This window comes from Loxodonta africana, chromosome 14 (assembly GCF_030014295.1).
Source record: "Loxodonta africana isolate mLoxAfr1 chromosome 14, mLoxAfr1.hap2, whole genome shotgun sequence".
Classification (NCBI taxonomy): domain Eukaryota; kingdom Metazoa; phylum Chordata; class Mammalia; order Proboscidea; family Elephantidae; genus Loxodonta; species Loxodonta africana.
Genome location: NC_087355.1, coordinates 77,722,536 through 77,794,624, shown reverse-complemented (window position 1 = coordinate 77,794,624; position 72,089 = coordinate 77,722,536). Strand labels below are relative to the sequence as shown.

Genomic DNA, 72,089 nt, shown 5'->3' with positions numbered 1-72,089 from the left:
GTTATTGCCCTGACTCAGTTTCCCGATCCATAAAATGGGCCTATCAATTTCTGGCTTAATGACCGTTCTGAGAAATATACAAGAAAGTTATGTAAATGTGCCTGCAAAGCAGATATGTTTTGTAAAGGAAATGGAAGCTTCTAGAACCTCACAGAAATGTTCTTTAAGGAGGAGGAGGTGTGGCATTAACCTAGAGTGTTTGGGGCTAAATATTTCTGAAGGGATAGCCAGAGGGAAACCTAAATTTTCATAAAGAAGAATGTTGAAATTTGAATTATATTGACGTTATCTTTCTTAAAGCAGCAACCTGTAAGGGCAGAAGGCTTTAAATCTATTCCTATTTATCATTTACTAGAAATAATGTAAGGATTCTATGCCTTCACCACCTGCTGATTGCCACAGACTATAATATTTTATTCTATTACCTTGAATTACTTGTGATAAGAAAGGAGTTAAATATTACCCAGTTAATAATACCCTTGTTCTTATAGGGCACCTGTCATCCAAGGGTTTCACTTTACCCTGAAAATGTCTTACTATCTAAAAGACACATCCCAGTGCCATTAATACCAAATATCCTCCACTGCCTCGGTTTTCAAAGGAGGCAAGACTCTTTGGTTGTCTTTCTCATCTGTTATCCCATCCATTGGAACACATCCTGCCACAGCCTCAAAGGAGATTGTGTTTTTCTGTTGAGGTCAGGGGGCAGCTGGGCCTGAAACATTGGGCTAAGGTCTGGAGACACAGGCTTTGATGACCGTGACCATGGTTGTGAATATGAAGATGGCATTCTTGATCACCAGTCAAATGGCTTGCAATTCTTATGTCTCATCTGATTTAGTCATTATGTACTGGTTAGGATATTTTTGGCCTAGGTAACAAAAAAAGCCAGCTAAGAATGGTATAAATAAAAGGAAATATCATTATCTTCTGGTGGTGGGATGCTTCCAGTGTTGGGCCCACCACTGCCATGGGATTCTGCCACATTTAACTGGTCAGCTTTTGCCTTCAGATCTTCTTCTTAATGAGTTAAGGTAATGGTTCTATCTTCAGGGATCAAGTCTTCACAGGATAACATGCAACATTAGAAAAGAGGAATGAACTTGCCTTTTTGAGTCCCTTTTTAAGAACAAGGGAAATTGTCCTTGAAGAGCCCTCCAGAGGACTTCCCTTCATGTCTCATTGACCCATGCTCATTATTGAGTCATTCACAGGCACTGGGGCAAACTGCCAAGATGGGCTGAAATTGGCCAGCACACGCCACGAACACACACACACATACACACACACACACACACACACACGTTCATGGCTAGGGTAGAGGGGAGACCCTGACTTTCTTGTAACACAAGCCTGCCAATGAACGTAACATAATTAGGGTTTCATTAGCAGGAAAAAGGGAAAAAATGACTGTCAGGTAAGTAGCTGTTGTATTTATTATTATCATTAGCCCTGGTGGTGCAATGGGTAAGCGCTTAGCTTCTAACCGAAAGGTCGGTAGTTTGAACCCACCGGCCCCTCCACTTGAGACAAATGTGGCAGACTGCTTCAGTAAACATTTACAGCCTTTGAAACCATATAGGTCAGTTCTACTTGTCTTCTAGGGTCCTTATGAGTCAGGATTAACTTGACAGCAACAGGTTTTTTAAGTAATTCTTAGTAGCCCTGTTTTACAAATGAGGAAGCAGAAGTTCAGAATGATTGCTAACTGCAATGGTTAGATAAACCACTTGTCTTAGTCATCTAGTGCTGCTATAACAGAAATACCACAAGCGGATGGCTTTCACAAAGAGTTTATTCTCTCCCAGCCCAGTAGGCTAGAAGTCTGAATTCGGGGTGCCAGCTCCAGGGGAAGGCTTTCTCTCTGTCAGCTCTGGAGGAAGGTTTTTGGGATTCATCAGTCTTCTCTTGGTCTGAGAGCATCTCAGCGCAGGAAACTCAAGTCCAAAAGATGCACTCTGCTCCTGGCACTGATTCCTTGGTAGTATGAGGTCCCCACGTCTCTCTGCTTGCTTCTTTCTTTTATATCACAAAAGAGATTGGTTCAAGACACTATAATCTTGTAGATCTTATCAATATAATTGCCGCTAATCCATCTCATTACATCATAGTAATAGGATTTAAAACACATAGGGAAATCACTTCAGATGATAAAATGATAGACAATCATACAATACTGGGAATCACAACCTAGGCAAGTTGACAGATATTTTGGAGGGACACAATTTAATCCATGACACTACTGTAACAAAGGACTTTAAAATACCAGTGGGCTAATAAAACAAAAGTTTATTTTTCACTCATGTCATAGTTTGGTGATATGGGTGGTTGTGGGGTACAGCTGTGCTCCATGTAGTCATTTAGGGACCAGGCACTTTCCTCTGTTAACTCCACCCTCCTCTCCATGTTTTGATCCCTCCCCATTCAACTGGAAAACAGAAAGAGCAGGAGGACTGCCCAGGAACAGTTACTATGTGGTAGGCAAGGTGCCCATCACTCAGTTCACATCCCATTGGCTGTAACTCAGTCACCTAGCCACAACTAACTGCAAGGGAGGCTGGAAAATGTAGTCTAGTGGTGTGCTGAGGAGGAAAAGGTAACTCTCAGGGTCACAGAACAGCTGATATGCCATCCCGCTTAGGTCTGAATGCGAAGGTGGAATCACACTGCCTCTTATTCTGAATAGACCTCCTACCCATATAACACTTTAGGTACCAAATCATATTTTTAACTTACTTCTCCAAAAGGTTTCTTGTTATAACCATCTGTAGTATATTCTGCCCCTATATTGGTACTGGAGACTCATCCCAAGGGTTGCCTCAAGTGTCAGTCTCTTTGATCTCTCAGTGACTATAGATTCTGTTGGCTCTCTATTCTCAAAGCACCATCTCCCCTCAATTCTCAGACATTACTCTCTCCTATCCCTCTGCCAGGTCCTTCTCTCTCTTGGTTGGCTCCTCTTTCTCCTCCTTTCAAATCCCAGTTCTCATCCCTTTACCTCTCTCCCCATGGAAAGGATTGTTCAAAGTAATGACTCCATTCTGACCTCTGTGTTATTTTCTACAAAATTTACACTGTTGCTGTTAGCCTCTCGCCTGGCCTTCAGGCAGTAATTCAGATGTTACTATTACTAACATGACTACTGTTTTCTATAATCACGCTACTATTATTATTACTCTTAGAAATTTCTTAGTATATGCCAGATATGATGCTAAACACTTTGTTTATCTTTAGTCCTCAGAAGAACTCTAGAGGTTAGTTTTATCCCCTTTCAGACAAGAAAGCTGAGGTCTGGAGAAAAAAAAATCAATGCTAATTGGTAAGCAGGAGTTCAAAACTAGAAAGTCTTTGGTAAGCAGGAGTTCAAAACTAGAAAGTCTTACTCTAGAGCCAAAACTCTTAACACGTTTGTTCAATTGCTTCTGAAACCTATATGACTCTCAAAGCTATGTACTGTAAGTTCTATTCAAGCATCCCTGAGCCTGGCACACAGTAAGTATAAACATTTGCTGAATTTAAACTCATCACATCCAAAAGAAAGCATATCCTCTTCTGCCAAAAACCTACTCTCTCCCCAGTTTTTCCTATTCACTCCCCAATTATTTTTTTCAAATCATGTCATCATTGTTGAAACATCCTAGGCCTCAGACCCCTGAACAATAACACCAGCTAACATTCATGGAGCATTTATCATGTTGCATGTCATTCTTTACTCACTCTAACCCTATGAGGTGTGTCTCATTATTATCTCCATTTCATCTATTGTAAATATGAGTTTAAAGATTAGGTGGGTGAAATAGGGTAATAACCTAGGAACTCTAACTGTACCACTCACATTCTTATCCATTCTTACCCATGGGTATCGCCACTAACTCTAGTACATTCCTTCCATAAAATCCCTTCAAGCTGGACTTATTCCTTCCTCATTCCTGTTACCAACACCCAGAACAGACACTCAAGTACCTGGTTATAGAAAGTCTCCTTCCCAGGCTTGTTGAAAAATTATTACTAACTTTAGTAGCTGCTATTAGCTAAATGGAAACCCTGGTGGCATAGTGTTAAGAGCTACAGTTGCTATCCAAAGGTCAGCAGTTCCATTCCACCAGGCGCTCTTTGGAAACTATATAGAACAATTCTACTCTGTACTATAGGGTTGCTATGAGTCGGAATCGACAACAACACTTTATTTTTTTTGTGCTTTAAGTGAAAATTTACAAACCAAGTCAGTCTCTCCTACAAAAACTTATATACACCTTGCTATATAGTTTTTTTTTTTTATATGCTCCTAGTTGTTCTCCCTCTAATGAGACAGCACACTCCTTCCCTCCACTCTCTATTTTCATGTCCATTCAGCCAGCTTCTGACCCCCTCTGCCTTCTCATCTCTTCTCCAGACAGGAGATGCCCACATAGTCTCATGTGCCTACTCGATCCAAGAAGCTCACTCTTCAGCAGTATCATTTTCTATCCAATAGTCCAGTCCAATCCCTGTCTAAGCGTCAGCTTTGGGAATGGATCCTGTCTTCGGCTAACAGAGGGTCTGGGGACCACGACCTCCGGGGCCCTTCTGATCTCCATCAAGCCATTAACCCTGGTCTTTTTACGAGAATTTAGGGTCTGCATCCCACTGCTCTCCTGCTCCCTCAGGGCTTCTCTGTTGTGTTCCCTATCAGGGCAGTCATCAGTTATAGCTGGGCATCATCTAGTTCTTCTGGTCTCAGGCTGATGTAGTCTCTGGTTTATCTAGCTCTTTCTGTCTCTTGGGCTCATAATTACCTTGTGTCTTTGGTATTCTTCATTCTCCTTCGCTCCAGGCGGGATGAGACCAATTGATGCATCTTAGATGGCCATTTGCTAGTGCTTAAGACCCCAGACGCCACTCTCCAAGGTGAGATGCAGAATGTTTTCTTAATAGATTTTATTATGCCAATTGTCTTAGATGTCCCCTGAAACCCTGGTCCCCAAACCTCTGCCCCTGCTACGCTGGCCTTCAAAGTGTTCATTTTATTCAGGAAACTTCTTTGCTTTTGGTTTAGTCCAGTTGTGCTGTCCTCTCCCGTATTGCATGATATCTTTCCCTTCACCCAAAATAGTTTTTATCTACTACCTAATTAGTGAAAATCCCTCTCCCTCCCTCCCTCCCTCCCCGCTCTTGTAACCATCAAAGAATATTTTCTTCTGAGTTTAAACTATTTTTCGAGTTCTTATACTAGTGGTCTCATACAATATTTTTCCTTTTGCAACTGACTAATTTCACTCAGCATAATGCCTTCCAGATTCCTCTATGTTATGAAATGTTTCAGATTCATCATTGTTCTTTATCATTGTGTAGTATTCCATTGTGTGAATATATCATAATTTATTTATCCATTCATCCATTGATGGGCACCTTGGTTGCTTCCATCTTTTTGTTATTGTGAACAATGCTGCAATGAACATGGGTGTGCATATATCTGTTCGTGTAAAGGCTCTTACTTCTCTAGGATATATTCCAAGGAGTGGGATGCTGGATCATATGGTAGTTCTATTTCTAGCTTTTAAGGAAGCGCCAAATTGATTTCCAAAGTGGTTGTACCATTTTACACTCCCACCAGCAGTGTTTAAGTGTTCCAGTCTCTCCACAACCTCTCCAACACTTATTATTTTGTGTTTTTTGGATTAATGCCAGCCTTGTTGGAGTGAAGTGAAATCTCATTGTAGTTTTGATTTGCACTTCTCTAATGGCTAATGAGGAAACCCTGGTGGTATAGTGGTTAAGTGCTATGGTGGCTAACCAAAAGGTCGGCAGTTCGAATCCACCAGGCACTCCTTGGAAACTCTACGGGGCAGTTCTACTCTGTCCTATAGGGTCATTATGAGTCGGAATCGACTCGGCGGCAGTGGTAGTGGGTTAATGGCTAATGATCGTGAGCATTTCCTCATGTGTCTGTTAGCTACCTGAATGTCTTCTTTTGTGAAGTGTCTGTTCATATCCTTTTCCCATTTTTTAATTGGGTTATTTGTCTTTTTGTAGTTGAGTTTTTGCAGTATCACGTAGATTTTAGAGATCAGATGCTGATCAGAAATGTCGTAGCTAAAAACTTTTTCCCAGTCTCTAGGTAATCTTTTTTTACTCTTTTGGTGAAGTCTTTTATTCTTTTGATGAGCATAGGAACACTTTATTTATTTTTAGCTAAATATTTTATTTTAATTCTCTCTGTAATCTGACCTCACCTCACCTGTCAATATCATTTGGCCTTGTGAGCTTCTTTTCTGTGGAGTTTGTTCTTTCTCTGTTGGAATCACACAGGCCCTGGGCTGTGAAAGTTTTATATTTGTTTCTGTAGTGATGTTCAGTTGTTCCATGAATCTATGACTAGTTTTTATAGCAACACATCTGTTTGGGATTCTTGCATTATATGGAACTGTAAATCCAGATCTCACAAACGGAAGTGCTACAGCCACGAAGTTTCCTTTTCCCATGGGAAACACCTCTTTTCTACCCAGGTCTCTGGGAAGAGGCAAGCTTTTTTTGCTGCTGTAGATCAGTGTTTGGAACTTCCCTAACACAGTTGGAACCCCTTTAGGACCTTGTATCTGCAAAGATATAAGCTGAATCTATGTACTGTACTCAGGCTAAACTTTGATCTCCTTGCCCCATAGAGACATTCGAACCTCAGCCACCAACCATGAGAGTCTCTATCTGCATCCAACGTCTATCACAATTCATCACAATAAGAGTCAGCTCGGGTGTTTCACACAGCCAACGTGAACTTCTTCATTTTGGGTATTTGGAGATGAATCTTTCTTTTGAGATTGCTCACGTACCTTTCAAAAAATGCCCTAGTTTATCCATATTTATAGGTGCTTGCTGTGAGGCTACATCTGCTTAGCTTTGTGTTTTTCAGCTATTAAAATTTAAAACTTTAAGTATATCTCTCTTATCTGTCTGTCTACTTAATTACCTAGGAGAGTGAGTTCTTTATGGGTTTGGATTTTAACTTTTTATTAACTTGGTAACGACCACAAATATTGGTAAGTTAACTTACCTACCAGATAGTAGCACTGGTATGTAATAATATTCTTAGCTCCAGTTTTCTCGTCTAAAAGTGTTGATACCAAAACCTAACTCTTTGAAGAGTTATGCAGTTGAAATAAAATAGTTCATGGATAAAAACCATCACAATGTCTGTTATATAGTAAAAGCAAAACAGACAAAAAAATCAATGAATACTAATTAATACATTATTAGGAAATTTGTTAAATGAATATATGAATAAACGAAGGAGGCTTAACAACTCATATGTTAAGAGCTATGTATGCCACATTCACGAAAGCAGAGTTTTCTCAATATGGAAAGAAATGTGATGTAATTCTATGACCAAAGGCGTGTGGGCCTCAGCTGGTATCCAGGTGTCAGAGGGCATCCAGGTTAAGTCGCCTTACCTTGGGATCTAGGTAGCATTTCTTGGTTTCCCTGCCCACCTGTATTGGGTAAGAGCTCCCTAACACCCTCTTGCTTGTCAGGTGTGCTAGCATCACAGAGACATTAGCTCCTTGCCCTCCTTCTGAAATATTGTCACCCCCATGTAATTAGCCATGCCACTATTACTGATGCCATATTTTCTAATGTTGACGAGAAAGAACAATTTGGGTTACCAGGTCTCAGGGTAGAGAACTAAAGTCGAGAAGTGAAAACAGGTTAATGCTTTATGAAGACCAAAATTTTGAAGGAGGCAGCTCTTCTGAGATCTAAAAAACCACTTCCCATTGCATATGTGTGGTACTCCGGTTGCACTCAAAGTGTGACAGGCTTGTAAATTTCCACGCTGTGGGCCTCACGCAGGTTAAATTCTTCAGCTGTACTTTAGTCTTTTCTTGAGCGTCGTGGGGGAAATCAGAATAGTGCCTCACAAAGCGTATCTTGTCTAGAAAACAGAAATTAGGCTAGGTGACCAGGGGGTGGGGGAGTCAGGGCTTGAACAGGCCTATGACTTTCTCTACTTGGTTTCTTCCATAGTGACCCTCGCAGCCACTTTATGTGACCTCTGTCAAAGACATGAGATTGGGCTGGGAGAAGGTGAGGGAGCTGGCAATGTGTAGCCTTCAGAAGAGATTGGGAGGAGACGTGAAAAATGCCTTCTCATATTTGTACGGTGCTTGAGTGGAAGTTGAAGTTGACTTTTTCTTTGATGCTCCAAAAAGGCAAAGCATATGCCATCAACTATTCAGGATTTATGTACTGAACATCTGCTCTGTACCAGGTTCTGTGATGATGATGGAAATTCCAGTGGCAGCTAAGTGCAAGTGAATATCATATGAGTAGTGTGTAGATATTATATGCCTAGTGTACAAAGTGGAGACCTGGTGGTACAGTGGTTAAGAACTCGGCTGCTAACCAAAAGGTTGGCGGTTCGAATCTACCAGGTGCTCCTTGGAAACTCTATGAGGCAGTTCTACTCTGTCCTATAGGGTTGCTATGAGTCAGAATCGACTTGATGGCAGCAGGTTGGTTGGTTGGAGTGTGCAAAAGTGTTTTAGTTTTATTACCTCATTTCATTTTCACCACACCGCAAGGTCATTATTATCTCATGTCCTTAAAAATCACATTATGTTGCTGCCCAGTTACTAGAAAGCAGAATTTTGCTGAACATGGAAAGTACTATGATTTAGCTGAAAACAAACAGGCTTGGTAGTCAGATAAAATGGGGTTCAATTCCCAACTCTGCCGCTTATTAATTCTATTATCATGATCAACTTAACCCAAATTCTCCCAGGATCCATATGCTCATGCAAAAAACGGGGCTGATAATAACTACATAGGATACTTAGACAATAAAACTGAGATACATTTCTATAAAGTGTTTTAGAAGTTAGCATTTATTGAACAATTTTTTTATGCCAGGCACTTTGCTAAACAGTCCGTAGACGTGTTACTTCATCCTCACAACTCTCTTCTGAAGTACAAAGAATTCCCGTATCTTTTAATGAAGCTAAGGTTCAAAGAATTAATTTTCTTACCTAAGACTTTACAACTAGTAAGTACGATAGGTGGCATCCCAAGCCAGGTCTGTCTTCTCTACAACTTGTGTTGTTAACTACTCTCCTTCAAAGGATTAGGAAAGCCTGAAATACAGTGGAAATAGTTACCATTTTTAGAGATTTTTTACAAGTGGTTCCTGCATTGGAAAAGAAGCTAGATAAGGTAGCGTCTAAAGTTCCTTCCAACTCTAAATCTTGATTCCCCAAGCCACTAAGTAAGAAATAAACATATATGGGTCAAATTTGTCTCTATATCAGCTATAAGTTACAGTATCCTGCATTGCCCAAGATAGACACCTACTATTTCATCTTCATAAAGAAGATTCTTTGGTCCAGCCTCAAGCTTTGCTACTTACACTTTTGCTCTTTGGATTCATTTGGATAACTTTCTCTTTCCATTTCCTCACTTGCTATAATCCCTGTCCAGGCTTTTAAGCGTAGCCTTCTAGAAGCCTCAACCACGCTCAACTGTTGATATCTTATTTCTCCTCTGCTAGATGTCCACGCTGACTCTGGCCACAGCCTCTTCCAAAACCTCAGATCTGAGGCTCAATGACGTTGTCTCATTCATGGACTGTTGTTTTCTCAGCCACCCAGGTGCCCTCATGTTCCTCATCTATGCCTGTATCATTAGGGTAGAAGAAGTAAAGATGTAGAGTAATCCCAACCCCACCTCCACTTAATAAATGCATTGCCCCCAAAGCCCACTTACTACAAAATGACCTCCTTTCAGCTCCACACCCTTGTCTAACAGTGTGTGTACCTAGAAGTCAGTCTATATTACAGGTGCCCCACCTGGTTTTTCTGTCAGATTTGATTTGGCTTCAGGAGAAACAAAAGGTCTTTTAACCTAAGCAGATGATAGAATGAAGAAAGAGTCCTTCCCTTCGCATAGGGGAGACTCCATGTAAAGATCTAGAACGGACATTGGAAGTACTCTTTCCAACTTTTTTTATTTTATAGCTCTGGAAACTGAGGACCAGAGCAATGAATTTGTCAGAGTGTGTCACCCATAATTTCCTGCTTATTCTGTTTGATGTTTTCTCTGCCCTGCACACACTCACTCATACACACATTCACACACACACATACTCACACACGCTGAAATTCAAACATCAAAAATTCATGTATGAGTAAACCTCAGTTCTTAAAAATGTGACTATTTCACAGTATATAGTAAACTATATACCAGATATATGTTTAATTAGATGGAATTTCCCATTAGAGCACACACAGTAAGTCCACCTGACTTTGGTTGAATTGAAGCTCTTAAGTTCAATCAACGTGTACCTTTGGAGTCCTGATGGCCCAGTGATTACCAGGTCAGCAAAAGGTCAGCAGTTCGAATCCATCAATCACTCCTTGGAAACCCTATAGGGCTGTTCTACTCTGTCCTATAAGGTTGCTATGAATTGGAATCAACACAATAGCAATGGGTTATGTTACCTTGGGTGACTTACTTAAAGTCCTTGAGTCTCAATTTCCTCCTCTAAAGAGGAAAGATAATCCCTCCCTCACAGAACTGTTGAGAGGATTAAACAGGTTTCTGTAAGTAAAAGCACCTGGCCTCTGGCTGGCTCATAGTAGGTGTTGAATCAATGCGAATGTTTTTGCCTGAACAGAACGAGGTTCAGGAACTCAAGAAATTGGCATCGTGATAAGTTCTGTGGTGAAGTGAAGTGAAGTAAACAGGCAAGAGACCAACAAAGCCTCAACAACAGACCACACCCATCTTCACAGTAGCTTATGAGTAAGACACAGACAAGGAATAAAAACATAATTTGTTGACCTCTAGGTGACAGAGATACTTCAAGAAATGCAAAGTAGCAGGCATTCTAGGCTCCAGAATTTTGGAATTTCTCCCTCAGGAGGCACTGAATGCAGGCCACCATATCTGCCAAGGTCCCTTCTGGCTCTGGAATTCTAGGCTCTTGTGATACAGTGACCACAGGGTGCATCCTTCTGAATGAGAATCAGGAGGCCATTTTCTCCTCTTTTCTCTGGAGCCTGGGAGCCACAGCCATTGCCCAAGGAGGGCCACTGGCAGCCTTAGCCAGAGTGATCTGAGTCGGGATGGGCCATGATATTGAGTTCCAGTAAAACCCACAGAATGTTCTGAACTTGTGACTAAGCCTGAACTAAATAAACAACCCCCAACATCCACCTCAAGAAGGATGGCTATGTGTGGTATGGCCTAGTAATCTCTTTTCTCAAAAAATTACAGAGCCAGGAGGTTCTACTTTCCAATTTTCACATTCTTACAATAATTACATTACAGGCTCAGTCCCTGCTTCATGTCAATCATTGTGTTAGGAGCTCCGTGCGATGGCAATGCAGTTAATCCAATGCATTAATTTCCTGTGTCCTCTGAAGACTGGGGGTGGGGTGAGGTGGGGTGGGGTGGGGGAATTCCTCAGGACCACCAAGTGGGTGAGGGTGGAGCTGCCTGAGATGGAGTGCCTGCCTGCTCCTCAACCAAAACACTTTCCATTTTGTCTATTTTATTTTATTGGCCTTCCTCATAATAACCTGATTAAAAAGATAAAGATGTGAAAAGGGCCTGCTTAAAAAAAAAAAAAAAAACAGTGTGAAAACAGAATCCACGGTAGTAATACGAAGTTAAAGGAATGATGGGTGTATCATTTAAAGCCAAAGAAGAAAAAAAGGAAAAAACAAAAAACACAGCTGGCATTTATTGATTATTGCTCACCAAGCACTGTTTTTAATTAATCCTCACAGGATCTTAGAAGTGAGTACTATTCTTAGCTCCATTTTACAGAAGAGGTCCAGAGAATTTGAACAAACTTGCTCACACCAGACAGCCAGTAAGTAGTCCAGTAGATATTTAACCCCAGGAGCTTTGACATTAGAACATGTGCACCTAAAAACTGCATTGTGCTACCCAAAATGTGCTGACTCCCCCCAAATCTCTCTATGTGTTTGTACTATCACATCTGACCACTGGGATCTTCATCCCTCTTTCCATCTCTGTGCTCTGTATTTTGCCATACTCAATCTGTTCCAATGTTATGCCCTCAGAAGAGCCATCCTGAAGAAAACCAGTTGTTGTCCAGTCAAGTCTGACACGTGACAACCCCATGTGTGTCAGATTAGAACAACGGCTCATTTTCTAGAACTAGATCACCAGGCCTTTCTTCTGGGCTGCCTCTGGGTGAACTTAAATCACCAACCTTTCAGTTAGCAGCTGAGTGTGTGAACTGTTTACATCATTCCCCAGTCTAGAATAGCACCCCCTCTGGTCGTTCGGGTTCTCTTACTCTGTTTTCTTTCTTGGCTCTCATTTCAAACTGGTAAATATTGCATATGTATTTGTTCATGGCCTTCAGCCTGTGGACCTCCAGAATGTCAGCTCCTTGAGAGCGAGGGCTTTGTAAGTCTCCAGATCACTGTGCCTCCTTCAAGCTGGACTATAACAAGGCTCTGTGGAAATAAGCATCATAAGGAGATGCAAATGTTGAAGAGGAAGGAGGAAGAGCTGGACTGAGCAAGCCAAAGTGATATGGGGTAAGAAACCTAGAATGTGGGGTCAAACAGCTTAAATTATCTTTTAATAATTTATTTTTTTATTTATTTTGCTTTAAGTGAAAGTTTACAAATCAAGTCAGTCTTTCATACAAAAACTTATGCACATATTGCTATGTACTCCTAGCTGGTCTCCCCGGATGAGACAGCACACACCTCCTCTCCACCCTGCATTCCCTGTGTCCATTCAACCAGCTCCTGTCCCCCTCTGCCTTCTCATCTTGCCTCCAAACAGGAGCTGCCCACATAGTCTCATGTGTCTGCTTGAGCCAAGAAGCTCACTCCTTACCAGTTATCATTTTCTGTCTTATAGTCCAGTCCAATCTCTGTCTGAAGAGTTGGCTTTGGGAATGGTTCCAGTCTTGGGTTAACAGAGGGTCCGGAGACCATGACCTCCGAGGTCTCTCTAGTCTCAGTCAGGCCATTAAGTCTGGTCTTTTTACAAGAATTTGAGGTCTGCACCCCACTGTTCTCCTGCTCCCTCAGGGATTCTCTGTTGTGTTCCCTGTCAGGGCAGTCATCAGTTGTAGCCGGGCACTATCTAGTTCTTCTAGTCTCGGACTGATGTAGTCTCTGGTTTATGTGGCCCTTTCTGTCTCTTGGGCTCATATTTGCCTTGTCTTTGGTGTTTCTCATTCTTCTTTGCTCCAGGTGAGTTGAGACATCTTAGATGGCCGCTTACTAATGTCAAACAGCTCTGCTACCAATTAGCTGTGTGAGTCAAAGCAAGTTTCGTAATAGGGGCATTTATACTCATAGTACTATTGTGAGGATTAAATCAGCTAGCATCAATAAATGCTTCTTTACTACTTACTTCATTTTTTTTTTTTTTTCTGCTAGAGCAGTTCCTGGAAATACAGCTAAGCATATAGCAAGCACTGAATGTATATACCAGATGATGGAATGCTCATTTATAATTAACAACTAGAGAAGCTGTGTTGTACTACAGAAAAAGCACTGACGAAAGAGTCAAGAGGCCATCAACTAAATTCAATTCTGCCATATGACTAGATGTGTGCTCTTGGGCAAGTTGCTTTGCCTTTTGGGTTCATATTTCCACCTGGGTAAAACAAGGAGGTTGACCACAATGACAGATGAGTTGCCATTCATCTCTAAAATCTATGAAATCGAAAAACAGCATCCCACAGTCGACCTGGCTTCTCTTGGATTTCTAGTAGCAAATCATCCCACTGTGATTGTAACAGGAGCCTAGAATGATTTATTATTATTTTTTGCTTCCAGTCCAAATAAAACTTCTTAGTACTACTCATACAAAAGGATAACAGTTGGTGGCTTGGCCAAAGGATACACATTTACAATGGACGATTAATCCTCTCTCTTATCTGGGTCTCTGAGGGTCGTTCTGGATTGGTGAGCCGGCTGGTTTGAAGGAATTCCATCACCCCATGTACTTGCCCTCAGTGAATGGGAAAGGAATGAAATGTATTGATGTTGTCTTGGAGACTACTGTTCTAAGTCCACCTTGGAGAGCTTAATGGCTTTGTTTTTGTTGCTTGGGTTGGGTCATTGTTTCTTTTGACGTGCTGATTTATTGCAAGAGGCTGCTGCCAAGGATTTGCTGGTTTGGGAAGTCATATTGGTGACCTGATGTGAAAATTCTGTGTTCTTAACCATCATCTCCTTAACCATCACTTTAAAGCAGGCGATAGTTGACCTTTGTCCTGTACTCAAAAACCTAAGCAGCCGTAATGACTTCTAAGAATTCCACAGAGTAATCACTGTTTTTGTGAATTAGTGTCCTATGGCCAATGGACTAGCAAACACATCTCACTTGTAAAATATGTATTACCTAAAAACTCACCATTTGTTTAACATACACAAAAAAATGAATGAGCGTATAACATTTTTCAGTTTCCAAAGCATTTTCAGGTATATTATTTGATCCTCATAAAAGCTACATCAGACTGATATTTTTACAGTTATTATTATGACCCATTTTTTTGTGAGGTATCTGAGGCTCAGAATGCTTTTAAGACTTGACTAAAGAGACCTGGTGGTGCGGCGGTTAAAGCGCTTGGCTGCTAACCCAGAGGTTGGCAATTTGCACCCAGCAGCCACTCTTAGAAAGGTGTGGCAGTCTGCTTCCATAAAGAGTGTAGCCTTGGGAGCCCTATGGACAGTTCTACTCTGTTCAAGTTGACATTGAATTGATGGGGACGGGCTTGGGTTTCTTTTAATGATGCAGATTAGGGCAGTGGTGGTTCAATGGCAGAATTCCTGCCTTCCATGCGGGAGACCCTTGTTCCATTCCCAGCCAATGAACCTCATGCACAGCTATCTGTCCCTGTCTGTCCGTGGAGGCTAGTGTGTCGCTGTGACACTGAACAGGTTTTAGCAGAGCTTCCAGACTAACACAGGCTAGAAAGAAAGGCCTGGTAACCAACTTTAGAAAATCAGCCAGTGAAAACCCTATGGATCACAGCCATCCAATCCACATCTGTTCGTGGGGATGGTACTGGATTGGGCAGCCCTTTATTCCATTGTGCATGCGGTTGCCATGAGTCGGGGACCCACTCTAATGGCAGCTAACAACAACAATGACATAGATTAAAACCAAGATCTTCTGACTCAAAGCCTTGGAGCAGAGTTGAAGGAGAACCAAGGAGATTGGAAAAGAACCAAGGTGCAAATCCCTATGTAGTGCAAAACGAGAGACAGCACTTTTTGCAGCATCCTCTCAACCTCCTTACCCCCACAGGGGACACAGAAACTCCCTGGGGAGGGAGGCATGACAGCAGTAACCAGCAACCCACTCATGGAAGTACCAGGAAAATAAGACTTGGGCTGCTTTCTGGCCCTGTTCCTCAATAGCCCCATAGCAATATACTGACCGTGTGTGTGTGAGCACGGGGGTGGCGGGGGGGTGGCGGGAGAGAGTTTGAAGGATCCCTTCTATGAACTCAGCTGGACCTAGGTTTGAAAACTCAGCTATGCCAACCTGGTAACTGTGTCACCTTGTTATTACTGTTAGTTGCCATCATGTTGGCTCCGACTCATGGTGACCTTATGTGTAACAGAACAAAATGTTGCCTGGTCCTGCACCATCTTCATGATTGTTGGCATGTTTGAGTCCACTATTGTGGCAATTGTATCAATCCATCTCATTGAGGGCTTCCTTCATTTTCCCTGACCCTCTACGTTACCAACTATGATGTCCTTTTCTAGCAATTGGTCTTTCCTGATGACGTGTTCAAAGTAAACATGTCAAAGTCTCGCCATCCTAGCTTCTAAGGAACATTCCAAAACCCTACGAAATACAACAGAATTATATGACTTGAGTCTTTTCCTCTTTCTGTGCCTCAGGTTATTCTTGGATAAATAAGCATATCTCCCTTATAAAGCCATTACAAAAATCAAATATAATAATATACTGTGAGTTATAATATAATAATGCACACAAAGTGCTGGGCAGAGCCCATGGAACAGAATAGTAGCTCTTATTTATGTGTGATTGTGAAAAAATCACTTCATTGGACCTGTTTCTTTATGTATAAAATAAGGTGGTTAGACTAGGTAAATTATAAGCTCTTTTCAAGCACCACATATATGACTGTGTTCCATGGAACAGGAACAGCTGGGAGTGGGATTGAGGTGAATCTATAGAGTGATGTGTCACTGATATATATTAAGATGGGTGGCAGGCTCTTATGAGAGAGTTGGGGATGGCTGTGGTTACTACAGCTCAGTGACAATAAATATAGTATTAATAATATTATATTAATAAAAAGCTGCCTTTTATTGAGCACCTGCTAAAACATACATTAGCTCATTAATCCCTCATAAAAAACCAAAAACCTATGGATAGGTTTTTGGAGTGTAGGCTCCACCTCAAAAGACAGCAAGGCGGCCATTCCTACTCCCACACCTTTCAGCCCTTGGTCAATGAAGAAATTAATATTACTCCATTTCACGTATGCAGAGAAATCAAAGTTCAAACAGGCTGACTGACTTGTCCAAAGTCACCCAGATTATCACTCAGCTCATCAACAGTGGACCAAGCCACCTGGCTGGTGCCCATGCCCTTTGCAGTATGTCGTGCTGGCTCTATTCATTAAAGCAGCTGTTTCATCTCTATCTGACCTTTGTTTTCCTTATTCCAAGTCAACTTTCTATGTTCATCCTTCTACCGCAGAACAATGTAATGCATATTTTACAAACGTACCCTCTGCTGCATTGTGTGATTTTGTAAGAGTGTGATCTATTATTATCTACTTAAATCTATGTCTTTTTTGCATAATTCAGCATTTTAATACTCACTTTGAAAAGTGTTTTGAGTCACTTCCCTGCAAAGGTGCTGTATTAAATTACATTCATTATTCTTGCTAAATGTAGACAAGTCATGGTTCAGGTGAACTAGAAAGTAACTCCCATTATCCTCAGCACATTCCATCACATTCGTTACTCTAGGTGACATTTATCAGCACAGCATTTAGACATTTTAAAGAAAGGGGGGAAAAATCACTTTAAATTCCAAAGCATTTAACTAACGCTGAACCAAATTCTGCAGGTGAAGAAGACACTTGGTTGCTACAAGTTACACACATGTTGAGTGAACTTTTTTGGAGCATAACAAGTAGGCATAAAAACACATGCTAAAAGCCAGAATATGTGAACTATCTGGTGTGACTTACATTGCACCAGGCTTATCGCTATGTCATGTTATTCATAATAACAAATGACTCCCCTGTACCGTGGATACAGAGGACACGTTGACATTCTCCTAGTTCACCTCTGCCACCTCTATCTGGAGGTGTAAAACCTCCATCTTCTAAGGGACATACCATCTGGTCACACAGCCTTTCTACCATCCCCTTGGCTGGAATTTACCAACTTCACCTTTATTCATGGAGAAATCATAGTCTTACTATTGACCCTAACTCCATCCTTTATGGGTATTGTGAGGAGAGTCAAGTGTCTTAGACTGGGGCCCCCAGAAGCAGAGGTGAAGTTTCAAATGCAAGTGATTTATTATGGCAGTGCTTCCAGGAGAAGATGGTACAGGAGTGGGGGAAGCAGAGAAAGGAGGAGGTCTCAGGTGGAGTCCTGCCGAACGAAGACAGCTCCAGCCTTATCCTGTTGGGAATCTCTGGAGTGTAGGCTCCACCTCAAAAGATAGCAAGTCGGCCATTCCTACTTCCACACCTTTCAGCCCTTGGTCAAGTGCCTCTGAGCCTGGGCAGGTGTGTGGTATGCTCCCAGGGTCACTCTGAACCTGAAAACAAAGATGCTCCGTTAGCCTGGGGTTGTCCTTCAAAGAAAATGTAGAAAGTGGTTCTCCATGGCACTGGGTTGGTGCACTGGGTACTGTTGGAAGCTAAAGCCCAATGAAGTGGGGAGGGACTTACAGACATGGTAGAAGGCATCAGAGGGAAGAAGGGTGAGGGTACCGATAGTACCACTAGAGAAAGAAAGCCAAATGAATCGAAACTATCCAAGAACCTAGCACTATAATTCCTTGACATTCTTCCATTTCAACAATGTTATTAACACCCTAAATCAGTAACCCACTTCCATGTCCACTTTCTACATCTCAACCATCTTGATGCCTATCTCTGTAGTCTTTAACTCTCCACTTTCTGCTCCATCATATGCGTTAGTTATCTTCCTTACCATCTTCAGTCCTCCGTGAACATAACACAAAATAGGATGGTCATAAAATTTAAAGAGTATGAATAAATGCTTTGTAAATTGTAAACCTCTATATCAGTGTTAAAGAAGCCCTGGTGGCACAGTAGTTAAGCGCTTGGCTGTTAACCAAAAAGTCAGGGGTTCAAAACCAGTGGCTGCTCTGCAGGAAGGAAAGATGTGGCAGCCTTGGAAACCCTGTGGGGCAATTCTACTTGGCCCTGTAGAGTCACTATGAGTTGGAATTGACTCTCTGGCAATGGCTTTTATACCAATGTTAATAATTGTCAATTACTAACATTCCTTCAAGAACTGTAGGTTGAGTTCCTATCTTGTATTTAGCACGTTTCCTGGTGTTTCTTTCTGATTTTAACAAAGCTCTATAAGTGTAGGTTGGATTACAGGGCAGAAAGCGTAATTGTGAGAACATCGTAGTGATGCAAATTCAGGTGGATGCGGGTTTGGATTAGGAAACTACAGGGGGGATTCAAGGAAAGAAAGAAATGGGATAGTTGCATAGGCTTGTGACTCGTTAGATACTGATAAGAAGGTCATGGAAAGAAAAGGCACATTTGATACATTTTTTTCCTATAGAATACTCCACCTGCTCTCCAGCCTAACTAACATTTCTCCATTTTCCCCTCACACCTTGCTCATACCTTGCAAAACTCCTTGGAACTGAGCTTTCTTGCCTTCGTTTCTCACTTTCCCTCTCCTCTCTTCCAGCAGAGTTCTCCCCCAATGGACCCCTGACAAATGCGCAAACCAAGCTGAAATGGGGAGGCCTGGGCAGTGTAAACAGACATGCTCAGCTGATAACTGGAAGGTTATAGGTCTAAGTCCATCCAGAGGTGCCTTGAAAGAAAGGCCTGACAATCTACTCCTGAGAAATCGACCACTGACAATCCTATGAAGCACAGTTCTACTCTGACACACGTGTGGTTACCATGAGACAGAGTTAACTCAACAGCAGCTGGTACTAGAGGCTCAACAACTCCAAGGAGACCTGGCTTCTTTTGCTTTGCACCTTATCAATGCTTCTCTCACACCTTGTAAATCGCTTCTCACAGCCGATTGCAATCATTTCTCACGTGTGTGTCCACCTCATTAAGCCATAAACTCCTCAAAGACAGTAACATGTTGGATGCATCTTTGCTTCCCCAGTTCTTAGCACAGCATCTTGTCCTTGAATGTAGTTAAATATTTGTTAAATCAATAAATGAATGTAATCACAGACCAAATCAGATACCAGGTAATACATTTATCCCACCCAAGGGATCTTACTGACACTGGGAAGTTGGTGGAAGAATCCTTTGTAGTTAATCTTACTGACTTTTTTCATAATCTGAAAAAAAATATATGTACGGCCTCTTCTACAGGAGACCTCGTGGTGCAGTGGTTAAGTGCTGGGCTGCTAACCAAAAGATAAGTGGTTTGAGCCCAGCAGCCAATTCATGGGAGAAAGACATGGCAGTCTGCTCCTGTAAAGATTTACAGCCTTGGAAACCCTACGGGGCAGTTCTACTCTGTCCTGTAGGGTCACTGTGAGCTGGAATCCACTAGGCAATAAGTTTTTTTGGGGGGGTGGGGTATGGCCTTTTCTAAATTAGAATTTGCATTTCTAACAAGTTCCCAGGCGATGCTAATGATGCTGGTTAGGGACCAATTCTGAGACCACTGTAGAGCAGTGGTTCTTAAAATTTATTATACATAAGAATCATCTGGAAGTCTTGCTAAGAATGTAGATTCTGATTCAGTATATCTGGGTGAAAATGCAAATTCTCAGCAGAGGTTTGAACCGAACGAACTGGTTTGGAGCCCTGCTTCTAATACTTTAATGCATTTGATCCCATCAGCACTGATGTGTCTGGTCCTGGAAGAACTCCTTCCTTGATTACCAGACTCCTCCACACTGTAACCCTCAGCTTCCAGAATACTAGATGGGTAGCTTCAGATGTTCTCTGGTCCGGGGCATCTCCGTTGTGTGTTCACACCAGCTCTGATAGGAGAGGCTCCTGGCATAGGTGGTGGTTGTGTGTCATTGAGTCAAATCCGACTCACAGGGACCCTATAGGACAGAGTAGAACTGCCCCAAAGGGTTTCCAAGGCTGAAATCTTTATGGGAGCAGATTGCCAGGTCTTTCTCCCACAGAGCAGCTGGTGGGTTCGAACCACTGACCTTTCAGTTAGCAACCAAGAGCTTAACCATTGAGCCACCAGAGCTCCTTCCTGATACAGGAGAGTCAGCTTATTAGCAAACCAAGCTCCCTCCTGGCTAATGAGCAGCTTCTCATGTGGCTGAGGCTGCTGAACTTCACAATTGCCCTTGAAAATTAGCTTTTTTTTTTTCTACCCAATTAGGATTTATCTGTTCAAACAATGGTAGGAATATATTGATTTACTCCCAACTTTCCATTTTTCAGAAGGACTTGAACACTAATATCTGAATGCCTGTAATCAAGGAAGCCATGTGTAGCAAAGAGCACTCATCCGAGAGAAATCTGCAAATGCAAACCCCAGCAATGCTCAGTCAAAGCTGCTTGACCTTTGAGTAAGTTATTGAGAATCTCAGCTTCCTCAACTGTGAATTAGGGGTCATCTGAACTGGCCTTACAGGGTAAGGATTACAATTCATGCAACCCATAGTATAGGACCTAGCTAGCTCTGTTGTTTCTCAGCAAGGGTACTACTGGCATTTAGGGTAGGGACAATCCCTCTTTGTGCAGTACCGTTGCATATATCATAAGACATTAAGCATCTCCGGAAGCCGGACACTAAATGCCAGTAACACCCCTGGCCATTGAAGCAGCCAAAAATACCCACACACATTGCAAAAAACCCCATCATAATAAGAGACAACACTTACCAAGTGTGACTGCATGCTAGGAAGTGGTCTAAGAACTTTATTTAATTCATCTTACTTACCCAAAACCCATCTTATTTAGTCCTCATAAAAACCGTATGAAGCACTGGAAGGTCAAATAAATTGCTAGGTTATTCAACCAGGAAGTGGATGAGAGGGTTGGCAGGCTTGGGTGCTTAATGTCTGTGCCATCTTGCCTGGAAGCATAGTAGTAGGTGCTCAATAAATGTCCTCTTCGTCCCTCCCTCCCAGTGCAGTTTCATATCCAGTTCCTCTGGCTCACTCCTCAGAAAGTGACTCTTAAATTTTGCCCTCACACCTCCCTCAGGAGGCCACAGGTGCGTGGCCTTCATTGGCCCAGGTCCCATCTTCACTTTTTCTAGTGAGGGAGACAAATTTGTCTTGCTGTGACATGGCTTCGCCTATGGAGGGCTTTCACTGGGGATAAAAGAGTAAAATATTAGCCCCCATGTTTTTTCCTCTCCTTTGATTCTCCTTCGCCTTCCTTTCCCCCAGGACCATCCTTTGCTTTGGGTAGAACCATTCACTTGGTTATTGTTACTGCTGCCTTTGGCTGGAGGGGTTTTCAAAATAAAGCCAAAGTTGTGAATCCTTCTAAATAAAAGTCAAGAGTCTCTAACTACCAGTCCACCTGATATAATGCAGAAATGGCTCAATTAGCTCTAACATTTGGGAGCAGACAAGCTTTCTGCCACCTGCTACCTGCAAAGAATTGGTGTTGCAATGGGGTTTGAGGTGATGGGACTGGGGGTGAGGCAGTGTCACTAAGGTAAGGTGCTCTGCAGGTAAGGTGCTCTGCAGGTAAGCGGCAGGAAGATCCCTACACTTAACGGAAAAAAGACCTTCTAGTTCACCAAGTCACCTGATAATGTCAGGCAAGTTACTTCTAGAAATAAGAAGACATCAGAATGGATGCTCCTTAAGCTCTTTTCCAAGGGGTCCTGGTGGCACAGTGGTTAAAGCGCTTGGTTGCTAAACGAAAGGTTGGAACTCACCAGCTGCCCCCAGGAAGAAAGATGTGGCAGCCTGCTTCCATAAAGATAAACAGTCTAGGAAACCCTATGTGGCCGTTGTACTCTGTCCTATAGGGTTGCTTGGAGTCGGAATTGACTTGATGGCACACAAAAGCTCTTCTCCTTAATCTTTTAAGATTCTGGTAAATTCCAAAAAGTAGGCCCAAAGTCAGTAAAGAGGCTACAAAGACAGGGGCTAAGAAGCGTGCTGGCAACAAGAGACAGAGTATGCTTTGTGCTTGGTGCATGCTGGAGATGTGGAGCGTAAAGGCGAGTGACAGTCTTCCTCCCCAGAAGCACTCACAGCCGATTCTCTAGTTATTGGTTTAAATGAGTAGGAGGGGAAAAATTGTAGGTTACATATTTTTTATCTCCATTTTTCCAGATTCCCGAAGGTTGGTCGAATAGGGTGGTGTTGGATCATTGAGGGACTGGCACTGGAATCTAGTGCCTGCAAAGTGGCCCCAATGTTCCCATAGATGCCATTGCCACGCTCTCTCTGAGATGACAGTACTAAATATATATATTTATATACATATTATATATGTATATGTCAGTATTAAGAAGCCCTGCACAATGGTTAAGCACTAGTTGCTAACCAAAAGGTCAGCAGTTCAAACCCACCAGCCGCTCCACAGAGAAAAGCCCCGGCAATCTGCTCTTATAAATACTTTAGCCTAGGAAACCCTGTGGGGCAGTCCTACTCTGTCCTGCAGGGTCGTTACAGGTCAGAATTGACTCAATGACACACAATAACAACAGCATATCAGTACCAGTTGCCGTCGAGCTGCCCCAGTGAGTCAGAAGCAGGAACTGTGCTCCACAGGGTTTTTAATACCTGATTTTTCTGAAGTAGATGGCCAGGACTTTCTTCTGAGATGTCTTTGGGTGGACTCAGAACTCCAACCTTTCAGTAAGCAGCTGAGTTTGTCAACTATTTGTACCATCCAGGGTCAGCCTCTGTGTCTATACATTTATGAAGCGCTGGCGGTACAGTGGTCAAGAGCCGTGGCTGCTAACCAAAAAGTTAGCACCTTCTTGGAAACCCTATGGGGTAGTTCTACTCTGTCCTACAGGATCACTATAAGTTGAAATCGACTCAATTGCAACCAGTTTTATATATATCTGCGTGTGTCTATGTATATGTACACATGCACGTACATGTGTGTGTATATGTATACTGTTTTGCACAGCATTTTAGATAATATATAGATATTATCACATATAGATAATATAGGTCTCTCACATATGAAGATTCTGACTCATAGCGACCCTATAGGACAGAGTAGAACTGCCTTATAGGGTTTCCAAAGAGCAGCTGGTAGATTTGAACTGCCAGCCTTTTGGTAAGCTCCTAACCTCTGCACCACCATTGCTCCGTAGAAGATACAGTTACTCTCATTTGAAGGAATCTCAGAAATCACCTAGTGTAAACTTCTCAGGATGCAGACGCAGGACCTGATGTCCAGAGGTACAGTCGCTTGCTCAAAGTCGCACTCGCTCAAGGTTCATTCAGTTGAAATCCAATTTCCATAATTCTCCAAGCCTACCTGATGTCAAACCATGGACCAACAACGTGCCGCAGACTATGCTACTTCTTTAAGCATTATCATCTCCATTTTACAGATAAGAAAACTGAGTCTCAGTGAGGTCATAAACAACTTGACTTCCCAAGGTCACGCAAACAAGTTCATGCCCTTTTCAGCTACATTATATGGACAGCAATGACCCATCACTTATAAAAATGGGTTCCATTTTCTAGAGCAGAGACATCATTTGATAGGATGTACCATTTGATTCCATTTATGTAGGCTGGTTTGTCAAAAGCCTTTAGGGAAGGGAACCTCTGAACCTGTATTTCTGTCAGTTGCACTGGTTCTGGTTTCGTGGTTATGGGAGTTAAGTTGTACCCCTATGACATTGAAATATCCAGAAAGCAAATCAGAAGATGAAGATGAGGGGTCTCTTTACAGGCTTGTCTTATGCAGAGATTCCTTGGCTCTGGATAAGCCCCTCAGAAACATGAATGGCCATTTTAATTGCCTTTATGTATGAGAAGGCAGGAGAGCTTGGCTGCTAACCAAAAGGTCAGCAGTTCAAATCCACCATTTGCTCCTTGGAAACCCTGTGGGGCAGTTCTACTCCGTCCTGTAGAGTCACTGTGAGTTGGAATCGACTCAAAGGCAAGGGGTTTTTTTGAGTTATGAGAATGCCAGGTAATTTTCTGATAGCGGAAGCTGAGTCTGCAAGAATTCTACAGAGACTAGAGGGCCCTGAGACTTGCATAAAGAGCAAGAGGTTTTGACAGTTTACCAAACGAGGTGGCTCTGGGAAGTTGTAAAGCCCGTGTAGGGGAGTCTTGTTCCTGGCCACCAGTGCTTACTGAACCCCAAAATCAAAGATTCCTGAAAAGTCAAAACTGATTTACTCTAAAGACCATCTATCCTAACCTTCTCATGAGGACTCGGTTTGGGGCAAGCCTCTAGAGTCAGATTGCTTGAATTTGGGCTGTGCCATTTCTTGCTGTTTCGCTCTAGGTAAGTTAGTTATGTCCCTGTTGCTCAATTTCTTCATAGGTTTTTAATGAGGAATGTATGTATTTCTTAGCTCAGTGTCTGTGCCATACAAATCTCTCCATGAATGCTAGCAACAATCATTATTATTATTGGTAAGGAAACTGAAGGATGGAGGGGGAAGCGACTTGTTCAACACCACTCAGGCACTTAGGTGCTTGGGGTGGATTTGAACCCAGTGCTTCTCACCTCCAGTGACGTGCTCAGTGTCTGCCTGTCCTCCTAGTTCTCGAGCTCCCCTCCCCTCGTTGGTTTTAGAATTCTGCATTCAGATTCAGGTTGATTGGAGACTAAGCATCTGTAATATTATATATGCCAAGAACTGGCTTAAATGCTATTGCATATTTCATCCTCACAACTACCTGTGATGTAGTTATTTTTATTCCTAGATTTATATACGATGACTCTGAGGTTCAGAGAGACTATGTCACTTTTCCCCAAGGTCACACAGATAGCAAAGGCCAGGGAATCCATACTGGTGAGTCTATGGTCTTTTTCTCCGGCCCCAAAGCTGAGAGGTGCAGGGATGCTAGCAGAACACGAAAAGGACTTTTCTTCCTGCCAACCACCTTCACACCCTTGTTTCCATAGCCCTGTCCTTCACTAAAAGGAAATCTTTGCCCAGAGCTGCCAGAAACGGACTGGTAGTACTCACTTTCATGTGAAAATCTCATTTTCCTTCAGGAAAGAAAAATCAGAAAGAAAGAAAAGAAGAAAAAATCTAAAATCAACACATGCCAGTATGTCCAAGAAACAAATCTAAATTCTATTTATTGGAGACAAGCTTATTTAAAAAGAAAAATACAGTTTCTGGCGTCTTCCTATGCAGAACTTCCACTGACTCTAATCCTTCTAGAATGGAAACCCAGGCACATCTTGCCTTTCCTGGTGATAATGATAGTGTAACACACTCTCAGTAAGGGGAAGCGAGCACTTAGAATCACTTGCCAACAATAGGACTAGATTTTCTTATTCATTCACTCAATCCATGCATCATCAGTCCTGATGCATACTTCAGGCATCATTCACAGTGTCTGCCTGCCAAATGGCCAACCTCAGAACCATTGCACCTTTGCACATGTTTACAAAATGACGGTCAGTGACTACAGAGCTGAACCAAGTGGTTCTCCAATGTGGAATACCAAGAGGATAGACGAGGTGACCTCAAAACTCTTCTAGCTCTGACATTTAAGGATTTTAAAAAATGGTTCCTAACGGAATAAAAGCCATGAGCTTTGTGCAGTAGATACTGTAGTCTGTGGTCAACGATATATACACAACTTCCACCCATCAGTCTGTTAACCAGTTCCTCACTCCTATGGCAAACGTGTACTGACCATTCCTCTGTGTATGTGTCAGACACCAGGGGATGCCCAGGCTAATCAACAAGACAGAACTGTGCACAGACATTGGCAATCTACTGTTTTGCCTTAAACTGCAATAGAAAACAATTTAAGTGGAATATGAGCCGTCTTCATCCTCCCCAGTGTTCAGATGCGGATCATCAGCCTTTCCTCCCGACCTAGCCCAGACAGGTCAAGTCTATGCCTCCTTCGTGCACCCTATATAAATGCCTGCCACAGTACCCACAGATCTTGCTGCATTTGTTAATTGCTTGTCAGTTTCATGCCTTCAAAACCAAGCCTCTTGAGGGCAGGGAATTGTTCAGGGAGTCTTTGGCACAGTAAATAACTAATATGACTACCAAAATCCCAAACCAAACACGTTGCCGTTGAGTCGATTCTGACTCATAGCGACCCTATAGGACAGAGTAGAAATATCCCATAGAGTTTTCGAAGCTGCCTGGTGGATTTGAACTGCCGACCTTTTGTTTAGCAGCTGTAACACTTAACCACTACTCCACCACGGTTTCTGAATGTGACTACAGTGAATGTATAAATGAATGTGTGAATGAGTGAGTGGTAAGTGACTGGATAGATGGATGCATAGGTCTTAGGTGCTTAGAACACAGGGCAGAGAAAAGCTTTCCACCTTTCAATGTAAGTTTAGCTTTCATGTCAGACTAGACAGTTAAAATGGCTTGACTTCAACTCCTAAATAGATCCCTAAACCTCCCCTTTCCCTGCCATGACAGATCCTTTTATTTTGTCTTCTCTCAAATGTCTCTGGTCCTGGTCACATAGGTCCACCACTTTGGTTCTCTCCAGATCCAGCTTCATATGCGGAGTTGCTCTTGGCTCTAGCTATTGTTGTCACCAATGACCAGGCCTATCACCACATGACACAGAGCCTGGGGCAAACTGTGACTCTTCAGTTGGCTTGACTGCCAATCAGATGTTTCTCCAGGCAGTTGCTTTGCTTTGTCCTGTCTACATGCCTTCAGAACAGGGCTTCAAGCCACTTCCTTCCAGTTCGAACCCCTGCTGAGAATTTGCTTTTCTAACAATTTCCCTGCTGAGAATTTGCATTTCCACCCCAGATATACTGAATCAGAAGCCACTTTTAACAAGATCCCAAGGTGATTCTTATGTATGACCTCCTGGGAACTTGTTAGAAATGTAAATAATCAGCAGGGAACTTGTTAGAAATGCAGATTCTAGCAGGGGTTCAAACCGGAATAAACCGGATTGATGCCCTGCTTTAGACTTCAGAGAAACCCAGTCCAGCTGCTTAAACTGAAGGCATTCTAGCACACAGGTCAGCAAATTGTGGCCTGCACGCCACATCCAGCCTGCTGCTTGCATTTGTAAATAGGGTCTTATTGGAACATCGCCAAGCTCATTTGTTTATGTATTTTCTACAGCTGTTTTTGAACTACAGCTGCAGAGTTGAGCAGTTGTAGCAGAGACAGTATGGCCTATAAAGCCTAAAAAATTTATTACCTGCCCCTTTACAGAAAAATTTGCTGCACCCTGCTCTAGCAAATAAATAATTTTCTGTAAATCAACACAGATGTATAAGTTAGTTGAAAACTTGCTGTGATGGAGCACCTGACTCTAGATTTGGCAGCAGATGGACCACCATGATTTTCTTCAATCTCACTCCAGACCCTGACATCACCAAGAGACAATAACTTTCTTGGCATTGGCTATTTGTATAGCAGAACTCAGACTATTCTAAATTTTATAAAGACAGAGTGAGAGGGGAAGGCAAGAAGGCAGGAAAGAAGGAAAGAAAGTAGGAGAAAAGGAAAGAAGGAAGGAAGGAAGGAGGGAGGGAGGGAGGGAAGGAAGGAAGGAAGGAAGGAAGGGAGGGAGGGAGGGAGGGAGGAAGGAAGGAAGGAAAGGAGGCAGGGAGGGAGGCAGGGAGGGAGGCAGGGAGGGAGGAAACAGGAAAGAATGCAGCAATACACACTTCTAATGCTAAAGGATCAACCCAAAGCTCGTGAGACCAGCCCAATACAGTAAAAAGAATATGAGGATTCTGAGTTCTCTCCCCAGTTTCAATACTTATACCTACATGACTGTGTACAACTCCCTTAACCTGAATCTTGGTTTCCTCATCTGTAAAATGGTGAGAACAATATTGACCTATTAGGCAGTATTTTCAATAAATGAGTGTGAGGCAAAGAGGAGAGAACCCCTATGCTTTGGAACCTGGGCAGAGGTCTTCCGAAGGTGTCTTTCCTTGGACACCCTGACTCCATGTCTTACAGTCACAAGTTTTCCTCATGGGTACTTTCTGTTTTATGACACTTTGATGTCGGAACAACACCAGTCTCTGCAAATGAGGTGCTAGTATGTGTTGTCACCAGCCCTGAAAATGTGTGGATTAGAAGTGGCAGAGAGTAAATCAGCGACATGGCAGGCACAAATCACAGCTGGAGCGCATCACAGCTGGGAAACCTAATTGAACTGAATGCCATTCACACGAAAGGAAATCTGGGAATCCTGCCAGCACCTTCCCAGAATAGTAATTTTTCATTTAAATTCACCCCATTTCTCCCCCTCAAGGCAGACCAACTTCTCTATCATTATCTTAACTGCCTAAGTCTCCCTCCCTCCCATCCCTGTGGCAGAAACGACTAGATTCTTCCTGGGCCTTCACAGATGTATTATTTGTAGACAATGGTACATCAGTTGGAAAGGAGCCCTGGTGGTGCAGTGGTAAAAGCACTCAGCTGCTAACCCAAAGATCAGTGGTTGGAACCCACCAGCTGCTCCATGGGAGAAATATGTGGCGGTCTGCTTCCTTAAAGATTTACAGCCTTGGAAACCCTGTGGGGCAGTTCTATTCTGTCTTGTAGGGTCGCTATGAGTCAAAACTGATTTGATGGCAATGGGTTTGGTTTACATTGGGTTTGCACATCAGTCGGGATGAGCACTATGCGTCTGCTTCACACAGGCAGGAAAAGAGACATGCAGCAGAAACCCAGGCTGTTTTGCCTAAGCTGCCATGTTGTCAGGGCCCCTGGATATGAGAAAGAAAGGAAAAGATTTCATATGGCCTTCATGGTTCTGAGACAAGTGGTTGTTCCAGGCCCATTGATGGAATAGAACAATCCCTGCAGGAGAGTAAAGGAGGCTTAATCCAGCTGCTATTGATCCAATATGGAGTGAGCCCTATGGCATTTCATGACTTCCACATTTTATATATGTAAGACAGCCTACAGGGATTAGGAAGTGTCTATGTCAGAAGTTCATCAGAAGTTTGAGAGCCTAAAATACCATTTAAGAAGAGAATATAATTTAGGTTTCGAGCAAGAGTGAATTTAACCCATATTTGACTGTTAAGACAACATATACTCTGGTGTACAATCCTAGAAATTTGCCAGCAACGTTAGAGATGTTGCTCTAGTATTCATTCATTCTGCAAACATAACTTGAATGCCTTTGATAAGTATTAGCAATAATACCAAAAAATAACATTTATATAAAGCTTCGAAGTTTATAGGGTACTTCATCACATTTGACTCATAAAAATTCTCTGAGGAGGAATCACTGCAATCCTTATTTTATAGGTTAGGGAACCAATTCTTCAAGAGAGAGCTCATTTTTTTCAAGGTCACGTGGCTGGAAATTGATGGAGCCTGTGAAAGGAATTTACATCTTTTGACCTCAGATCCCTGAATTCATGCCTGTTTGTTCCCCTCTTACTTTCGTTAACTGCCTCTTAGTTCTAAACCCACTTGTCTATTCTCCACATTCTGGTGGGAAACGATGCTTTGTTTACCGTTTTCTCAAGTCTGATTTACTTCTATAAAAATATTAAGGGGTTCAAATCTTCGGGAGTCTGGCCCTCTAAAGATCGACTCTTTAGATCAGGTTGGCAAACATTTTCTGTAAAGGGCCAGGTAGTAAATATTTTAGGCTTTGTAGGCCAAACTACTAAATTCTGTGAAAGCAACCATAGATAATGCGCAAGCAAATGAGTGTAGCTGTGTACCAATAAAACTTTATTTACAAAAACTAGTAACGGACTGGATTTGGCCTGCAGGGAGTTGTAGTTTGCTTACCCTGCTTTAGATCCATATCGCCTTCTGGTAACTTCTCAACTAGCAAAAGTCCTCAAACTTATGACTTATATTAGCTACATCGTTTCCTAATCATTCGTGGAAAATGTCCTAGTTTTCTACCCTTCAGGTCAAAGAAATCCCATACCAATTAAACAAAAACAAAAGGGGTGGGGGTGGACATACCAAGGGTCTAAATGATGACCAAGTGTCCAAAAGATATGTGGCTACCAACACATCAACAGAACAGTAGCTCGAAATTCAGGGTCTGCTGTAGAAAAGGGACCTAATGAGTGATTTTCTGCCATGAATAAGTCCAGGATGTAGGGAAATAAAGCAAGGAAAAGAATTATCATTTTTTGTTGTTGTTTTTTAAAATTTTATTGTGTGTTTGGTGAAAGTTTACAGTGCAAATTAGTTTTTCATTCCAAAATTTATATAGAAATTGTTTTGTGACATTGGTTGGGATCCTTGCATTGTGTCAGCACTCTCCCCTTCCCCTTTCCACCCCGAGTTCTCTGTGTCCATTTGTCCAGTTTTTCTGTCCCTTTCCACCTTCTCGGCTTTGCTTTTGGGTGTTGCCCATTTGGTCTCGTATACTTGCTTGAACAAGGAAGCATGTTCCTCACGTGTGTTATTGTTTGTTTTACAGGCTGAAAGAAGGCGGACTCAATAGCAGCTTCAGTTCTGAGTCAGCAGGGTGTCCAGGGCCATAGTCTCGGGGGTTCCTCCAGTCTTTGTCAGACCAGTAAGTAAGTCTGGTCTTTTCTTTGTGAATTTTAATTTTGCCCTACATTTTTCTCTTGCTCTGCCCAATACCCTCCTCTATTGTGATCATGTCAGAGCAGGCCATGGAGGTAGCAGAGCACCATCTAGTTTTTCTGGACTCAGGCTGGTGGAGGCTATGGTTCATGTGGTCCATTAGTCCTTTGGACAATATTTTCCTTGCATCTTTGGTTTTCTTCATCCTCATTTGCTCCAAACATGATGGGACCAATAGATGTATCTTAGATAGCCGCTTGCAAGCTTTTAAGACCACAAACACTACTCACCAAAGTAGGATATAGAACATTTTCTTTAGGAACTATGTTATGCCAGTTGACCTAGATGTACCCCAAGACCATGGTACCCAGCCCTCAGCCTCAGTAACTCAGTCCCTCAAGGTGATTAGATGTGTCTGGAAAGCTTTGAAGACTTTGCCTTGGTCAAGTTGTGCTCCCTTCCCCAATATTGTGTGTTGTCTTTCCCTTCATCAAAGTTAACACTTGTCTACTACCTAGATAGTGATTTCACCTCCCCACCTCTACCCTCCCTCAAAACCATCAAAGATTGTTTTTTTCTGTATGTAACCCTTTTCTTGGGTTTTTATAACAGTGGTATTGTTCAATATTTGTTCTTTCATGATTGGCTTAATTCACTCAGCATAATGCCCTTCAGATTTATCCATGTTGTGAGATGTTTCACGGATTCATCATTGTTCTTTATCATGTAACATTCCATTGTATGTACCATAATTTCTTTTTTTTTTTTTTTGCTATTGTGAATACTGCTGCAATGAACATGGGTGTGTAGATGTTTATTCATGTGACACCTCTTATTTCTCTAGGATCTATTCCTAGGAGTGGGATTACTGGATTGTAAGGAATTTGTATTTCTAGCTTTTTAAGGAGGCACCATATCGTTTTCCACAGTGGTTGTACCATTTTACATTCCCACCAGCAGTGCATAAAATTCCAATTTCCTTGCATTTGTTTTTTCTAACATTTGTTATTTTCTGTTTTTGTTTTGTTTTTTATTAGTGCTGGTAATGTTGGGGTGAGACGGTATCTCATTGTAGTTTTGATTTTCATTTCTGTAGTGGCTAATGATTGCGAACATTTCCTCATGTGTCTATTAGCTGCTGAATGCCTTCTTTCGTGAAGTGTCTGTTCATATCCTCTGCCATTTTTTGTTTGGATTATTTGCATTTTTTTAAAATTGTGCTTTAGGTGAAAGTTAACCACTTAAATCATATCAAAAATTCATACACATATTGTTATGTGACCCTAGCTGCAATCCCTGTAATGGGACAGCACACTCCCCCTTTCCACCTTGGGTTTCCGATGTTGATGCAACCAGCTCCTAACCCTTTCTGCCTTCTCATCCCACCTCAACAAGGGCTGCCCATTTAGTCTAGTGTGTCTACTTGAACTAAGAAGCACACTCTTCATAAATATTAATTTATGTTTTATAGTTCAGTCTAATCTTTGTCTGAAAAGTTGGCTTCAGGAATGGTTTTAGTTCTGGGTTAACAGAGATTCTGGGGGCCACTTCTTCTGGGGTTCCTCTAGTCTTTTTGTTGTTGAGATAGTGAAGCATTCTGTAGATTTTGGAGATTAGACCTTTGTTGGATATGTCATAGCCCAAAATTTTTTCCTAGTCTGTAGGTTCTGTTTTTACCCTTTTGGTGAAGTCTTCTGATGAGCGTTAAGTGTTTAATTTTTGGAGTTCCCAGTTATCTAGTTTATCTTTTGGTGTTTGTGCATTGTTAGTTATAGTTTGGATTGTATTTATGCCATGTATTAGGGCCCCTGGTGTTGTCTCTATTTTTTCTTCCATGATCTTTAATGTTCTAGGTTTTATATTTAGGTCTTTGATCCATTTTGAGTTAATTTTTGTGTATGGTGTGAGGTATAGGTTCTGTTTCTTTTTTTTGTTTGTTTTTTTACAAATGGGCATCCACAATTTGTTTACAAAAAAAAAAAAAGAACTGACTTTTCCCCCATTTAATGGACTTCAGTAGTTTGTCAAAGATCAGCTGACCATAGGTAGATAGAATTACATGTGGGTTCTCGATTCTGTTCCATTGGTCTATGTATCTGTCGTATCAGTACCAGGCTGTTTTCAACTACCATGGCTGTATAGTAGGTTCTGAGATCAGGTAGTGTGAGGCCTCCTACTTTGTTCTTTTTCTTTAATAATGCTTTGCTTATCCCACCAGGTGCTCCTTGGAAACTCTACAGGGCAGTTCTACTCTGTCCTGTGGGTAGCTATGGGTCGGAATCGACTCGACGGCAGTGGGTTTTTTTTTGGGGGGGGTGGGGGGAGTTGCTTATCCAGGGCCTCTTTCCTTTCCAAATAAAGTTGGTAATTAGTTTTTCCATCTAGTTAAAGAATGCTGTTGGTATTTGGATTGCAATTGCCTTATATCTGTAGATTGCTTTGGGTAGAATTGACATTTTCACAGTGTTGAGTTTTCCTATCCATGAGCATGGTGTGTTTTTCCATTTATATAGATCTTTTTTGGTTTCTTGCAATAGCATTTTGTAGTTTTCTTTGTATAATCTTTAATGTCCCTAATTAGATTTATTCCTAAATATTTTATCTTTTTAGGGGCTATTATAAATGTATTGTTTTCTTGATTTCCTTTTTGAAGCTGTCTTTTTTGTTATGTAGGAATCCAACTGATTTTTTATGTTGATCTTGTATCCTGACACTGTTGAATCTTTCTATTAGTTCCAGTAGTTTTTTTGTGGAATCTTTGAGGTTCTCTGTGTATAGGATCATATCATCTGTGAACAGTGATAGTTTTACTTCTTCCTTTCCAATTTGGATCCATTTTATTTCTTTTTCTTGCCTTATGATTCTAGTTAGGACTTGCAGCACAGTGTTAAACAGGAGCAGTGATAAATGTCACCCTTGTCATGTTTCCATTCTCAGGGGGAATGTTTTCAGCCTCTCTCCATTGAGAATGATGTTGGCTGTTGCTTTTGTATAGATGACTTTTATTATGTCAAGGGATTTCTTTTCTATTCCTATTGAGAGTTTTTATCAGGAACGAGTATTGGACTTTATCAAATGTTTTTTCTGCTTTGATTGAGGTGGTCATGTGATTCTTTTCTATTTATGTGGTGGATTATGTTGATTGATTTTCTAATGTTGAACCATCCTTGCATACCTGGTATGAATCCTGCCTGATCATGGTGTATTAATTTTTGATATGATGCTAGATTCTATTGGCTAGAATTTTCTTGGGAATTTTTGCACCTATGTTCATGAGAGAGATTGGTCTGTAATTTTCTCTTTTTTGTGGTGTCTTTGTCTGGTTTTGGTATCAGGGTTATGCTGGCTTCATAGGATGAATTCAGAAGTATTCCTTCTTCTTTTATTCTCTGAAATTGTTTGAATATTACTAGTGTGAGTTAATCTCTGAATGTTTGGTAGAATTCTCCAGTGAAGCCATCCAGGGCTACTTTTTGGTCAGGAGTTTTTTTGTTGTTGTTGCTGTTGTTTAACCTCTTCAATCTCTTGTTTGTTATGGGTCTGTTCAGATTTTCTATCTCAGCTTATGTTAGCTTAGGTAGATAGTATGTTTCCAGAAATTTGTCCATTCCCTCTAGGTTCTCAAATTTGTTGGAGTATAATTTTTCATAGTATTCTGTTATGATCCTTTTTATTTCAGTTGAGCCTGTTGTAATGTCCCCCATCTCACTTCTTATTTGCTTCCTCTTCTGTTCTTCTTTTGTCAGTTTGGCCAATAGTTCATCAATTTTGTTGATCTTTTCAAAGAACCAATTTTTGGCATTACCGATTCTGTTTTTCTGTTCCCTATTTCATTTATTTCTGATCTAAAAGTTATTATTTCCTTTCTTCTGATGGCTGTGGGAGAATTATCATTTTAAAGAACTTATTCAGCACCTAACAACAACAACATTATGAGCTAGGATCTGTGAAAGATATTTTACATGTTTCATAATTCTAAAAACCTTTTATAACTTTTATAGATGGAGAAAAGAACCTTGAGCCTTAAATACACACATTTTCTCCCCCTCAAAGCAGACCTTCTCTGGCATCATCTTAACTGCCTGAATCTTCCTCCCTCCCATTCCTGTGGCAGAAACATAGATTCTTTCTGGACCTTCACATGAACCATCTTGCCCAAGTTCATACAACTAGCAAGTGGTGAACCTAGAAGTCAAACTTGCTTCCGTCTAATTCCAAAGTGCACATTCTTTGTACTACTATGGGGCCTACTTGGAAATGAGCTAGCATCTCTAACTGATACAAGTGCTAGCTCTTCTGTATCCCAGCTCTGAGCACAGGATAGGAACTAAGGACAAGTTTATTACAGATACTATTGCACTGATCACCCGTTAGCTCAGCGTGCACTGCAATAAAAGATAGAACTGGATATTTAAATTATGCAGAATCATTTATTCAGAGCCACTGTCCTTTCTGCTGTTGATCAGCTCAATTAAAAAGGCATTCTGGTCATTTATAAGGGGAAAAAAATACACCACCAACCATGTGATTAATGAATGGGCAAAACCAACATCATGAAACTGTGAGTCAGCTATGGGCTAAATCAGAGGGCCAATCAGGTTCCAGGGCAACCAAGACATTTCCCAGAGCTAATAAACAGTAATGATGCTTGGTTTTATGTCTTTGGGCAAGGGTGCAGGGACAATGTCAGTGTTTAGTAACATATATCTCTATCACGGCATCTTTAGTTTTTCTATAACCCAGAAAACAGAGCTCAGAGGGTGGGAGGTGGTAAGCTCTCTTCTGAAGCAGGAATTATTTCGGATGGTTTTCTGTAATTGTGTTTATTTCATATAGCAGTGTGGGATCCTTGATCTGAATAAATCATTTGTCTAAAGAGTGTCTATTAATACTACTACAAGTAAAAGACAGTAAACCAAACTATTTGGGGTTTGAATCCAAGACCAGGATGAAAGAAGAATTCCCCTTTATTCCTATTTCGCTTAGAAGATTTGGAAGATTCAATTATTTAATACCATAAACTGTATTTTCCAAAATGTCATTTCCTGGAGAGTTGACATTCTAAGAAAAGTCTGTGGGTGATCCATGGGGAGAGAGGGATTGGGGGTAAGAAAAGCATCAATGGCCAAATATTTTAGGAAATTGTATTAAATATCTATTGCGTATAACTAACTACCCCAATACTTAGCAACTTAAGGTCACAAGCACTTATTGCCCCAAAGCTTCTGTGGGTCAGAAATCTGATCACAACTGAGCAGGGTGCCACTTGTACAGGATCTCTCATCAGAGTAAAGTCAAGCTGTCAGTCATGGCTGTAGTCATTTCAAGGTTTGACTTGGGCTGGAGAATTTGCTTCCAAGCTCACTCACATGACTGAGAGCTTCTACTTCCAAGCTTATTCATGTGTTTGTGTATAGCCCTCAAGTACTTGCCACACGGGCTTCACCGAGACTTTCAGAGGGTGTAACCACAGCCTTGCAAATGGTGATCCTAGCAAGAAAGAGAACCAGAGAATATCTCAGATAAAAGCCACAGTCTTTTTATACCCTAATCTCAGAAATGATATCCCTTCATGTCTGCCATATTCTATCCGTTAGAAGAAAATCAGAAAGTCCAGCCTGGACGCGACAGGACAGGGCTGCACAAGAATGTGAATACCAGGAGGCAGGGGTCATTGAAGGCCATCTTAAGAACTTTATACCACAGAACTCCTGGGTTAAATGAAGTTAAAAGGTTTCTTGAGTATAAAACTTCATAAAGCTTTTAATATCCAAATATGCCTTTGGCCTCTCCAGACTTTTATTACTTTTTATTAAAGAACCTGAAAGTAAATATTTTATGCTTGTGGGCTGTAGGGTCTCTGTCACAGCTATTCTACTCTGGTGTACGAACCCAGCCACAGACCATGTATAAAAAGAGTGGTATGTCTATGTTTCAGTAAAACTTTATTTACAAAAACATCATAGTTTTCCAACTACTGGGTTGCAGGATGTGACAGTAGCTGATATTATTCAACAAGAACAATTCTTGTCATGGAATCCCTATTCCACTGAACATACTGAATATTGCCATATATGCATCTGCAGTTTTGTCAATAAGTGCAAAATGTCTGCAAGCATAAAATGCTCTAAGCTTTCATATATTTGAATTTAGGTAGAATTACACTTACTGAAGTATCATTGTTTTTCTTGCTTGTATAGATTCATGGAGCATTTTGATAATTCGTTTCAAGAGGACAGAGTCCAGATTTGTCTTGTGCACCTACCACCATATTTCCCACGCCTGACAAGGTGTCAGAAACCTAACAGGCACTCAACTAACGTTTTTCAATAAATGCGTGGATGACTGAATAAATCCTAACATTCCATGTTTCTATTTTCTTTCATATTTGTGCTAGGACAACAGGTCAAAACTGAATGATGCTTAAAGGTATTATGCTGAGTGCAAAGAGCCAATCTCAAAAGGCCATACCGTGTGATTTCACTTATATGACATTCTTGAAAAGACAAAACTATACTGATGGTGGACACATCAATAGTTTTCAGTATTAGGGTTGGGAAGGATGTGATTATAAAGGGCTGCCATGGAGAATTTTGGGGGTTATGGAACTCTTCTGTATCCTCATCGCGGTGGTGAATCTACACAGGTGTTAAATTTCATAAAAGTGTACAGTTAAAAAGTCCATATTATTATGTAGATTAAAATATAAAAATGCAAAAAATTGCTGAAATTAAAAAATACCTAAATAAATAGAAAAACATACCACCAAAAAAAGTGTCCCATTTTAGACTACAAATTATCTAATCACTTGCCCATAACCTTCTGTCTCCCTGGGGATATAGCTCTGGCTCCTGCCATGGATACCAACACAACCTGTGGCCAGAGGCCATGTCTGGGATTCCACTCCAGAACAAGGGGCATTCCAAGGGGGGGAACACTAGTTGCCCAAAATAGTCCAGGGAGCTCTTGCCAGGCCACTGGATGTTATGTTGGACAAGTTGGGGGAGGAGGTCCATGTAGAGTGAATACCATAAAAAAGGCTAATGCACAGGTGCATGTGGACAGAGATAGGCACACGTATGCGTATTTATTTTTAAGCCATCCTCCAAAGTATTTTGCTTCCATTTGTCTCATGGAAAGAATTTAGAATGCAGTCATTGCTCCGCTTGGATTCTTGTATCATAAAAGGCTCTGCCTTTCTCCTTTAGAGTCCTTGCTACCCCTTCTCTTGTGGGTTAATTCTGTCTGACTGGCAGTTCCCATAAAAAATTCCTAATTTGGACTTGGCTTAAGGAGTCCACCCTTCCCTGGCATGCATTTAATGTGCACTTATCATTCAGTCCATCAACCTTGGCACATTGTTAGTAATTCTTTTATGATATTGACCACTTTCTACCTGACTTGACAGTTAATTTGTATCCTTTCTCTCTGTCCTAATTAAGATGCCCAACATTCTTATGGTATTTTACATCATATGTTATTGTATTTGATCCTCACAACAACCCTGTGAGCTTGTTCATTCGGTCCACGTTTTAGAGATGAGAAAAACAGATTCAGAAAGGTTTTAAAAAACTCACCCAAATTCACAGTGAGTAAAAGTTGACAAAACTGAGACATCTTGTAGAAAGGAACAAGGTCTGATTCATCTCTATATCCTAAAGAGTGCCCCTCTTATAGCAGGCATATAAGATATCTATATTTAATGACTGGCTGAATTAATAAACAAGCATATGGATGGCACAAACTGTTAAGCGTTCAGCTACTAATCGAAAAGTTGGTGGTTTGAATCCACCCAGAGGTGCCTTGGAAGAAAGGCCTGGCCATCTACTGCCAAAAGATCACACTCATTGAAAACGCTGGGGAGTACAGTTCTACTCTGACACACATGGGGTCACCATGAATGGAATCAGCTCAGTGGCAAATGGTTTTATAGGATCTAGCCTTCCTCATCAACTGTGGTCTCTGTCCTAATTCAGACAGGTTTTGAATTCACATTACAGGAGCAATGATAAAAGAATATATTCAGATCAAGGGCGAAATGTCTTAGAGTAAAGAAGACAGTCAGGAAGAATTAAGAGCTCCCACATGAAAGAATGATTGGATTTGGACTCTGTGTCAGTAGAGATACAACTGGAACTGCTGTGTGAAGATCATAAAGATTTCTGGGCTTTGTAGGGAGACACATTCTAGCATACAGAATTCTGTAGGCTCTAGAAGAATTTCATGAGGAAGTGAGGTGCCCATCCCTGGGGATATTTCAACAGGAGCTTCATGCATCCTTGGCTAGAAGGTGGTAGAAGGGATTCTACCCATACCTATGGCAGTTGAAGTGGTTGATAATCTTTGCAGCCTTCTCTGACTGTAGGAATCTGGGACTTCCTGTTTAGGTGCATTTTGATATCTGTATTTCATCTAGCTGTCTCCCTAATGTGCCCATGGGCTGTTTAAATTGACATGCCGCTGAGCATTCTGCAATATTGACATGGGTGTCCATGAATGCTACATCTTTGTTTCGTCTCCCGGCAACCTTTCTTGTTTTGATGTCAAAGCATCCAAGCCCTAGCCACACATATAGTAACAACAGGTGCAAACCATTTAAAGATGGCAGCATCACAGTGCACAAAAAAATGAGGTTGATGTCACTGGGACAGGCTGGTCAGAGACTACTCACCCCAGGTGGGCTTAGCCCCTTCCTTAGGTCCCGAATCAAGAATTCATACACTCAGAAAACAGTGTCCAGATGCTTTTCCAATCCAAGGCTCATGGAGAGAAGGAATCCCAGTTTATTCCCCGTATGTCTGTGTTCAGGTTAAACTGAACATGTAAGCCACATCATTGACTGCTGAAGCTAACTGGCTAACTGCCAAAGCTCCCGCTGGATAGGAGGTAAGAATTAGATGACTCATAAAATGAAGTTGGGCAAACTCAGTAGGGAATTCAGAGGCTACAAAAACCAAATCACATAGGGTAGGTGCCAGAACTCAAGAACCCTGATTCCTGTGTTCTGTAGCCTCCCAATCCTCTGTGTTCAAATGAGCTATCTCTCTTTACATCTAAGTCAGGGACCAGGTACTGCACTGCTTATAGTAGTAGAGAGTACCCCAAGACACAGGACTCAGGAGGATGCTGCAATTTCCCAGTATCAGATAAAATTGGGTCATTCCTCATTCCTAAATCTCAGTTCCATTATCTTCAAAGTCAAAGCTCATTGGTCATTCCACTCACCTTTGCTAAAAGCTTAGGAAAGCAGTAAGGTTCAGTGGTAGGAGCAGGGACTGCTGCATCCACACCATGGGTGCCTTTGCAGAACCCCCTAAACTCTGCTGAGCTCCAGTTTGCTCTTTGAATACTGTGCTAAGCCCTGTGCTAAGCTCAGTTCTAAGTACTTGGCTTGTATTATTTCCTTAAAACCTTACATCCCATCCTCTAAATTATCTCCATTTTACAGATGTGGAAACAGAGAGACAAAGAAGTTAGGTAATATGCTGCCAATCTCACTACCTACCTGAGAGTGAGGATATTAAATCAGATTATCCAGGCAAAGCCCTAACACACAGTAAGAATTCAATGAACATTACCATCTCCTACTGACATTCTTTCTTCTTCCACCACCACCAAGACCATAGCTCTCCTACAGTGTTTCACACTCTCTGACAAGTGCTAGGGATGAGAAAATGAACACTCCTCATCTATCCTCAAGGAACTCACAAGCAAGCAGAAGAGTAGAACCATGGTACCAAACAAAAAATACAGTGTGATATGAGTCCCAAAATGTCTGTCTCTGCAGATTTCTCTAGAGAGGTCAAGAGCTGTGGTCCACTTACTCGGCGTGCTCTTTCTGTCCACCGGAAACAACAGTAACAACCACAACATCCTGCAGAAGCCATGCTGCTGTCTCTCAAAGGCATCACTTAAAACAGAAGCAAGGGTGTTGTCATTATTATTGTTGTTTGTGTTTATTAGAAACTTATGCTAAGTGGGTGATATGCCAAGTACTTTCTAATTTGTGTGATTCTTTGAGGCTGCTAGTATTGTCCTGATGACATGGATGAGAAAATTGTGGTCCGAGTTCACTGTACTATGAGCTGATCCAGAATTTGAACAAAAATGTCTGTTCCCCAAACCAGTATGCTTGCCTCAAAAAAAAAAAAAAAATTGACCATTATAACTAATTTATGTAAAAAAAAAATTGCATGTTATTCAGTAGAGTTGATTATATGATGGAATATCATGTCCTTAATAAAAAGGATTTATAAATAAATAAATAAATTTTTTATAATTTTATTTATGAAATTTTATAAATAAATAAATAAAATATTTATAAATAAAAAGGATGAAGCCAATTTATACCAGTAGAGAAGATGACTCATACAGATGAACAAAGTGGGAAAAAAATGGAGAAAGTTGTACTAAGTGATCAAGTTCGTCTAAAAATAGTGTATGCATGTTGTATGCATATTTATGTTTATCTACACATCGCAAGTTTCTGGAAGGTTCCACATCAAGCTGTCATCTATAGTTAGTTACTTCTATTAAAGTGGCACTTAGGTGTCAGGAGTAGGTGAGGAGGACTTTTCTTTCTTACATATCTAGGTCTATATGTACATATATGGAAACCCTGCTGGTGTAGTGGTTAAGTGCTATGGCTGCTAACCAAGAGGTTAGCAGTTTGAATTCACCAGGTGCTCCTTCGAAACTTTGTGGGGCACTTCTACTCTGTCCTATAGGGTCGCTAAGAGTCAGAATTGACTCAACAGCACTGGGTGGGTGGGTTTTATATATATATATATACATATATATATATATATATGTATATATATACTATATATATATATATATATAATGTTATTTCCATCAAGTCAGCTCCAGCCCATGGTGAATTTATGTATAACAGTTGCCCAGTCCAGGGCCATCTTTATCATCATGGGTATTTTAGAGTCCATTGTGACTATTATGCAGTGCTTTCCAACCTAGGTGTTCATCATCCAGCACTATATTGGGCAGTATTCTATTGTGATCCATGAGGTTTTCATTGGCTAATTTTCCTAAGTAAATTACCAGACCTTTCTTCCTAGTCTTAGTCTGGAAGCTCCTCTGAAGCCTGTCCACCATGAGTGACCCTGCTGGTATTTGAAATACATATGACATAGCTTCCAGCATCATAGCAACGTGCAAACCACCACAGTACAACAAGCTGACAGACGGGTAGTAGATATATTTATATATATATATACCATGGACTGCCAAAAGAATGAACAAATCTGTCTTGGAAGAAGTGCAGCCGGAATGCTCCTTAGAGGCAAGTATGGCAAGACTGCGTCTTACATACTTTGGACATGTTGTCAGGAGGGATCAGTCCCTGGAGAAGGACATCATGCTTGGCAGAGTACAGGGTCAGCGGAAAAGAGGAAGACCCTCAACGAGGTGGATTGACACAGTGGCTGCAACAATGAGCTCAAGCATAACGACGATTATAAGGATGGCACAGGACCGGGCAGTCTTTCGTTCTGTTGTGTGTAGGGTCTCTATGAGTTGGAACCGACTCGACGGCACCTAACAACAACAAATACATATATGTATGCACAGTGTGAATATGTTTTAAAATGATTATGTGTTATTGTATAATAAAAATGATAGTTAGCATAAATAAATAAATTTTTGATCTAGTCACAATGAAGACTAACAATACAGAAAAATGTGCTGCAGACCACTGAAAAACCCATGGGGATGTAAGAAAATAGAGCTCAGATTTACGGGGTAGTCATAACAAGCCAAGCAGTATGCATTTTATAGATAAGGCCATTGAAATCATGAAAGGTTAAATAATATACCCAAAGACATACAGCATAGCTTCAGTCCTAGGTCTGTCTTATCCCCAAATGCATGTTCATTCCACCACTCGAGCTGAAACTCTTTCGAACCAATTCTTCCACTCGTGATGTCGTGGGAAGAAATGAGCTGTTTGTGAGGTTCTTTAGTAGCAGAAACTAAATGAGACATGGATTTATATGAAAGGTATTGTTACTAATAACAATAAAAAGTTTTAATTGTTTCAGGAGACAGTGAGGTGCTTGAAAGTCATCAGAATTATTCATCTTAGGTAGGGAAAGATTCATTCTCCTGTGTTTCTGGGCAGGGAGCCCGTATGAATAAGATCATAAATGCCATGGCTGCTCTGAGGTCACCATGAAGAAATAATAGACCTTTATGATAAAAGAACTTATTAGTCATCGATTGCATCTCATTTTCCAGCAAAATATGCAATATTTAAAGAACAATAATCAGTAGTATTCAACTCAAACCCAATTCTTCTTTGGAACCAGATCTCCCAATACCCTATAACTATTAACATGATTTGAATTCTTATGGTTTTGAATGAATTTTAAAGAAATGGAAGTCCACTTAACTATCCTTTTATTATTATTATTTTTAACTATCTACAGAGTAGAGCCTATCTTTTGCCTATCACTCTGGAGGATGGGGGCTGAGTAGGGGAGCAGCAAGTGCCTGAGGGGTGTAATTCAATGGAAGTGGATTAGAATTCTGGTTCTTCCACTTATTGCCAGTGTGACTTTGGGCCTAAGCAAGACCACAGAGGACTTGTTTGGGTTCCAAGATTGCTGAGAATGTTGACTGGGACTCAATTGAAGGTCACTTTCACTATTAAACAAGTCTTGCAAAGGGTACACAAGAAAAGGATACAAATAAGTGGACACAATTCCTTGTGCTTCCCTAGTTCTCTGTGGAGCTGGGCCTGAAATTAAGTGGTCCCATGGAAGGTGGTCGTGGGGAAAGCCATGATGTCACAGAGCAAGAACGGGAGGATTGCCTGCTGTTTATACCATTAGATTGAGGAGGGACTAAATCATCCTTCAGCGTCAACCATCAACAAAGAAGACAAATCCTTTCAGTGCCATAATTCACATACTTCCATTTTCTAATGATCTCTCTGCATCCTGGGACCACAGCAGGTCTGCCCATGACCTACCACACCTTGTGCAAGTTACTTAAGCTCTCTGTAGTATATAAGGATAATAAGGCCTCTCTTCTTGGGTTTGTATGCAGGTTAAGTGAGATTATCTATATAAAGTAACCTGGCATAAAGTAGGCATTTGAATAGGTCAGTTTTCTTTTCACTTTGCCTTCATTCTCACCTTCTACACATACGCTTATTTGCACATCCTCATAGTTCATGGCTCCCAGGTTGAGATTAACCCCTCTGAAGAGATAGGGAAATTCATTCACCATTTACTCCTGAATGTTTCTTATAGGGCTCCTCTGTGAACATGTAAGAACCCCCACTTAGATTTTGTGCAACAGCCCAAAGCTCTCACATTTATATAGCCTTTCCTGACCTGCAAGCAACATTGACGTACAGATGCTCTTTTGATCTTGCAATGAAAGCAAAACAATTATTACTATGCCCATTTTAACACATTCAGAATTGAGGCACCAAGAGGCAGGTACACACTTGCATCAGTCTTCAGGGGCTTTTGGATCATTCATCTCAACTCTTCATATAGTTCAACCAACTCCTCAATCCCTAGACTGGAATCTAGCTGTTGGGATGAATTCTTTTATTTGTGGGCTGTCGTTTTACTGATATGCCAACACACTAGGGAATGATAACATGTTCAGATGGTTTTGTCACTTACAGCTTACAATAAAATAATTTAGCAACTCTTTCATAATTAACAGGAAACTTAGGAGAGAGAAATGTGAGGATCTGATAGGGAGAATCAAAATTATATTCTACACTTTGCCCATGAGAAGACTCAATCTCAGAGAGATTAAGTGTCATAGCTATTAATTGACAGGCCAGGATTAGACTATATAACCCAGCATTCCTTCCATAAGAATACATTTCCCTGGGGAGTTGACTGAACTTGCCCAGAAATAAGCACTCATTGCTTCATGAGCTAGCCCAGCTTAGGTTTGCCTGGCTCTGATAATTCTTCCTTATTGTAAGCCAAAATCGGCTTCTGTGTCAATGAAAGCTTTCAACCATCCATTAACTTTGAACTTCTATGCAGTTCTCTAGAGATATAACCATTTTGTCTGAAAGTACTCTATTATCTGCCTGATATGATAAAACACATGCTAATAAAAATTACTTGAGGACGTTGCCTGCTAAAGCTTGTACCTACTTTACTGATCATTTAGGAATATTAGACCCACCACATAATTGAAATGGAACACATAAAGATCGATATGCTAGGCATTAGTGAGCTGAAATGGATTGGTATTGGCCATTTTGAATCAGACTATCATATGGTCTACTCTGCTGGGAATGACAAATTAAAGAGGAATAGTGTCACATTCATCGTCAAAAAGTACATTTCAAGATCTACCCTGAAGTGCAACACTGTCAGTGATAGAATACTATCCATGTGCCTATAAGGAAGATCAGTTAATATGATTGTTATTCAAATTTATGCACCAACCACTAAAAATTGAAGACTTTTACCAACTTCTGAAATTGATTGAACATGCAAGCAAGGTGCATTGATAATTACTGGTGATTGGAACTCAAACATTGGAAACAAAAAGTTCATCAGCAGACTTCTAGCTCAATTGGCATAACATAGTTTATAAGGAAAACGTTCTACATCCTACTATGGTGAGTAGCATCTGGGGTCTTAAAAGCTTGTGAGAGGCCATCTAAGATACGTCTACTTGTCCCACCCTGTCTGGAGCAATGAAGACTGAAGAAAACCAAAGACACAAGGGAAAGATTAGTCCAAATGACTAATGGAACACAACTACCACAGCCTCCACCAGACTGAGCCCAGCACAAGTAGATGGTGCACCACTGACTGCTCTGGCAGAGATCACAATAGAGAGTCCTGGACAGAACTGGAGAAAAATGTAGAACAAAATTCAAACTCATAGAAAAGGACCAGATTTACTGGTCTGACAGAGACTGCAAAAGCCCTCAGAGTATGTTCTCAGGCACCCTTTCAACTCAGTACTGAAGTCACTCCTGAAGTTCACCCTTTATCCAAAGATTAGATAGGTCCATAAAACAAACAATAATACAAGTAGCTCAACCATGTATATGAGACTCAGTGGGCACACCAGCTCAGAGGCAAGGGCCATAAAGGTATGAGGGGACAGGAAAGCTGGACGAAGGGACATGGGGAACCCAAGTTCAAGAAGTGGAGAGTGTTAACACATCACCAGGTTGGCAACCAATGTCACAAAACAGTATGTGTATTAGTTGTTCAATGAGAAAATAATTTGCTCTGTAAAACTTCACCTAAAACACGGGAAAAAAAAAAAAAGAGAGAGAGAGAGAGAAGGATCAGGAGTTGGAAAATATGGCCTTGGTGATGGAAACTATGCCAGAGGTTGCATGATAAAATTTTACAAGACCAATGACTTCTTCATCGCAAATATTTTCTTTCAACAACATAAATGGCAACAATACATGTGGACCTCTCCAGATGGAATACACAGGAATCAGACTGACTACATCTGTGGAAAGAGACAACGGAAAAACTCAACATCATTCAGTCAGAACAAGGCGGGGCAGACGGCAAAACACACCACCAATTTGCTCATATGGAAGTTCAAGTTGAAGCTGAAGAAAATTAAAACAAATCCACCAGAGCCAAAGTATAACCTTGAGTATATCATACCTAGAGACCTTCTCAAGAATGGATTTGACACATTGAACACTAATGGCCGAAGACCAGATGAGTTGTGGGATGACACGAAGGACATCATACATGAAGAAAGCAAAAGGTCATTGAAAAGACAGAAAAGAATAAATGCCCCTGGAGATTAGCTGGGGGAAGATTGTCTGGCAGTGGGGTGAGAGGTGCCAGTGTGCTCATCATAGTCTGATAATCTGATGGAAGGAGAGGCAATACTAGAAAACTGGCTCTCTGATTCTTCATCTCAAGCCCAGACTAATTTAGACGCAGCTTTGTTTTTGTCAGCCATGGGACGTCACAGGGAGCAGTGGTAGGACTGCCCCAGTGCGATAGAAGTTGTAAGTGACATAAAGAGTGACAGTGCTCCAACTTCATAGGAGCTCATGTTTAATGGGATAGATATACAACCAATGTCCTGGAATGAGGGATATAAGGTGGGAAAACTCTGTGGGTTTGCTACTGTTCTCTGAATCCACACTCATCTCAGCTTGTGTTTCTCAGTCTTCCCTACTCTGAATTCCATCCTCCCCTTGGAGGGTTTCACTCTCCATTTGGATGTCCATGCCCTGGACACTTCAATTGCACTTCAGCAACCCACTACTGTGTCCATTCCTGTTCCCCTGTTATCACCCAGCATTATGCCTTCCAGACATGTGTTAAGGGTTGAACTGTGTCCCCCCGAAAGGATATGTTTAAGTCCTAACCCCAGTACCTGTGAATGTGATCTTGCTTGGAAATAGAATCTTTGAAGATGTTTTCAGTTAACATGAGGTCATACTAGGTTAAGGTGGATCTTAATCCAATTTGAGTGGTGTCTTTATGAAAAAGGAGAAGCAACACAGAAAGGCATACAGGGAAAGCAGCCACGTCACAGAAGACGGCTAGACTGGAGCGACACATCTACAAGCCAAGGAACACCAAGGATTGTCAACCATCACCAGAAGCTAGGAGAGTGGCATGGAACAGATTCCGCCTCAGAATCCCCAAAGGGAATCAACACTGCCAACAACCCGGTCTTGGATTTCTAGCCTCTAGAACTGAAGCAATAAACTTCTGTTCCCATAGGTCAAAAAAGAAAGAAAGAAAAGATCAAAATGAACATCAGAAGAAACTCTGAACCTTGTTCTGGAACACAGAGTAGCTAAAGCAAGTGGAGAAATGATGAAGTACAAGAGCGGAACAGAAAATTTCAAAGAGTGACTTGAGAAGACAAAGTAGAGTATTATATGTGAAATGTACAAAGATATGGAGTTAGAAAACCAAAAGGGAAGAACACTTCTTAAGCTGAAAGAACTGAAGAAAACGTTCAAGCCTCGAATTGCAATATTGAAGGATTCTATGGACAAAATATTGAGCAATGCAGAAAGCATCGACTAAGGTGGAAGGAATACAGTGTCACTGTACCAAAAAGAATTGGTCGATATTCAACCATTTTAGGAGGTAGCATATGATCAAGAACCGACAATACCAAAGGAAGAACTCCAAGCTGCACTGAAGGCACAGCCAAAAAACAAGGTTCCAGAAACTGACAGAATATCAACTGAGGTGTTTTGACAAACAGATACGACACTGGGAGTGCTCACTTGTACATGCCAAAAAACTGGGAAGATAGCTATGTGGCCAACTGAATGGAAGAGATTAAAATTTATGCCCATTCCAAAGAAAGGAATTCAAAAGAATTCAGAAATTATCGAACGATATCATTAATATCACACACAACTAAAATTTTGCTGAAGATAATTAAAAAATAGTTGCAGCAGAACATTGACAGGGAACTGCCAGAAATTTAAACTGGATTCAGAAGACATGGAACAAGGGATATCATAGCTAATATCATGGATCTTGGCTGAAAGCAGAGAATACCAGAAAGATGTTTACCTGTGTTTTTATTGACCGTGCAAAGGCATGTGACTCTGTGGATCATAACCAATTATGGATAACATTGTGAAGAATGGGAATTCCAGAACACTAATTGTGCTCATACAGAGCCTGTACATAGACCAAGAGGCAGAACAAGGGGATACTAAAAAAAAAAAAACCAAACCTGTTGCTCTTGAGTAGATTCCGACTCACAGCGACCCTAAAGGTCAGAGTAGAACTGTCCCATAGGGTTTCCAAGGAGCAGCTGGTGGATTCGAACTGTTGACCTTTTGGCCAAGCTCTTAACCACTGCACCGTGGTTTAAAATCAGGAAAGGGATGCGTCAGGGTTGTATCCTTTCACAATACTTGTTCAATCTGTATGCTGAGCAAATAATCCGAAAAACAGGACTATACGAAGAAGAATGTGGCATCAGGATTGGAGGAAGGCTAACTAACAACCTGCAACACACAGATGGAAACCCTGGTAGCGTAGTGGTTAAGTGCTACGGCTGCTAACCAAAAGGTCGGCAGTTCGAATCCTCCAGGCGCTCCTTGGAAACCCTACGAGGCAGTTCTACTCTGTCCTATAGGGTCGCTATGAGTCAGAATTGACTTGACAGCAGTAGGTTTGGTTTTTTTCTTTTTGGTTTTAATAAACAGACAACACAACCTTGCTTGATGAAAGTGAAGAGGACTTGAAGCACTTATTGATGAAGATCAAAGATTACAGCCTTCAGTATGGATTACACCTTACCATAAAGAAAACAAAAATCTTCACAACTGGACTCAAACATAGCAACGATTGTGAGGATGGCACAGGACACGGCAGTGTTTCATTCTGTCATACATAGTGTCACTATAAATGAGAACTGTCTCTATAGCACCTAACAACAACAATAACTGAACCTGGGACTGGAACCCAGGACTCATGGATTTCTAATTCAGAACACATTGTGGGTATGCAAACCATTGCTAAATTGCTTTTCAAAGAACTTTAGAGTTCATTCATTCAGTAATTTCAGCAAAAAATTATCATGTGCCACATACTCTTCAACACAAAGAAAACAAAAATCCTCACAACTGGACCAATAAATAACATCATGATAAATGGAGACAAGACTGAGGTCGTCAAGGATTTCGTTTTACTCGGATCCACAACCAACGCCCGTGGAAGCAGCTGTCAAGAAATCAAAAGACACGTTGCATAGGGCAAATCTGCTGCAAAGAACCTCTTTAAAGTGTTGAAAGGCAAAGATGTCACCTTCAGGACTAAGGTGCACCTGACCCAAGCCATGGTGTTTTCAATCATCTCATATCCATGCAAAAGCTGGACAATGAATAAAGAAGACTGAAGAAGAATTGACATCTTTGAATTGTGGTGTTGGAGAAGAATATTGAATAAACCACGGACTGCCAAAAGAAAAAACACATCTCTCTGTCTTGGAAGAAGTACAACCAGAATGCTCCTTAGAAGCGAGGATGGCGAGACTACGTCTCAAATACTTTGGACATGTCATCAGGAGGGATCAGTTCCTGGGAAGGACGTCATGCTTGGTAAAGTAGAGGGTCAGCGAAAAAGCGGAAGACCCTCAACAAGATGGACTGACACAGTGGCTGCAACAATGGGCTCAAGCGTAGCAACAACTGTGAGGATGGCGCAAGACTGGGCAGTGTTTCATTCTGTTGTGCATGGGGTCGTTATGAGCCGGAACGAACTCAATGGCACCTGACAACGACACACTGCTAGAATCAGGGGATGAGACTCTAGAACAGATGGGCTTGGTAAGAGTGACCATAGAATTTATTGCCTAAAATGAGACACATTTGAAACTGAAAGGGGCAATAATAATAATTACTCAGGGCAACAGGCATGTACTGAGTCTGTCGGGGTAAACTGAGGTGTGTAGTCAACTCGAACATTGCCCTATCCTCACAGAGTGCTTTTTCTAGTTGGGGGAGGTTGGCAATAAATAATAAAAATTAGAGTTATGATATGATGGAGAGTGGCTGAAAGAGGAAGGGGTAATTCAGTAGGAGCAACCCTTTAATGAGAAGGCTTCTCTGAGAAAATGATATTTGAGTGGAGAGCTGAAGATTAACAAAGAAACCATCATAGGAGAAGTCACAGGAAGACCTATTTAAGTAGAGTAAATAGCCAATGAAAAGGCTTTCTCTTGTTGTGGATGGGGAAGCAGACCAGAGCCAGCACACGCAGGAATGTATAAAACCAGTTGCCATCAAGTCAGCTCAGACTCGTGGTGACCTCAAGTGTGCCAGAGTAAAACTGGCTCCGTAAGATTTTCAATGGTGGTTTTTGAAAGTAAATTGCTAGGCCTTTCTTCCAAGGTGTCTCTGAGTAGACTCAAGCCTCCAACTTTTCCATTGCAACCACATGCATTAAAAGTTTGCCCCACTCAGAGATATATAGACCACAGGAAAGAATTTTCTGGAGGTGTTCAGGTGTTTCATAATATTTGACTCAAATAACCATAGTATATATACCAATAGAAAACATTATAACAACAAGGACATGCAAATATGTTACTTAACAAATTTTAAAATATCAGAGACCTTCTAATGTGTTAAGTTGGGCTACCAAGTTAACTAGCTTTTGTGCAGAACTTTGAAATTGTGTATATAGTTAAAATTCATGGAAATGTAACATTATTTAGAATGGTTTTTACATGGCATCCCTTCTTCCTGGAATTCAGGCCTGTGCACAACTGCTTACATAAAATGGCACAAATGAGCATTCCACTAATGCACACATATGCTGCACTCAGTTGCAGCTACTTGTGCTCAGGCAGGGCTACTTGTGCTCAGTTCGTACTTTACTGACAGTGTGGTGTAGGTGGTCCAGTAAAAGGTATAACGCCTTACTAACAAGTGGCCATCTAAGATGCATCAATTGGTCTCAACCCACCTGGATCAAAGGAGAATGAAGAACACCAAGGTCACATGATAACTATGAGCCCAAGAGACAGAAAGGGCCACACGAACCAGAGACTTACATCATCCTGAGACCAGAAGAACTAGATGGTGCCCAGCCACAACCGATGACTGCCCTGACAGGGAGCACAACAGAGAACCCCTGAGGGAGCAGGAGATCAGTGGGATGCAGACCCCAAATTCTCACAAAAAGACCAGACTTAATGGTCTGACTGAGACTAGAGGAATCCCAGCGGTCTTGGTCCCCAAACCTTCTGTTGGCACAGGACAGGAACCATTCCCGAAGACAACTCACCAGACATGGAAGGGACTGGACGGTGGGTGGGAGAGAGATGCTGATGAAGAGTGAGCTATTTGTATCAGGTGGACACTTGAGACTGTGTTGGCGTCTCCTGTCTGGAGGGGGATGGGAGGGTAGAGAGGGTTGGAAGCTGGCAAAATTGTCATGAAAGGAGAGACTGGAAGGGCTGACTCCAGTCTTAGGGGGAGAGCAAGTGGGAGTATGGAGTAAGGTGTATATAAGCGTATATGTGACAGACTGACTTGATTCGTAAACGTTCACTTGAAGCTCAATAAAAATTAAAAAAAAAAAAAAGTGTATGCCTTACATGGAACATCAGGGTATCACATTTTTATTTCCTACTTGCAGGCTTTGGATCTTTCTAACATTTATAATGAAGAATATGGCCAGTAGATAGATATTGTTAGTGGTTCCATTTAGAATAGAAAATTCCTAATACTCCTGGAGGTTTCTCAGCCAACGTAGCCAAGAATGTGCAGAGATGGCAAGGTCAGTCCTTACATAACTATAACTTTTACATCTATGTTCCCAGGTGAGTGGAGGCTTCCTTGATACTTCAAAATCAAAACAAGAAGCAAAACCAGAAGTAAATTGAGCACTGTAACTAATTTTCATCTCAGATCCTCAACTCTACATATTTATCTCACCAAAACATTCTCAGGTTTTTTTTCATTTATTGACGGTAAAAGAAATGTAATAAATTAGAACTTCCAAAATAATGACATGCTAATTGCTTTAATAGGGCTTAAAATAAGAGCTAGGTAACCCAGAAAAGAGCCCTGGTGGCACAATGGTTAAGTGCTCAACCGTGACCCAACAGGTTGGTGGTTCTAACCCATCCAGAGGCAAAGTCCTGGCAATCTGCTCCTGTAAAGATTACAGCCTAGAAAACCCTATGCGGGTGTTTTACTCTGTCACACAGGGTTGTTACGAGTCAAAACTTGACTCAATTGCACTTAACAATGACAATAGATGGCCTAAAATTGTAGAGAAGGAGAGGCCTTCTCTAAGTGGATTGATAGATGATAATACTAAAGAATATATTTGTTAGACAGTTTGGGTATCTATATTCAACATTCTCACGTGAAGTAGAACTAGAATCTCCAACTAACTACATCTGGCTAAAGCTTTGTTTAAGAAAAGGGTTCCTTGCTAAACATATTTTAAAAATAAGTAAGCCTCAAACCACATACATGTCCATCAACAGATGAATGGATAAACAAAAGGTGATATATGCATACGATGAAATATTACTCAGCCGTAAAGTGAAATGAAACCCCAATGCATGTCACAACATGGATGAACCTTGGCAACATCATGCTGAGTGAAATAAATCAAATCATAAATGGACAAATACTGCATGATCTCAGTCATATGAAACAAGCAAATATATAGGAATCAAGGCTTATTAGTGGTTACCAGGGGTGGGAGGAAGGAGGGAAGGGGAATCACTGTTTAGTGGGCACAGAGTTTAGGTTAATGATAATAAAAAAATTCAGAAAAAGATAACAACAATGGTTTCACAACGTGAAGAATGTAATCAATGTCACTGCACAGTAAAAATTGCTGAATTAGCAAAATTTTTGTTATGTATAGTTGTACCACAATAATGATAAAAATAATAATAAATGAGCCTCTTCCTTTTCCCCCCACCACTTAAATGAATCACTTGGGAAACTTCTCATCTTGGTCAACTTCAATTGGCCCATCAACCAAAGACAGGGGATAACTATAGTTCACTGCTTCAAAGACAAGGAACTGGAAGAAATACATGTTGAAACTCCTATTTGAAAGTCAACAATTCTAAGTCCATACCGTGCTGAGGCAGGGGCCTTCTGAGACCTAGTGTGTGGTAGCCGATTTCCAACTATCAGAACTATGTCATTGTGGGAGGCCCACATCAATAAAACACGTGCAAGCCAGAGAATCCTTCCAGAAAAATCCAGCTGTCAACATCAAGAGACAAGTAAGTCCCGCGACAGTGAGCTTCATTGAAAGAGTCACTTTCAATCCACCCCTTCCTTGAAAATGGACTTTATTACCACGGCTCCAAGTTCCACAGGAGAAAAACCACAAAGTATGCACGAACTAGTTGAACAGTCTGTGCTGATGACAGAAAAAATAAAAGGCCATTGAGGCTCAGGGCTAGCCAGACAAGATGCCTTCTGTGTACTTCCTGGAACCCTCAGTGAGAACTAGGTGCTGGATCCAGATTTGTGATTGGCAACCTCCAGAGAGGTGGAGTGTGGCAGCTTTTCTCCAGACCTGTAAACGGGCAGGCCTTGATTTGGCTTTAGAAATCAATGAAGAACAGGGCAATTTTGTGCTACGGTTTCACCAGAGACCCAGCTTCTGGAGCAATGTGTTGGGAAGAGGAAGAGATTTATTACCTTCCTTGACATTTGCCCTGCCTGTGGAATGGGAAGGAGACCACATATTTGCCTGGGAAACATTAGGAATTCATGGAATTAGAGTTGTTCCCCGCCCGCCACCCCCCCAGAACCGGACATTGATGCTGGGACTCCAGGCAAACCATTTAAACTCTCTGTGCCTCAATTTGTCCCAGTTGTAACAATGGGATTTAAAATACAAACAATGTGATATCTACGTAAGGTTAGAAGTGGATCCTTGGAATGCAAGATGAATACCAAACCAAAAACTGAGTGCCGTCGAGTCGATTCTGACTCATAGCGACCCTATAAGACAGAGTAGAACTGCCCCATAGAGTTTCCAAGGAGCACCTGGTGGATTCAAACTGCCGATCTTTTGGTTAGCAGCTAGCTGTAGAACTTAACCACTACACCATCGGGTTTTCGCAAGATGAATACTTCTATGATCTTTGAGAAGCTGAGAAGAGTCAATACCACTCTTATGTGATTTCTTCCATAAACAGCAGTGAAAAATTAGAATTCATGCCTTGCAGATCCTCGGTGCCACCTCCTGAAACGTTTGAATGTCGATAAATTCTTTTTGGTGCAGTGATTCTATGTATTCCTTCCATCTTCTTTTGATGTTTCCTGTGTCATTCAAATTTTTGTCCATAGAATCCTTCAAAATTGCACCTTGAGGCTTGAATTTTCTCTTCAGTTCCTTCAGCTTGAGAAATGCCAAGAGTGTTCTCTCCTTTTGGTTTTCTAACTCCAGATATTTGTACATTTCATTATAATACTTTGCTTTGTCTTTTCAAGCTGCTCTTTGAAAACTTTTATTTAATCATTTCGGGAGACAGCATAAGATCGAGAATCGAGGGTACTGAAGGAAGGAGTCCAAGCTGCACTGAAGGCATTGGTAAAAAATGAGGCTCCAGGAATTGAAGGAATACCAACTGAGATGTTTCAACAAATGGATGCAACACTGGAAGCGCTTTCTCATCCAAGCCAAGAAATTTGGAAGACAGCTCCCTGGCCAGCCGAACAGAAGAGATCCATATTTGTGCCCATTGCAAAGAAAGGTGAGCCAACAGATTACAGAAATTATTAAGTAATATCATTACTATCACACGCAAGTAAAATTTTGCTGAAAATAATTCAAAAAACAATTGCAGGAGTTCCACAACAGGGAACTGCCAGAAATTCAAGCTAGATTCAGAAGAGGGCGTGGAAAGAGGGATATCATTGCTGTTGTCATGCGAATCTTGTCTGAAAGCAGAGAACACCAGAAAGATGTCTATCTGTGTTTTATTGACTATGCAAAGACATTTGACTGTGTGGATCATAACAGATTATGGACGACATTGCAAAGAATGGGAATCCCAGAACACTTAATTGTGCTCATATGGAACCTGTACATAGACCAAGAGGCAGTTTGGGGGTACTGAGTGGTTTAAAATCAGGAAAATATGTGTCAGGATTGTATCCTTTCACCATAAGTATTCAATCTGCATGCTGAGCAACTAATACTAGAAGCTGGATTAAATGAAGAAGAACACAGCATCAGAATTGGTGAAAGACTCATTAACAACCTTTTGATATGCAGATGACAAAACCTTGCTTGCCGAAAGTGAAGAGAACTTGAAGCACTTGCTGATGAAGATCAAAGACTACAGCCTTCAGCATGGATTACATCTCAGCATAAAGAAAACAAAAATCTTCACAACTGGACCAATGAGCAACATCATGATAAACAGAGAAAAGACTGAAGTTGTCAAGGATTTCATTTTACTTGGATTCACAATCAATGCCCATGGAAGCAGCAGTTAGGAGATCAAACAATGCATTGCATTGGGCAAATCTGCTGCAAAAGACCTCTTAAAAGTGTTCAGAAGGAAAGATGTCACTTTGAGTACTAAAGTGTGCCTGACCCAAGTCATGGTATTTTCAATCACCTCATGTGCATTTGAAAGCTGGACAGTGAATAAGGAAGACCAAAGAAAAATCGATGCCTTTGAGTTATGGTATTGGTGAAGAATATTGGATATGCTATGGACTGCTAGAATAATGAATAAATCAGCCCGGGAAGAAGTACACCCAAAATGCTCCTTAGAAGCGAGAATGGGGAGACTTCATCTCCGTACTTTGGATATGTTATCAGGAGGGACCAGTCCCTGGAGAAGGACGTCATGTTTGGTAAGGTAGAGGGTCAGCAAAAAAGAGGACAAACCCCAAGGAGATGGATTGACACAGCGGCTGCAACAATGGGCTCAAACATAGCAGGAATTACAAGGATGGCGCAGGACTAGGCAGTTTTTCATTCTCCTGTATATAGAGTCACTATGAGTCAGAACTGACTCAATGGCATCTAACAACAACAGACCTTTGGTGAGTGTTAGAGCATATATAAAGTTGAGAAGAGAAAAACAAGCCTGCAAGTAACGTTATTTTTGTTGTTTGTTACCATCAAGTCCAAGTAAGTGGGTTCCAGACTATCAAATTTCTTGGTTGAGTAAAAAGTTCTACTTGACTTTGTTTTGTTTTAACTAAAAGGACTATATTAGGTTTTCCAGATTTTACTTTGGCTAAATAAAATACGTGGAACAGGCAGTATTTTGTTCTGTTGTATATAGGGTCGCTAAGAGCTGGAACCAACTAAACGGCACCTAACAATGACAACAAATAAAATAACTTAAAACAAAACACTGACGATTGCCGTCTAGCACCAGGAACCTTTTAAAATTAGAAACAATAAAGTTGACAGGACATAATCTTAGGAAAAAAAGACAATCCTTCACAAAGAAGGACAGTTGGTAAACTTACACAAGCCAAGCCCAAGCTAGTTGCCATTGAGTCGATTCTGACTCACAGCCACCATATAGGACAGGGTAGAACTTCCACAAATGTATGAAAATGCAGGAAAATACCAGAAGGCATTGATAGATGATAATATTAAAGAGAATGTAATTTTTCTTGGTATTTGTTTGGCAATTTGAGCATCTATATTAATGCTCAATCCTGCATGAAGTAGAATTCAAAACTTCCAAATAGATCTGGCAGGCTATCGATGGAAATCTATTTTCATGTGATGAGAATGACAGCAATGTCCTGAATGCTAGTCATTCAATTAAGCCAGAAATTTATCTGAGACCTAGCTCAGAATATTGTCTGATATAGTGCTGGAAGATGACCCCCTTCCTGCCCCCGTTCCTTGGTTGTGAGGCACTCAACACACAGTGGTTGCAACAAGGGACTCGAGGATAGCAAGCATCATGAAGCTGGCACAGGATCAAGCAATGTTTCATTCTGTTGTACATGGGAGCACCATGACAGCAACTATGAATAACAACAACATAATTAACAGTATCTAAGGATAGTTAACATTTTTTGATTACTTATTATTTACAAGGCATTGTGCAAAGTGTTTTATATTCATTATGTCATTAGGTCCTCACAATAGCCCTATGAGTCAGATTCCATCCTTATTCCCCTTTTACAAGAGAAGAAACAGAGGCCCAATGCCCAGGGTTCAACAACTGCTGTATAAAAGAACAGGAATTCAAGTCGGCAGTTAACCACTGATTTGCGCCTTGCATCTCAGATGAATGATTTCAAATCCAATGGCAGTGGGAACTTTGATTTCTAAGGTGGCGATAGCAGGATGGTGAGACTTCATCTCACGTACTTTGGACGTATTATCAGGAAGGACCAGTCCCTGGAGAAGGACATCATGCTTGGTAAAGTAGACGGTCAGCAAAAAAGAGGAAGAGCCTCAACGAGATGGATTGACACGGTGGCTGCAACAAGGGGCTCACGCAAAACAATAATTGTGAGGATTGTGCAGGACTAGGCAGTGTTTCGTTCTGTTATACACAGATTCCCTGTGAGTCAAAACTGACTCCACAGAACCTAACAACAATAATACCAGGCCATTGCTCTTGCTAAAGCAGCTAGAAAAAATATGAAGGATAAATTACCCCCAAAATCCTAATTGTACATACATTGGCAAGGTGGAGAAGCAAAGGGGACTAGATAACATAGAACTGTAGAGAAGGAGAGGCATTCTTAAGTGAGCTGAGATTCCTTAACATTTCCATCCCTGACGGCATTTGCCAATTCCGGACCAATGCTGAGGACTGGACTTGGCCTAGGCCAAGAGGCACCAATGGGAAAAAGAGAAGCCTGTGGAGGTTTGAAGGCTGCAGAGCTTGGCAGAAATTATTGGAACCTAGAGAGCCCCAGACCCCTGAGCTGCTGAATGCCAGGGAGACCCAGAGGCTGACGCTGCCCCAAAGAGACAGAATGAAATCTCCTCTAGTCTCAAGGCACTTAGAAGACCAAGTCCTGATACAAACAGGAGACTGCAGCAAACACAAACAGGTTTTTCTCTCAAGACATTTGCCATATTTGATGCTGCCTCCATGTTTGATGCTGCCTCCGGTAGGGGGCTAAAAAAGAAACTCAGACCTCTGGAGGGCAGAGATAATTCCTTCAAAAGACAGTGGAGTTAGAATGTAATAAAAAAAAATTTAAAAAAATACTGGGTTAATTCAAAAGATATTAGGAAAAGAGGAATAAAGGGGCTAACAGACAGGACAAATAAATACCAAACTATAGACAAAAGCCCTACTCTATTAGTAACGCTGGAGCCCCTGGTGGCACAGTGGTTAAGAGCTCAGGCTGCTAACCAAAAGGTCAGCAGTTTGAATCCACCAGCTACTCCTTGGAAACTGTATGGGGCAGTTCTACTCTGTCCTATATGGTCACTATGAGTTGGAATCGACTCGACAGCAATGGGTCTATCAGTAACCATATTAATTGTAAATGGACTACTTGCTCCAATTCAATGACAAAAGCTGTCAGATTAGATTTTAAAAGAAAAAAAAAAAGAAGTCCTAAAGATAAGCTAGAAGAAAGGCCTAGTGGTCTTCTTCCAAATATCAGCCAATGACAACCCTGTGGTCCATAGGGAATATTGTCCTATCTGCATCCAATCACGGGTAGAGCACAGGACCAAACAGCATTTCATTCCATCGTGTGTGGGAATGCCATGAGTCAAAAGCCAACTGGATGGTAGCTAACATCAACAACGATACGTCATTTATGATGCAGACTTAAAAAAAAAAAGGGATCCATGTTGGAAGTAAAAAGACCACTGTTGGAAGGAAAAGATATATCACATAAACACCAAAAGAAAGCTGATGTGGCTATAGCAGCTTCAGACAGAGTTCACTTTAAGGCAAGAAGCTATCATCAGAGATAAAGAACAGTATTTTATAATGGTAAAAGGCTCGGTTCAACAGGAAGACATACCAATTCCAAATTGGCATACACTTAATAACACAGCTTCAAAATACACAAAGATAATGGCAGAGGACAGGCACCGGAGAGGAAAATAGGTAATAAAATAACATGCTAATAATATTTGCAGAAATAGGCCTGTCTGGCTCCACCGCCCATGGTCCTCTTACAATGTCAACGCTATCCCTGCTTCTCACCCTCAGCCTCTCGTAGGCTGTTATTGTTGGCACCGTTGCTGGCAGCCGTGATCACGTAGGCCCTTGCACAGTTGGCCTTATGATGCTGTGAAATGTGAAATGAAGGAACGGAAGTCACCCCGAACAAAGGCAAACACACACTGAGTCCTTCAGGTTTTATCTCTTTTACTTGGATCGATAGTACTTGGCTTAAAACTCTTTGTAGTTGAGGTAATAACCAATAGGGTCCGTATTTACTTTGCAGAAGGATAAGTGTCCTGCGAGCCTAACTCTTGGCACATGTTTGATTAGCATGTGCACAAATATTACACCTTCCATCCTCAGCCCAGGTGCTGATTAACAATCTTGAATAAAAAAAGACCGAAAGACCATAACTGTTTATGGTTTTTTGCAGACTGTTTTTGTTCCCTCTGGACTTTGCTCCTTTAAAAGTTTCTTAATCACGCCTGGAGATTTGCTAAAAAAATTTGCTATCTCCCCTCAATTTGAGGATAATGTAAGGCACAGGCAATGTCAAGGACAAGCCTCAGGAAAATTCTGAGGAAGGCAGTTCTGTGTTGGCCATGGAGTGGAAGAAGGCAATTTACTCCCTTGGAGACACCCTCCCCTCTCCCAGAAGACTGCAGGCCCCCTGATATCTGTCCTCACATCTATGAAAACCGAAACCAGCCCTCTATTCCTTTCAAGCTTATTCCTATTCAGGTGTTTGCAGCTAAAGACAGTTTAGGATGTATCCCCCTAATTGTATTTGATTCCAAATAATGGTAAAACCAAACTAAAGAGGAAGCTTGACTAAAGTAGGTTTTAATAAAGCATGTTTTGGGGAAAAGACAATAGGGTCATAAAATTGGAAGATAGCGGACTCATGTCAAACCCCAAAGGCAAGCGTTTGCACACCTGAAGGGACACCCAAGGCAGGTGCCTGTCTCTTGGTTTTAGAGTTCTGTCACCTTTCCAGTCTGTACCCTCACCCCTGGATTCTCCATTTTGCCATTCATTCATTCATTCTTTTTTTTTTTTTAAACTCACATATATTGGACACCTACCCTGTGCCAAGCACTATGCCAAGGCCTGAAGTAAATCATTGAACAAGAGCATCTCAGCCCTCAAGCCCACTGTCTAGTGGGCAAATGAACTTAACCAAATAGCCAGTCACAATACACAATACTCACAGAAGGTGATGAAAACATTGAGAAAGACTCCTTTTCTATCCTGGAGTTTACGGACGGCTTCGGGGTAGACATTACACCTGAAAGACAATAAAGGAGGGTGACTTGACCAGAGCAAAAGAAGAGGGCAGTGGTGGTTCAATGGTAGAATTGTTGCCTTCTCTGTGGGAGACCTGGGTTCCATTCCCAGCCAATGCACCTCGTGTGCAGTTAGGACTCATCCCTCAGTGGAGGCTGTTGTGTTCCTATGATGCTGAACAGGTTTCAGCAGGTCTTCCAGACTAAGGCAGGTTAGAAAGAAAGGTCCGGCAATATACTCCTGAAAATCATCCAATGAAAACTCTATTGATCACAATGATCTGAGCAGCAACTGATCATGGGGATGGCACAGGACTAGGTAGCATTTCCTTCCGTTGTGCGTGTGGTTGCCACGAGTAGGGGGGTCACCTAAGGCAACAACGGAGGGAGCAGAGAGGAAGGCATATCAGGTATTACGGATTTACAGAAAAAGAAAAAAAGAACAGAACAAAAATAAGTCATTTATTTTTGCTTGAGAGTGAAGAATGTGAGCAAATGGCAAAGGTGAAGCCAAGGAAGTAGGCAGAAGTGAAGCCTCAGCCGAGACTTCCCCCTGCTCCGCCATGGTTCCCCCCCACCACCACCTTGAAGCCCGCCAAGCCACAACTTCCAACTGCGGTTTGGCCCAACCACGCTGCGGCCATAGCCATAACCACAGTTTGAATTTGGTGTCAGAATCCTGCACATGCGCGAACCAAGATTTTGGCGCATGTGCAGGACCTGAAGAACTGTGTGTGTCCTCAGTCTGTCCTTGGACCTGAACATCACTGACATGATTCAACATCGGACCTCCAAATGTGGACATGGGACGGCTAGGGCAGAAAGTTCCCGGCACCAAAGCCAACCCCCAGACTCCACTGGAAATAAAAAGCTCCCCAGCCCTCTCAGACGGTGAGCTCGTGGCTTTTTGGTTGCTAGACCCCCATGTTGCTTCTTGTCTGCACAGACCATAAATTTCCACTTTCTGTTTCCCTTGCAAATGGCGGTGTGGTGTCCATCTTATTTCCATTGGCTAACAGGACAGGACAAGAACCCTCGTTCGGTCTGGTACCATTGCCACCACCACCACCACCACCACCTCCATCATCATCAAAGAAACTAACATTACTGAAAACTTATTGGGTGCCAAGCACTGATCTCAACACTTTATAACATGTAGGATGTTATATGTCACACTAAACAGCTTAAAGTTTGTCCTGTAAGAATTCATTGATGAATTGAGTGGAAAGGTCGTCTTTTAATTTTAGATGAATCACACTGGTGTTTATGAGAAGAATGGATTTAAAAAGGCAGAAACTGAAAACTGGGAGACCAGTTGAGAGACAAGTAAAATAATTTGGCCAAAAGAGTAAGAAGTCTATAGTTGGAGCAATAGTAGTGAAGATAGAGAAGAAGGGAATATTTAGAAATACTTAGAAAGTAAAAGCCTTTGGATTTGATGATTGGATTTGGGCAGGTGTTGCGGGGGGGAGTGGGCTGTGGTAATAAAGAACAGTTGGTTGTTCAGGTTGACTACCAGGCTAATAGCTTAGATGTCTGTGTAAATGGTGGCGTCACTAATTAAGGAAGAAAATACCAGGTGGTAGGATGGCATGTTCCAGTTTGGAAGCATTGAATTCGAGTGACCAGAAGCACATCCAGGTGGAGATGTCCCATAGGCTTTGCAATCTAGAACTTGAAGGGGAAGTCATGCATCTAGAGGTCATCATTGAAACTATAAGCACAGATGGAACACGTGAAACACCAGCAATTTGTTGTGTGGACGGGGGACTGGGAGCTCAAAAAGGAGGTCTAAGACGTATACACAGAACTAGGAGAGCAAAAAGTTTTGCAAAGAATGACCAGTTGGTTCAAATGCAGAAAAGAGGCCTAGTGTGCAAAAAAAAAAAAATCAAAGAATATTATTAAGGAGAGGAGTTTCAAGAAAAAATAAAGGAGGAGGAAGTCAAATTGCAGTCAGAGGAAAGTGAAGAAATAGACTGTGAATGAGGTAGGGGTAAGAGAGACTGGAAAGTGGCTAAGGGCATAGTGTCAAGGGATCATATTTTTATGATGGTTGAGTCTTTAGGGAAGAAAAAATTGTTCATTTCTGATGGTCTCGGTGATAAGGTGATCTGCTGAGAAGAGGTGGATAAAGAGCTTGAAGAGTAATAAAGGCTTCAAAGAGACCCTGAGGGCAATGACAGAGAGCTGGTCAAAAGGCTCCTGGGAAGAACAGAGAAGGGAGGATTGGCAAGGTTGTCATTGGAGCTCATTTTCCCAGTTTGGGAGTTGGGAAGACAGATTGTAACTTGGTTCCAAGGCTGGTACTCAGCTGAGTGGGAAGGCAAAAGAATGGAATGTCTTTTGCTCCCTTCTTTTCATCTCTACTTCTCCCAAGATAACCAGTGCCTGTATTTAGCTGAATATTTTTACAAGAGATATAAACTCAGTCACGTGAAGGTATTGGGACTGTGGCCTGATATGACAACACTGCCTAACAATCCCAGGATTCAAATGCTGATTCCATTATGGAATGTTGCCGGCATTACCCTGGGGCAAGTTACATAATCACTTTGAACATCTGTTTCATCATTTGCAAAAGAATTTTAAGTATTAAATAAGCTTATATCCGCACAGTTCCTGGTTCATAGTAAAAAAAAAAACAAAAAAAAACTTTTTTTTTTCCATAGTGGCATCAGAAAATGCTAGTTCCTCTGTCCTTTATCAACACCTCCCAAGAAAATATCCTTTGTAAACCTAGATCCAAAGGAAACCAATCCCAAGAAATTACTCTCTCATAGTAGAATTTCCATTGTGACAGAGCATTTCACCTGGAAAAATAAACTTTTTCTCAGCTAACCTGGCTAGCCCCTGGAGTAAAATAGGGTGATATTCCAAAAAATAATCACCCCCCAACCATCCATTTTTTCAGGGTCTTGATTCAGTGTGAGTGTCTACATGACTTGATGCCCCCCACACTAACACCACCATCCCCATTCGCTATTTTCTGAGGAGGCACAGACTGAAACAGTCCTGCAGTTATTGTCATGGACTGAATTGTGTTCCCCCAAAATGTGTGTCAACTTGGCTAGGCCATGATCCCCAGTATTGTGTGATCCTCCACCATTTTGTCACCTGATGTGATTTTCCTATGTGTTGTAACTCCTACCTCTAAGATGTTAATGAGGTGAAATTAGCTAACAGCAGTTATGTTAATAAGGCAGAACTGAATCTACAAGATCAGGTTGTGTCTTAAGTCAATTTCTTTTGAGATATAATATGGAGAAGTGGGCAGAGAGATATAGGGACCTCATACCAACAAGAAAAGAGAGCCAGGAGAATAGAAAATCCTTTGGACCTGAGGCCCCTGGGCTGAGAAGCTCTTTGACCAGGGAAGGTTGATGACAAGGACGTTCCTCAAAAGCTGACAGAGAGTCTTCCCCTGGAGCTGGCACCCTGAATTCAGACTTCTAACCTACTGAACTGTGAGAGGATAAATTTCTCTTTGTTAAAGCCATGCGCTCATGGTATTTCTGTTATAGCAGCACTGGATGACTAAGACAACTGTCTACTAAAGTTGCCAATCCAAACCTCTGGCTTAAAAAGGGGGCTTAAAATTCTTAGAGATTAACTCACATTTTTAATAAACCAGAGCATCAAATACTAAAGAGTAGGCAGGCAACTTTAAAGTAAGTCCTCATGGCTAGTTACATAAAATAATAAAATAAAAATCTTCTGTTCTCTCCTCCATCATCCATCATTTTCCACTGTTAGCCGTTGTCAGTGGAAGGGAGGAAATGACTAACATTTTTGATGAACAAACAAAGCTGTTGATTTCTGATTTGGGCTGTAGGAAGTACCCAAAGTTCCTTCTCTCCTACCACTCATACCAAGACAGGCCATCATGTGGATTCCCCTTACAATCCCTGTGTGAGTCACCTCTGTTTCAGCAAATACTGAGTGACCAAGGAAAAGGAGGAGATCCATCTGGTGTCTAGTTTTCCTTACCCTTCAAATCACTCTACCTGCTGAAATTGTTGGCTGTTCTGTTCTCCTTTGCTTTTTAGTGCCTGGGTAGAGTACTTGATGCCCAGTGGGCTCTCAGAAAATGTGTCTTGAATTGAGATCTCTGACCTCCTTCGGAAGGGAGGAACAGAAAAATAGAAGAGGTTTTTGCTGGTACAGAGGGAAGTCCTTTTAAAAATAAGAAGTAATTAGAGTTTATCTTGGTGCACTAGCACCAAGGAAGAATTAAATGAGATTATTGCAAATTTATTTGAACAATTACATAAGATGGTACATATGAAGAGGCTTTTAAAATTCTGCACTGCTATGTAAATATTGGAGCCCTTGTGACACAGTGGTTAAGAGCTTGGCTGCTAACCAAAAGGTCATCAGTTAGAATCCACCAGCCACTCCTTGGAAACCCTATGGGGCAGTTCTACTCTGTCTTATAGGAGCGCTATGATTTGGAATCGACTCGATGGCAATGGGTTTGGGTTTGGGTTGCAGCAGAAGTAGGGCAATAAATGGGAGCAACCAGCAAAGATAGTAGGTGCTAGGAAAAAGAGATATGGTAAAATGAGTCAGAGATTCTGAGGAAAGAGTCGTGCTGGTGACTGGATGCAGAAAAGTCCTCAGGTACAATTTCACCAAATCACCCCAGGTATGAGGTGGGTAAACTAAGAGACAGGAAGAAACTCACTCAAGTCCATACATCACACTTAACCAAATAGCCAACCTCTTTTTACCCACTTAATTTGTTATAATAAATATTATCATTTATTTTTCCTGGTTAAATGGTTATTCTCCTTTTGACACATTTTCACCTTAAACAGAGCTCTAACCATCCTTTATGCATAGAGGTTAAGAACAAGGATGTTAGAGCCAGGCTATCTGGGTTCAAATCCCAGCTCTGCTACTTACTATCTGTGTGATTTGGGGAAGTCATTCACTCTATTTCCATCTTAGTTTCTTCATTTCTAAATAGATATAATTGTGGTACCTATCTATGGCTTTTCAGATGATTGAATTAGTTAAAACATAAAAACTTTAGAACAGTACCTAAAGCACAGTATGTGTTATGTAAGAGTCTCTCATGTGAATATGAATGTGTGTGTGTGTGTGTGTGTGTTTGAATGTAGTCAAGTGTCATCCCTCAAGTACTAGTTCAATTTAGTGAGCCAGCTTAGTAAACACAATTTATTTCCTTCTCGTTGACTATTCTTTTTTTATCTGTTCTAAATGTTCAATATGTCAAAGTAGTGTTTTTATTGAATATTCTTTAGGAAGTAGGCGAGGTTTATATACACAAATCCATTCAACAAATAGATTTTTATCAAGGCTGGAGAAACGCCACCCCCTTGGACACGTCTGCATTGGCACCTACTCAGGACATTATTAACAACTCAGAAAAGCTCCCCCCCAAAGAGGCACTGACTCAAGGCAGAAATTGTTCATAAAGTTAGGATGCAAGCTGGGGCTCTGAGCTCTCTAGAAAAGAGATAGGAGCCTTCAGCTTGATCACATTCTTGCTTCCTCCGGGACAAGCTGAGCTCTACCTGGAAATGAGAACTAAATTGCAGGATGGAGAGAAGCAACAGCAATCTCTCAGCCAAGAAAAACATCTCTGCTCATTTTCAGCCATTCAAACCAAGGCACAAAATGACCCCACTTCTGCCTAGAAGGAAAGAGGGAGGAAAAGGTGGGACCATTTGGTCCCTTGACACGTGTGCCCCACCCCCCAGCCATCCTGATAGACTTTCTTCTCTTGCACTCCTAGGATGACTCTTGGCTAACCACAAGATGAAAGACTGCTTCCTGATTGAGAAAAGGTCAAGTGGAACAATAAGATCTATCATTTATTGAATTCTGACTCTGCCAGGTACTGTTCTCAGCAATGGGCATGCCTCAGCTCATGAAATCTTTACAACAACCCTCTATGGGGGCTACCATAATCATCCCCATTTTACAGAGGAGGAAACTAAGGCCCAGAGAGTTGAAGTAAACTCATTCAAGGTCACAAAGCTAAGAACCAAACCCAGGCCAACTGACTCTGGAGTCTGCTTCTAAATCAGTTGTTACTCAAAGTATAGTCTGTGGACTTGTTCTGGTCCATGAACTTTCTGTTACTAGTTTATGATAAGAAGTATAGCAATTAAGAGTGAGCATTAAAAAAGTTCATAGCAATTTGACATTAGTCAGGCATCCAAGAGAGTGATCACTGGGCTCCTTTCCGTGATCAGGGCACAGACCAGTCCTGGTGTTGTTGAACTCAACATGGTGAGATGCATACAGTGTGCGCTGCATGCTAGCCATGCCTGGGAGGACAACACATAAGTCCATAAAAGACTGGAGATTTTAAAAATGAGTCCTTCACCAGAGGTATCCTGATAAACACTGCTCTGAAGCATTGTGCTATCTGGCCTCAGAAACGTCAGTGCTTGCCATGAATATAGAAAGGCTGTGAGGTATAAATGTATACAGAGAACAGAGCACTGAATCAGCAGCAAGAAGATAATGAACAGTAGAGATGATAGATAAGTAAATGATATGCATGTAAGAAGTTAATAAGTGCCATGGAAACAAAGAGCAGAGCAAATAAGGGAATCAGGAGCTGGGGGGCAGAGGCGTGCAGTACCAAACAGGGAGGTCATTAAGACGGTAGATGCCCGTTTTTCCTAGGCAGATAAGCTCCTTTGTAAGTGTTTAACTTTGCCTTGGCTTCTCCATGCCCCTCCCTATCCTACGTTCTGGCTCTCCAATTTTCTCTCTCAGCCTGTTGGTGTGAGGGATCATTAGAATAATCAAAGCCTAATAAGGCAATTCAATCTGTGCTGACCAGGAAAGCCCAGTCCCTCTAACACTAACTTATGAGGTCAGAATAGATTCTCACTAAGACTTCTTCCTACTTTGAAATTCTATGGTTTTGGCTGAAAGAATGGTTATATACTGGTTTCAAGGGACTAAATCTTTCTATCAGAGAGCATCACCTGATGTGAGAGGCACTCATTCGTTCATTTACTACGTACTTATTGCTCACCTACTATAAGTTAGGCACTGTCTTAGGCATTGCTGTTACAGAGATGCATAAGATATAGACCTTGCCTTTGAGAGGTTCAGAGTTCAGCAAGAGAGCCAGACATTAAAAAAAAAAAAAAAAGCAGGCCTTAAGTGCTACAAAAAATACCTGTACAGAGTGCTGTGGAGTACAGTTGAGGGAGCATTTAACTCCTCTGGGGGCAAGAGAGGCAGCATCAGGGCAAGACTGAGAGATGGTGACATGGACGCTAGGTTTTGAAGGTTGAATAAGAGTTGGCCTTCTTGAGTAGGGAGGAGAGAAACAAGTTAAGACAAGGAAAAAGATATGGAGAAATCAAACTGAGTGACATATTTAGTGAATAGAAAAATAGTATGATTGCAATCTGGATTGGTGGGAAAGAGAAGAGGGGAAATCAGGGGTAGGAGATAAGACTAAAACTATGACAGTTGTGCCATAGATATCTATTTTTCCCCGTTATGTGATTTCTGACACATAAACACATACACATGCATACATACACAAACCCTTATCATTTTCCCTCATTTTTACCAAGATGTGGAGAGCCTGGATCCTCAGACTCTAAGCTTCATGTAAGCTTCACCATTAGAGTCCCAGTGACTAGAACAGTTTATGGCGCATATTAAGGACTAAAATTTTGTTGAATGAATGGGTGAACCATGAACGTACCAGTGCATAATCACTAGTACCCCTTTCATCTGTGTGTGGCATTTTCCACAACTTTGGACAAACCATTTGGTTACACTGTCCTGACAAAGTAGTTCATTGGGTACTTGTGGGTTGGGCATACATATGAATGTATTTGCACATATTTGAATATATAGGCTCACAGGATGTCAGAGCATTCAAGAGTCACTTGTGGGCTGGCAGGTAGGAGAGAAAGATCATTGACCAGAGGAGACCTTGACTTTCAGAGTATTTTCGGTGATTGAGGGTGAGCTGCTTCTCATCACTTTTTCTTATTTCCCGCTCTATAAATTTACACCAACTAATTTTTCTAATACACCACCTCTGCTGTGATCACATGTTTGGATTTTATCTCTCACTCACACTCACACTCACAAAAGGACTAGGTTCCCAAGTGAAGCACAGCAGTCCTCTTCTTGGCATGAGCTGCTTGTAAGTTTCCAAAAGGACTTACTGTTCATGAAAGCTTTCTGGATGACCCTCCACACTGCCAGGAATGACGTCATCCTCATGCATGACCATTTTAAAGTCTTTTCATTATGAAGATTTTCTAACATAAAAAAAGAAAAAGGTAGAAAGAATATCCTGAAAATTTCCTGTGTATCAGTCACTCAGCTTCCACGAGAATCAACGTTTTGCCAGTATTACCTCTCACCTATCAGCACTGACCCCCCTTCCCAGTTTTGTTTCTGTATTTGTTTGCTTTCTGGAATGGTTGAAAGCAAATCCCAGATGTCGTGTCATTTCATGTGTAAATGTTTCGGTATGAATTTCTGAGTGATAAGGTCGTGGTTTGTTTGTATGGTTTCCCTATCACTATGACAGTAATGTACATAAAAAAATTAATAGTAATGCCTTAATCTTATCTCTTATATGGTCAATATTCAAATGTCCCTAATTAGCCAGAAGATGGCTTTGTACAGTTGGTATACACACATAAGGACCAAATGAGACACAATTTTTTTGTTTTAACATGGCAACGTCAGGCTGTTTACTTGACATATTTACTTATTTTTCCTTTCTAAAAGCTAAAATATGTCAGGAAAGGAAGAACAAAAGCTGCTATAGCACAGCCTGCTGCGGAAGCACCATTTTTTTCATAAAGATTTTCACTCAATGCTTGCTGGTGGCAATCTATATAATATGCAAATGTGGAACGCAGTCAATATGTCTTAAACACACAGGCCTTCATATTCTTCCTTGTAGGAATACAAATCAAGGGAGATATACTTAGGTGGATATTCAAAAGGGAATCACTATGATCCTCCCTTCTAATTCAGATTCCTTTTATTTTCCCTAACAATTATTGTAATAATAATGTCATCTTACATTTTTTGTGTAGTACTTTAGAGTTTACATAGTATTTCCATACTGTTCAATTTACAACAACAAAGAGTTTTAGATAGTAGACAAGAATTATTTCAGGTGAAGGGAATGTCAACACACAATACAGGGAAAGTCAGTACAATTGGACTAAACCAAAAGGTAAGAAGTTTCTTGAATACAACCAAACACTTTGAAGAACAGAGTAGCAGGGGCTGGGGTCTGGGAACCATGGTTTCAGGGGACATCTAGGTCAATTGGCATAACAAAGTATTAAGAAAACATCTGCATCTGACTTTGGTGAGTGACATCCTAGGTCTTAAAAGCTAGTAAGTGGCCATCTAAGATGCATTGATTGGTCTAACCCACCTGGAGCAAAGGAGAATGAAGAACACCAAAGACATAAGGAAAATAAGAGACCAAGAGACAGAAACGGCCTCATAAACCAGAGACCCCATCAGCCTGAGACCTGAAGAACTAGATGGTGCCTGGCTACCATCAATGACTACCCTGATAGGGAATACAACAGAGAATCCCTGATGGAGCAGGAGAAAAGTGGAATGCAAAGCTCAAATTCTAGTAAAAAAAAAAAAAAACTAGACTTAATGGTCTGACTGAGACTGGAGGGACCCCAGAGGACATGGCCCCCAGAATCTCTGTTAGCCCCAAACTAAAACCATTCCAGAAGCCTACTCTTCAGACAAAGATTAGACTGGACTATAAGATTTAAAGTGATACTGGTGAGGAGTCTTAGCTCAAGTAGACACACGAGACTATGTGGGCAGCTCCTGTTCAGAGGCAAAATGGGAAGGCAGGTGAGGGGGACAGGAGCTGGTTGAATGGACACGGGAAATATAAGGTGGAGAGGAGGAGTGTGCTGTCACATTATAGGGAGAGCAGCTAGGGTTGCACAACAATGTGTGTAAGTTTTTGTATGAGAGACTGACTTGAATTGTAAACTTTCACTTAAAGCACAATAAAAAAAATAATAATAATACAACAACAAATAGTCAGTGGGTATCCACTTGCTACAAAAAAAATGTCATCTCACATAATCCCCCGAATGAGCTTGTGAAAGCAGACAGGGCAGGTATAATTTTCCCCTTTTTACAGATGTGGCAACAGGCTCAGAAATATTAACCAACAGAGGCCCCACAGCCAGTCAACAGAGTTGAACATTGATCCCAGGTCAAGTGATATCAAGTCCAAAGAGCTTTTGATCAAAATATGCCATGCCTTTATTTAATATAAGAAAACTCAGAGCTAGTCTCCTGTAACACACCCTGTAGCCAGTCATCCTCTGCTGGAATGTTATTTCTTCTCTTTAAATTTGGTATTACCCTGGGTTCTCACAGCCTAGAAACCCAAGCCCTCATATACCCATTCCAGGTTCAATGCATCTGAATCTTTCACCAAACCAAAGAAAATTATAATAGACAAAAGCAATGCCTTAAGTCTTTAGCAATCTACCCAGTAGGCCAAAGGGAGAATTTGTACTAATTAGTCTGAATCACTTACGGGGGAGATATCTAATGCATGTTCATATTCAGTTGTCCTCTCTTTTTGTGAGCATGGAAGTATTACACTTTTTTTTTGTTGTTGTTAGATGCCATTGAGTCAGTTCCGTCTCAGCAACCCTATGTACAATAGAATGAAACACTTCCTCGTCCTGAGCCATCTTCCCAATGGTTGCTATGTTTAAGAGCATTGTTGCAGTCACTGTGTCAATCCATCTTGTCAAGGGTCTTCCTCTTTTTCACTCACCCTGTACCTTAACAAGCATGATGTCTTTCTCTAGGGACTGGGCCCTCCTGACAACATGTCCCAAGTACACGAGACGTAGTCTCACCATCCGTGCTTCCAAGGAGCTCAATGTCTGGTTGTACTTCTTCCGAGACAGATTTGTTCATTATTGTGCCAGTCCCCAGTATATTCAATATTCTTCGCCAGCACCGTAATTCAAAGGCACCAATTCTTCTTCAGTCTTCCTATTTATTGTCCAGCTTTCACAAGCATATGAGGTAATTGAAAATATCATGGCTTAGGACACGGACACCTTAGTCCTCAAAGTGACTCCTTTGCTCTTCAACACTTTAAAGAGGTCTTTTGCTTGCAGCAGATTTGCCCACTGCCATCTGTCATTTGATTTCTTGACTGCTACTTCCATGGGCATTGATTGTGGATCCAGGTAAAACGAAATCCTTGACAACGTCAGTCTTTTCTCCATTTGTCAAGATGTTGTTTATTGGTTCAGTTGTGAGGATTTTTGTTTTCTTTATGTTGAGGTGTATGTAATCC

General features: G+C 41.3%; 1 long non-coding RNA gene across 1 annotated transcript; it reads left to right on the top strand.

Moving 5' to 3' along the window:
- The first annotated feature begins 11,592 nt into the window (after nucleotides 1-11,592).
- Nucleotides 11,593-37,199, top strand: LOC111750085 (uncharacterized). Its single transcript, XR_010317832.1, has 3 exons — nucleotides 11,593-12,545; nucleotides 30,745-30,840; nucleotides 37,055-37,199. It is a non-coding gene; the product is annotated as an uncharacterized LOC111750085 (long non-coding RNA).
- Nucleotides 37,200-72,089: the final 34,890 nt, after the last annotated feature.